General features: G+C 41.7%; 1 long non-coding RNA gene across 3 annotated transcripts; it reads left to right on the forward strand.

Moving 5' to 3' along the window:
- The first annotated feature begins 2919 nt into the window (after positions 1–2919).
- Positions 2920–50040, forward strand: LOC129657591 (uncharacterized). 3 transcript variants are annotated; one of them, XR_008716866.1, is made up of 4 exons: positions 2920–2984; positions 6686–6807; positions 37372–37456; positions 49768–50040. It is a non-coding gene; the product is annotated as an uncharacterized LOC129657591 (long non-coding RNA). The 3 variants fall into 3 exon arrangements; XR_008716864.1 differs by lacking the exons at positions 37372–37456; positions 49768–50040 and adding an exon at positions 19349–19966; XR_008716865.1 differs by lacking the exons at positions 2920–2984; positions 37372–37456; positions 49768–50040 and adding exons at positions 3293–3350; positions 19349–19966.
- The last annotated feature ends 5404 nt before the right edge of the window (positions 50041–55444 follow it).

A 55444-nucleotide genomic window follows, 5' to 3' on the forward strand; every position in this document is an offset into this window, starting at 1 on the left:
TCAGCCAATTGTGTGGCCACTTCAGATCCAGAAACACCAGACACTGAACATGGAGCTCTATGGAATGATGGAAATTGGGGGCATGGAGAACAGGCATCCAGCATAAATCTCTGTTTGCATATCAGTAATGTTGAGAACCCAAGGAACATAGGGTTTAAATGTAAGTGAGGGTGGCTGCATACGTCACTCAAAGATCATATGTTCATTTCCTGTCATGCAAATACCAACCTTAATTCATTCTGAGTATAGTTAGTTTGGAGTAGTATATAGGGGCAGCAGTCAGTCATTTTAGGGAAAAAGAATCGATGGTTATCTATTAGGAGCCTGGTGGTACACCTAGGGCTGTCTGCTTTACATAAGGATGGAAATCATTTGGTTCATGGGCCAGACATAACCTTCCTCTAGTACTCCTTTGTAGCGAAACTTAATTCCTTGTGTAATTTTTTTTTTTATATAAGACCTCAAAGAGGAAATCTCACATTAAATGAAACATGAAATGGTTAACTATTGATCATAATCTGTAGGTGTCCAGATGACAGTTTATGAATCTGGGCTGGGTGTATGGGTTGGTGGAAAAACCGTATCAGAAATCTATTACATCATTGCTGATTTCAATGGAAGAATGAACTTATCTTGATAAGAAACAAAATTCAAAGAGACTCTTTTACTATAAGAGTGGTTTAAAATATGTACCAGTTAATTCGTTTGTCGTCTTTGGAGTTTAAATTAAAATGTGCATTAATATTCTCCTATAAACACTGAATGTTGTAATGGTTCTCTTTCTGGAAGTGAAGTGAAGTGGAAGTCACTCAGTTGTGTCCGACTCTTTGCGACTGCAAGGACTATACAGTCCATGGAATTCTCCAGGCCAGAATACTGGAGTGGGTAGCCTTTCCCTTCTCCAGGGGATCTTCCCAACCCAGGGATCAAACCCAGGTCTCCCACATTGCAGGCGGATTCTTTACCAACTGAGCCACAAGGGAAGTCCAAGAATATTGGAGTGGGTAGCCTAGCCCTTCTCCAGGGGATCTTCCCCGACCCAGGAATCAAACCGGGGTCTCCTACATTGCAAGCAGATTCTTTACCAACTGAGTTATCAGGGAAGCCCTCTCTTTCTGGATCACCTTCTTATTCTACTATTCAAATAAATATTTCCTTTCTATCTGGAAAAGACCAAAAAACACCAATAATGTGACAAGAGCACTGTGAATTTAGAGCTTTGTGAATAGACAATTTAGAGAATTGTCTGTTGCTGATCCAGAAGGAAAATTTAAACCTACTAATTTCTTGCATAGAAGCTAACAAATGGGAGCTTAATTCTGGTGGCCCTGCAAATTCTAAAACAACCCAAGATATGAAAATCAGTTGCAAAGTGAATTCAGGCAAGGACCAACAGGTACAAAATTGAAGTGATGTGTGTTACTTTAGGGGTTTCTACAATACAAACCATCTAGCTGACATCCCACTTCTTCCTGACAGTGATTGTTCCCAAAGTTCAAGAGAACTTGCTGGGTGCTATGGTTGGTTGTGGAAATGTCCTTTCACAGGACGGACAGGACCTGGGCTGGACGTCATTCCTTCATTTAAATCACCAGCACATATATCCACTGATACACCTTGTTTTCCCCCTAGCACCCAGGCTGCTTGTAATTCCCAAGATGGTAAGACACTTCAGGCTCATTCGTACCCCTCCCTACATGCTGGAGATAGTTATGGAATACTATATAGGCTGGGATGCTCTCATAATCCAAAACTCAGCTGATTTTCAACTGTAAGAATTGGTATGTAGGTAACATCACTTAGGAGCTTGTTTTAAAATGTAGGTTCCAAGACCTGACTTCTGTGGATCCTGGCTTATTAGATCCAGAGGCTCCTGAGTTGCATTGTAACAACTCCAGTTGATTGTGATGCGGGTGACCTCTGGTCCACTTTTTAGGAAGCACCACTCTAAGGAATCCTGTACAGTACATGTCTTCAGACTGTTCTGTGCAGATACTGAGACACAGTATATGCTAGGCAGAGAAAACAAGGAAGGGGAAATTTAAGAGCCCATGTACAAATGACTCCTTGCTGCTGCTGCTAAGTTGCTTCAGTCATGTCCGACTCTGTGAGATCCCATAGACAGCAGCCCACCAGGCTCCCCCGTCCCTGGGGTTCTCCAGCCAAGAACATTGGAGTGGGTTGCCATTTCCTTCTCCAATGCATGAAAGTGAAAAGTGAAAGTGAAGTTGCTCAGTTGTGTCCAACTCTTTGTGACCCCATGGACTGCAGCCTGCCAGGCCCCTCCATCCATGGGATTTTCCAGGCAAGAGTACTGGAGTGGGGTGCCATTGCCTGATTCCTTAAGGTACCTGAAAATATAAGTACTTTCTTGAAAGGGATAGTTTGGGGAATGAGCAAGAATTTCTACCAGTTGCTGTTTTGTCTCCAATGAAAATAAGCTACAAGTGTGAGAAATTGTTCTCCATATCCTTTGAAATCTCATCTATAGATATCTGTCCCTTTTCCATCAGAATGCATGCTTCTGTTCCTAAAATGTTCTATCCATGAAGTTCTGACATCATGGAAAACTAAACCGCAGCCTGGTTTGGAAGCCATGTAGCATTTCAAAGAAAGGTATTATAATTCACCTCAAATTAGATCTCTTGTTGTGTTCATTTAAACAGGTGAAAGAAGGTTCCAAGTACTTTGTGTGACAAAACCTTCCCTCCTCCCCCTACCTTTTCCAAGTCCCCTTGCTGTGATTGTAGGGTCGTGTTGACCCTTGGGTGAATATGCTCATAGGCTGCTTGCTCTTCCACTTGTGTTCAGAATCATCTCAGGACTGCTAGGAAACTAAAGTCTTGCAGAAAATTAATTAAAATTATAAACAGCTGTTAATTTTAGAGCACCTGGTCCTCCTTTGAAGTTTTTCTAGACTCTGAATGGTAGAAAAGTGTGTGAAATAAAGAAGTCAATTCTAGGGAGATTCCTCACTAGACAAGGTAAGACACGGAAGGGAGTATTTGATGTTTTGCCAAGAGCCGTCTTTTAACTGGTTTTCCCCTGGCCTTCCTATGAATCTAACGACAAAAGGCTTTGCCAGTGGCTTTACAGGAGAGTTGTGATTGCTATATTTTTGTTAAACTAGTGTTTTTAACTTCTTGGTGAGGGAGCTTAAGAGGACAAAATCATTTTATAGCTAGTAGTTGGCGCGCACACACACACACACACACGAAGGTAGTATTCCTCAGACTTTAATATACATACAGATCACTTGGCAATGTTGTCAAAGTGTGGGTTTAATCAGTCTGAGGTGGGACCAGGGATTCTGCGTTTCTCACAGTTCACCAGTGCTGCCCATGCTGCAGGTACGGGGGCCACATTTTGAGCAGTAAAGCACACAAGGACATGTGATAAAGAAGTAGATAGGGGCTTACGAATCTTGAATTTACAGCACTCCTTTCAGCCCCTGTGGTTAAATAGAAGAGTCGCTGTTTCTGTTTGACTGCCAAGCATTCACAGTTGTCTTTATTTGTTCCATGACTTGTGAGGGGTGTAATTGGTGTGACCATTGTGATACTAGTAAATACCATTGAGATGGACCTTCGGTTTGCTCCGTGGTCTGATGCAACACGCCAGGCCATTCAAGTTTTAATTATCAAATTGATATTTTTCAGTGGATTACCTTAGCATTTGAAATGTGAGAAAGAATGACAGAAATAAGTGTGCCAAACCTACATTTCACAAAATTTCTGATAAAGAATACCATAGTAATTGCTCTTCAAATTATTGCCCCTCACTGAATTCTTTCTGATCTCTGGGGTCTCAGAAAGAACTGGACTTACCAACTTTCGTGCTTTATTGCACGAAAAAGCAGCTGATTTAAGTATCTCCATCATAGCATTCTGCTCATTCCTCTCCTATATTGTGCATCACAGTATAAGCTCTTATGGCAAGACCTAAGATGAGCAGAGAGCCTGTCTTGCAGCAGGCTGTTAGTTCTCAGGTAAAGAACATGTTCTCCAGAGGAGCTTGTGTGGTTTTGCAGGCCCTCCGTACTCTTAACATGGAGATTAGTGCTCTTATGGTTTCAAAGGTTTAGTTGTCATCTTTGTGTTCAGATCTTTTCTCTTAGGAATTCAGAAGTGCCTGGTTATGTTTTTGATGGAATTGCCCAAACTAAAGGAAAGCACACAAAAGTTGGAAGAAATGGAAATGCTTCTTGAGGGGTTTGAAGGAAACTTCACTGAGACCTAACTGACTGTCTTACTTTGAGAGAAAAGTGGGAATGGTGAAAAGATCCAGAGAAAAATAACCAGATAACCACGGGTCCGGAAAATGGGCTAATGGAGATGGAATTGTTTTACCTGTAAATGTAAGGGTCAAAGAGTCAATTAGTTCCTATTTTTAGAACTATGGTGGGGGGGGGGGTTATTATTACAAGGCAGAAGGATCCAGTTAGTCACTGTCTTCACAAAGAAAATCTTTAGAAGTGTAGATTTGACAGATAACCTTTCTTAAGTGCTTTCAAGAGCTATCATTTTAATTCTTTTGAAAGTAAAATAGATCTTAGATATTATAACTGGGTCTTTTTTATGGAAAAACTCGTGTGAAATCTTTATCCAGTTATAGATTTGCTGGGTTATTTATATGAACTAGTAGTGAAATTTGCTAGCCGTTGCAAGTTAAATTTAATTTCACCATCGTTGAAAATGTAAACTGCTTATACAAATCTATATTTCGTAATTTGTTCTCTCTTCTTTTGAAGTTCTTTATTAGCTGTGCCCTCTACCATAGGATCACCACTGAACCCCATGCTAATGGGTATAAATTATAGTGGTGCCAGCTTGTCTTACCTTTGTTAAATATGTGCCAACTGTTTCACAATGAACCTTTACTTTCCATTTTATGACTGGCCGTAAAAACTGTGCCTAAAGCCAGTGAATGGACATGGCGTATTATATCCACAATCTTGAAAGTCCCAACAAAAGCCATTTTTTTTTACTCTCTAGGGATGGTTCATGGCACTTTCATGGTGTTCATCCTATACTCTTTTTCCTCTTGTCTTTGCCCATTGTTTTCCAAAAGAAGATAGGAAGAAAAACAACAAAAAATAAACCTGTCAGTATTCCCCTTTAGTGTCACTTCTGCATTCTGATGGGGGGGAGATTGATATTACTATAGAAACATAGAAACAGTAATCTGTGATTTAATTTAACAGTACTCTTCTTGTCCATTATTAGGGTTAACTGAGAGTTAGCCACATTTTAATCAGATATCACAGTGGTATAAAATTAGAATCAACTGGGTGAAGATCTAATAAGTTTTTACAATTAGTTTTCTATGGAACACATTGATGTGATTTCCAGTTTACAACTTTAAACATATCATAAAGCATCATTTTGTGGTGGGGTTTAGAATTAAATAGTTCCAGAACATATATGCACTTTTTGATGAGTACAAAAAAAAAAATTATAAAAAAAAGAGGTCAAAAACACTATGTTTGAGACACTTAAAGAAACTTGTTAAGAAAACAGAAATATTTAAAAAGGAAGACCAAGAAAAGGAAATCCAAATAATACCAGAAAATAATCAGGTGATGAGCAAATATGGCGAACTTCTTTAACATTTTGGGGGGAGGGAGAGAAACATGATTTCTAATATCTTCAGCAAATCAGGATAAATAGAATCTCCATTTGTTCTCAGTAGAACTAATTGAAAGATATTCTGGTTATGTTTCCATATTGGTTTTTCTTGAAGGAAATGGGCTGGAAAATAAAAATCTTTGGAGTGCCAGGGTTTTTGTCATTTAAAGCATTGAATGGATTTTCTGCAGCACATTCCACATTATAGCTCTAGCTGACCACATGAGCCAGGTTGGTTCAGTTCAGACTTACTTCCCCAGAGCTCTGAGCCTAATGAACCCTAAATAGGGATTCATGATTTCCTTGTCAGAGAGGCATGTAAGCAAATAAAGAGTAAGGTAGAAATGCCACACACACCTTTTTAAATTGTAGAGCAAATGGAGACCCAGCCCAACCAGGTGATTCTTGACCCTAATGCCTATTTTGTCTCCTTGTGTTCTCTTCCATGAAGTTTGAGTGGGAATCTTCTTTATGTTTATTCCAAGGGGCTGGTTGACATGGAGGTGGAAAGGAAGGACCATTTGTTCACATCCGTGTAATGCCAACCAAGTAGCAAAGGGGAAGGGGTGTGCTCTCTCATTCAGGGAAACAAACCCTGCTGTTTCACACTTAGGAGCAAGCCAGGTGTCCTGAAGCCAATGGAAGGAAGTGGCAGGGATGGGCACTGGGGCCTCAGCACAGACACTACAGAGAACATCATTCCATGCTAATGTATTTTTAAAATTTACTTATTTTTAATCAAAGGATAATTACAAGATTATGTTGGTTTCTGCCATACATCAACATGGATCAGCCATAGGTATGCATATGTCCCCTCCCTTTTTTTGAGATTCCCTCCCACCTCTCACCCTACGCCACCTCTCTAGGTCATCACAGAGCCTAGGTTTGAGATCCCTGCATCATACAGCAAATTCCCACTGGCTATCTATTTTACATATGTTAGTGTGTGTGTTTCCATGCTACTCTCTCCACTCGTCCCACCCTCTCCTTCTTACCCTCAACCCCACCGTGTCCGTAAGTCTGTTCTCTATGTCTTATGCTAATATATTTGACATCAGGCAGGCACTGTTCACGGACTCTGACCTTGACCAGGCCATTCCCAAAGGCTCTTAGAGAAGGAAAGCACCACAGAAAAGGATGCCAATGATACCAGGAGCCTCAGAGGGACACAAGGCAAAAGGTATGATTTTATCACCCAAGAAATGCTGGGAAATAGCTTTGCTTTTCCTTTGGAAAATGGGAGGCTATTTCCTAAAAGAATAGAAAGGCTATACTCTTCAGTTCAGTTCAGTTCAGTTCAGTCGCTCAGTCGTGTCCAACTCTTTGCGACCCCATGAATCGCAGCACACCAGGCCTCCCTGTCCATCACCAACTCCCAGAGTTCACTCAGACTCACGTCCATCAAGTCAGTGATGCCATCCAGCCATCTCATCCTCTGTCGTCCCCTTCTCCTCCTGCCCCCAATCCCTCCCAGCATCAGAGTCTTTTCCAATGAGTCAACTCTTCACATGAGGTGGCCAAAGTACTGGAGTTTCAGCAGTTTGCAAATAAAAACCCTTATGTTGGTATGCTCTTCTCTCTTGTGTCCAGCACTCTTTCCTGCCCAGTCAGAATATTGTTTTAGAATCTTCCTCAAAATAATGCCCCAGAGAGGCCCCCCCAACTGGCTGAAATTAACTTCAGACCTACTTGACATCCTTTGCTTATAGTACAGGATAATAGAATTTCTTCATTGAAGAAAGCACTGTGTTGGTTCCAGGGAGGACGGGGACCATAATGGCTTGTTTCTCTCTGAAAACTCTGCGCAATGGCTTGGAAGCATGGGTATAGTACAAGTTGGGCTGTGATTTCCTGTAGATAGATGAATGGATAGATAATATCTTTCTCTTGCCGGTCTTATTCACTAAAATCCCAAGAGCTCAGGAAAGCTTTGACAATGTAGTCAGTGGTCAGTAAACACTGAGTGAATAAACAAATGAAGACAAGACTAAAGTTAAATCATAGTGGTTCAGTCCCATTTTGTAATTATAGAGTTAAGTTTAAGAGTTAGAATTTTTCCATTTTGAATTTTTCACCTCCATATTTTTAATTAACGGACACCTGCTACTATTTGATCTGTTGATGCTACTGAACTATAAGTAGCCAACAGATGCTGAGAGAAAACTTTGGAAATGTCATCTAAAAGAAAACAATATATTTGGTATATTTTTTGAGACACAGAAAACTTCATACAAATAATATAGGCATATTTTTCCGGTAGTAAAATGCATGAAATTCTGTGTCACCAACTCACGAGGTCCCATAAAGAACGTGATTTTCAGGCATTCCATGAACTGAGTATGTTTTAAAACCACCCTCCCCTGCCAAACCCTACATTTTAGAACAATAGTTCTTAAACCATAGCACTTATCAGAATTACCTAGAGGGCTTGTTAAAAACCAGATTGCTGGGCTGTCCCTCCCACCCTCAGGGATTCTGATTCGGCAGGTTTACATTTCTCACAAGTTTCCAGGTGGCACGGTTGGTCCACAGACCACATTTTGAGAACCACTGATTTAGGATTTATTCCTTGAGATAAAGACACCTTTTATTGTTTTGGTTGCTCCTTCCTAAATACCCCTTGAAAGATGTGGACATTATAAGAGCCACTGATACCTACATAGCTCACTTAAGCCTTATAAAACCCTGTGAGGTGTTTACTATTATTATCCCCATTTTGAGACAGAATTTGAATAATAAGTGGGAAGAGCCAGTTCTTGGACCCAGGTAGTCTGGTTTTAGAATCTTCACTATAGCATTATACTGACTTTTAAGAAGAGGGCTAACTGAAATAGGTCCTTGCAACTGTGTGATTTTGACTGAGGGCAAGAAAAATAACTGCGAAGATTCCAAAGGTCTGTCTGCTTGTTCAGAAGAGGAGCGAGCAGGGGTGTCTCTGGGCTGGGCTTGCTCTAGACCTGATCTCTAGCTGCCTCATTGTCACAGCTTAAGGCATTAAGGCAGAATGAAGCCTTCCTTCCTCAGAGGGCAGAGAAAATGATTGGAAACAACCCAGATATTCTTTCAAAAGGGATTGATAAAATAAACGAATAAAGGCACATCCATTCAATGAATGACGTAGAGCACAGCTGCAAAAGAAATGAGGAAATTCTCTATGTAGCAATATATAAAAAGCACCAAGATGTATAGTTAAATTTTTCTGAAAGGAAAAAAGTAACACGTTCGTGTTCGCGTACATGTGCATAAAGTATCCTAGAAAAACGCATAATAAAACAATAGTCGCCATCTAGAAGGAAGAGGACTGGCTAACTAGGGATAGGAATGGGTTGTTGAAAATTAAATAATTAATGTTGAAAAGTTGGCTTTACATTTTTCTGTGACTTTCCTTATTTGATTACGTGGAGAATCCGTCTCCCTTTGGGTTCATTTCCCATTCACCTCCAGCACCTCATGGGTCCCTCTACTTCCCCAGTGGGAAATCCATTACTGCCTGATGCGCCTTTAGGGTCTGTCTAATATTAGTTTGTGATATTGTGTATTTCAGTAACTTAGGAATTTTTTGTGTGTCATATGTAAATGACTAAATGTAAACAATTTGGAAGAAAAAAGACCATTTCTCTTAGGAGACAAAGGCTGCTTTAATAATAATGGCATCTCATTTATACAGCTTTTCATAGTTTATAAAATCCTTTCACATGCATTAGGCCATTTACACCTCACAACAGTTCTGAGAGGTAGCTATTTTCCTCATTTAATAGATGAGGAAACTGAGGCTCAAAGAGTTCCAGCAGGTTGTCCAAGGTCAGGAAGCTATTAAATAGCAGAGTCAGGACTGGCAGCCAAATATCCTAACTCATGGCTTGTGAATTCCACCCCCACCTCCCGCCTTTTTATAGTTGTAAAAAGAGAAAAAATAGTATGCTTTTTTTAAAAAAGAAAAAGACAAATATCCATAATACTATGGCTCCAACAACAACAACAACAGAAAAACATTATTGGATTTACATATCCACCAGGGTTTGTCCATGTGCCTACAACAACTATCTAGTTACAATCATAATATATGTGCACTTAGGTATTCTGTTTCTTTCCCCCACTTGGCACTACTATCCCGAAGCAGTTTCTGAGTTGCAACATAATCTTCATAATTAGCAAATTAATAGCTTCATATTTCGTCAAGAGCCATACTAATACAATCTGCTACTGTTTAACATGGATTCATTCATTTATTCACTCATTCAGTCAGTAATTACTAAACCCCTACCATGTGCCAGGTCCCATGCCAAAGGCTGGGGACATATCCGTGATAAGGATGCTCGGGAGAGACTGAAGCCTGAAGACTGGGAAGCAGCAGGGCAGGCAGGATGGCAAAGCTTCCTAGAGCAAGTGCGCACCAAGACGTTTAGGTAATTGTCAGAATTTTTAATAAAAATATAGCACTGCTGTAAACACCTTTGTGCTTGCAGTTTTCCTATTTTAAAAACTTTTTTCTTCTTTTTTAACATAGGTGATTTGCTACTTTGTGACTCAAATGCTTGTGTACCTCTCTCTTGATACCAAAAATATGAGTGTGTGATTGATTTCATTATGATCTCACTGACACTGAGTATTTTTATCGAAAGACAATGTTTGTTAATCTTACAGTTAGAAAAGAGTGCTCCAATGTGGCCTTAATTTGCATTTCTTTGATTAATGGCGATGTTAATATATCTTCCAGAGGCTTGTTTATTCATTGTATTTCTTCTTTGTATGAATTGTCTGTTTTATCCCTTGCCTAATTATTTATTAGCACCTTATTTTCTTGTCTATGTGTGGGAACTCTTTACATATTTTAGCTTATTTTGACATCATTCAAAAATTGATTTGAGCAGGTTTTTATATTGTCAAGATGATATGAAAATCATCATTTGCCATTTTTATTGAAATTGTTTTTCTTAATCCATATGCTTTTTTATTTTAATGTTTATAATTTGAAATTTTTTAAAGGAAAGCTGTCTTTGTATAGGGAAATTTTATCTATTTTTCAAATGTATGAAGTTATTCTTCCTCTTAATATTTGATTGTTAGATCTTTTATACTAGTTTTTATTTTATGTTTTCTTTAATTCTTAACAGCATTTGGAACTTATTTGGGTTTTGTGTGAGGTATAAACTTAAGTTTATTTCTCTCCCACGATTTCTAATGAGATAACGCAATACCATGTATAAAAGCATCTTAAATTTCCATATCATATGTTACATTTGTATACATAACAAATTTCCTATATAGACCCATTGGTGTTATGTCTAGTTTTGTATTAGAACTAACACACTGTTTGGATTTGTGTTTTATACTATATTTTACTATTTGATAAAATAGTCTTTTATCCTTGCTCATCTCTTTCAAAATTTTATAGTTTGACCCATTTGTTTTTATAGATGAGTTTTATTTTAATTTTGCAGAATTCTAGTAAAAATTTTATTGGGCTTTTGATTGGGATTACATTAAAGATACATATATGTTGTATATGGAAGAATTAGGCATCCTTTATATATATATATATGCATACATTTTTTTTGGAAGTAGAAATATTTCTCCTTCTACTAAACCAATTAAATTATTTCTTAAAATATTGGTGATGGATGTTCAGTTGTGCTCAGTCACTTCAGTCATGTGCAACTCTGCAATCCCATGGACTGTAGCCTGCTAGGCTTCTCTGTCCATGGGATTCTCCCAGAAAGGATGCTGGAGTGGGTTGCCATGCCCTCCTCCAGGGCATCTTCCCGATCCAGGGATCGAACCTGTGTCTCCTATGTCTTCTGCATTCCAGGTGGATTCTTTAACTGCTGAGCCACCAGAAAAGCATATCACTTCCTAAATCTGTATTTTGTATTTTTGGTAAATATTTGAAAAAGAAGTTAAACATTGTAATTGGTTATTATTGGTATACAGAAATGTCCATTTTTGCATGTTTATCATGCATAAGAGAAATAACAGATTATCTTTGAATGTAAATAGCTTTTTACTGGATGTATTGGGCTTTTCTAAACTATAGTCTTATACCCTTTGCAAGTAACTACATTTGAATCTCTTTCTGATAGTAATATCTGATTAAATGATTCTCAAGATACAGATCTAGTAAGTGGTAAAACTGGGACTGGCAGTAGGAAAGGTCTCTTGGAGAGCAGAGCCCATGTTCCCAAGTCCGGTTCTGATTCAGGGGCATTTCCCCGAAGCCAGACCCCGGGGGCAGGTCTGGGGTTCAGAGCCATGCTGTGCACCAGCCCACTGAGTTACGCTGGGCACATTTACTGTTCTCAGGGCTTCATGGCATCAAGTTGGTTGATTTTTAAGAATTTGACCAAGGCTAAAATGAAATGGGATTCCATTGAGAAAGTTATCTGGCAGGCATCAATTTGGGGCAGAGTTTTTAGATAAGAGAAACTGAGTGAAACTTGCCAGAGGAAGGAAGCACATGAGGTTGAGAAGAGCAAGGGTTATCGCTGAGTACAAAGAATTGCTGTCTATATATGTACCCAGAGTTCCTTTTGTTATACTATGTGTCAGGGCAAAATGCTCCCTGCTTCTTTTGAGGTTCCTTGACAAGAACCTGCTTAAAGAGCATCCTTGCCTAGATGGCTTCATTTAGAAGACTACAAAGGCTGTGGTCATTGTGGTCATTGTGGTGGTGTTTGTTCTGCTGTAGTTTATTGCAGTTGCCATTGACCTACTGCTGGAGTTCTGAGTCATGAGCCCAGCCAGAGATGTGTGTGTGCATGCTCAGTCATGTCTGACTCTTTTCGACCCTGCGGATCGTAGCCCACCAGGCTCCTCTGTCTGTGGGATTCCCCAGGCAAGAATGCTGGAGTGGGTTGCCATTTCCTCTCCCTGGGGAGCTTTGTACTCAGGGATCAAATCTGTGTCTCCTGCATTGCAGGATTCTTTACCACTTGAGCCATCAGAGAAGCCCCCCAGCCAGAGATAATGATGGTAAAAAGAGAAGAAAGAACAAGGTAATGGGAAAAGAGGAAGAGATTTAAAAAATAGTGATTTATTAACATAGAACTACTAGTAAATAACATTGCAGTTAACACATACACTGAGGAGTCAGATTGCCTAAATTCATTTTCTTAATTTGTCTCATTTTATATATTTATTTAGTTTTATTGGAGTACAGTTGATTTACAATGTTGTGTTAGTTTCAGGTGTATAACAAAGTGATTCAGTTTTATATATATAAATTGCCAGCATCCGCTGGATCATCGAAAAAGCAAGAGAGTTCCAGAAAAACATCTATTTCTGCTTTATTGACTATGCCAAAGCCTTTGACTTTGTGGATCATAATAAACTGTGGAAAATTCTGAAAGAGATGGGAATATCAGACCACCTGACCTGCCTCTTGAGAAATTTGTATGCAGGTCAGGAAGCAACAGTTAGAACTGGACATGGAACAACAGACTGGTTCCAAATAGGAAAAGGCGTACGTCAAGGCTGTATATTGTCACCCTGCTTATTTAACTTATATGCAGAGTACATCATGAGAAACGCTGGGCTTGAAGAAGCACAAGCTGGAATCAAGATTGCCGGGAGAAATATCAATAACCTCAGATATGCAGATGACACCACCCTTATAGCACAAAGTGAAGAGGAACTAAAAAGCCTCTTGATGAAAGTGAAAGTGGAGAGTGAAAAAGTTGGCTTAAAACTCAACATTCAGAAAACGAAGATCACGGCATCTGGTCCCACCACTTCATGGGAAATAGATGGGGAAACAGTGGAAACAGTGTCAGACTTTATCTTTTCTTGGCTCCAAAATCACTGCAGATGGTGACTGCAGCCATGAAATTAAAAGACGCTTACTCCTTGGAAGAAAAGTTATGACCAACCTAGATAGCATATTCAAAAGCAGAGACATTACTTTGCCAACAAAGGTCCATTTAGTCAAGGCTATGGTTTTTCCTGTGGTCATGTATGGATGTGAGATTGGACTGTGGAGAAGGCTGAGAGCCGAAGAACTGATGCTTTTGAACTGTGGTGTTGGAGAAGACTCTTGAGAGTCCCTTGGATTGCAAGGAGATCCAACCAGTCCATTCTGAAGGAGATCAGCCCTGGGATTTCTTTGGAAGGAATGATGCTAAAGCTGAAACTCCAGTACTTTGGCCACCTCATGCAAAGAGTTGACTCATTGGAAAAGACTCTGATGCTGGGAGGGATTGGGGGCAGGAGGAGAAGGGGACGACAGAGGATGAGATGGCTGGATGGCATCACTAACTCGATGGACGTGAGTCTGAGTGAACTCCGGGAGCTGGTGATGGACAGGGAGGCCTGGTGTGTTGTCGCAAAGAGTCGGACACGACTGAGTGACTGAACTGAACTGAACTGATATATATATATATATTTTTTTTTTCAGATTCTTTTTCCATATAGGTTATTATAGAATATTGAGTAAATTTCCCTGTGTTATACAGTAGGTCCTTGTTGGTTATCTATTTTATATACAGTAGTGTGTATCTGTTAATCCCAAATCCCTGATTTATCGCACCCGCTTCTTTCCCCGTTGGTAGTCATAAGTTTGTTTTCTGTATCTGTTGGTTTATTTCTATTTTGTATATAAGTTCATCTGTATAATTTTGGGGGGATTCCACATATAACTGATATCATGTAATACTTTGTCTGACTTGCTTCACTCAGTATGACAGTCTCTGGGTCCATCATGTTTCTGCAAATGGCATTATTTCATTCTTTTTTATGGCTGAATAATATTCCATTATATAAGTATACTACATCTTTATCCATTCCTCTGTCGATGGACATTTAGGTTGCTTCCATGTCTTGGCCATTGTGAATAGCGCTGAAGTGAATGTTGGGGTGTGTGCATTTTTTTGAATTATGATTTTCTCCAGATATATGCCCAGGAGTGGGATTACAGGATCATGTGGTAGCTCTGTTTTTAATTTTTTTAAGGAACTTCCATACTGCTCTCCCTCGGAGAAGGCAGTGGCACCCCACTCCAGTACTCTTGCCTGGAAAATCCCATGGACGGAGGAGCTTGGTAGGCTGTAGTCCATGGGGTTGTTACGAGTTGGGCACGACTGAGCGACTTCACTTTTCACTTTCATGCATTGGAGAAGGAAATGGCAACCCACTCCAGTGTTCTTTCCTGGAGAATCCCAGGGATGGGGAGCCTGGTGGGCTGCCGTCTATGGGGTTGCACAGGGTCAGACACGACTGAAGCGACTTAGCAGCAGCAGTAGCAGCATACTGCTCTCCCTAGTGGCTGCAACAATTTACATTCTAACTACCAGTGTATGAGGGTTCCTTTTTTCTAAAATAGAGGATGTCAGTATGACTTACTTCATAGGATTGTCATGAAGAGTAAAATAAGTCATGTAAAGACCATAGAAACTGTCTCTGGTATTTAGTAAACTGTTAAATTTCATTACTAGAATTTTTTCTAAAAAACGTTCAAGTTACATATCAGATTAGCCACTATTCAAAAAATATTCCTGATGATTATCCTCGTCAAATTATGTCTTTCTGAAGTGGCTATTTGGGTGCCCTGTTAATGTAAAATTTAAGTTAAGCATTTTACTATTAGAATTCAAAGAACCAAATGCCGTGGGTTCTTTTATATCTATGAGGCATAATTGCAGTTTATGTTTCAACTTGCACCTTACATTCTTTAGCTAGTTTATTGCTTCTTGTAATCACACTATTTATAACACTTTTCATCCTTAGTTCTCTAACACTTTTACATACCTCAGTTTATTCCAGTTTACAAGCAAGTGGGTAGTAAGTAGTAAAATCTCTCATTTTTCAAAAAAATTGTTAAAGGCATAATGATGAAATGATGCCCAGCAAATTGGTAGCAGGGTTGGTGATAGTGGGGTAGTCTTACTATTAGATATTTATGTTCTCAAGCACTCCCAGAAAACAGCTCATTCCTGTAACAAAGGTGAGTGAGAAAGTACACAGGCTCTGGGGTCAGACAGATTTGGGTTCAAATTTGACTCTACTCTTCACAAACTGGGGGGATTTTAGGAAAGTTGCTTCTCTGCTCTTAGCCTCTGTGTTTTCCCTTATAATTTGGGAATGATAATTTTGTCTTCTTAATGGTTTTTTTTGCAAAGGTAGAGGGGTTGGGAGATGGTGAATCAACTGAAAACAGGCAATTATCAGTAACTGTGGTCACCCGTGTTCTTGGAATTCCCCTCTTTCAGGATGCATAGGCCAGCTTCACTTGAGCAGATGCCATTTTTAAACAAGGCCTCTGGCTTAAATATTTGAGTCTAAACTTTTGTAAAGGGAACTAGTAGTTTAGAACTTGGGCAAGGTGGCTTCATTACTAATTCCGTTCCGCTGGGGTATATAAGGTTGCACGACCGGGTCTTATACTGTGGGAGGATGAAGAAGGGGAAGTGTGGCATATCCATGGCAGAGATTATTGTAGGTGGAGCTTCTCAAACTTTAACACAAGAGAATCACCTGGAGTGCTTGTTACAACACAGATCCCTGGGCTCCGCCCCCAGAGTTTCTGATTCAGTGTGTATGGAGTGGGGCCTGAGAACTAGCATTTCTAACAGATGCTTGCTATGCTATGCTATGCTAAGTCACTTCAGTCGTGTCCAACTCTGTGCGACCCCATAGACGGCAGCCCACCAGGCTCCCCCGTCCCTGGGATTCTCCAGGCAAGAACACTGGAGTGGGTTGCCATTTCCTTCTCCAATGCATGAAAGTGAAAAGTGAAAGTGAAGTCGCTCAGTTGTGTCCGACTCCTAGCGACCCCATGGATTGCAGCCTACCAGGCTCCTCCGTCCATGGGATTTTCCAAGCAAGAGTACTGGAGTGGGTTGCCATTGCCTTCTCCGAACAGATGCTTAGGTGTTGCAGATGCTGCTGGTCTGGACCGCCCCACCCCCACTCTGAGAATCACTGGGTTAGGGTTGCTGTGTGGCAGGCAACAACTACATATCAATAATTTAAGACAACAGAGGTTTACATCTCACCCACACCACATTCCATTATGAGTCAGATTTTTTAAAAATAAACTATTACATTTCTGTACAGTCAGTATCCCTAAGAAGATAATCTTCTAAAGGACATGGGTCAATTTTCAATATTGTGTCCTTCCCAGCATCCAATTCAGAGCTCAACACATACTTAATACCGGTAGAGAGTTGCTGGGGGCTTCCCAGGTGGCTCAGTGGTAAGGAATCCGCCTGCTGATGCAGGAGACCTTGGTTCAATCCCAGGATCAGGAAGATCCCTTGGAGAGGGGAATGGCAACCCACTCCAGTATTCTTGCCTGGGAAATGCCATGGACAGAGGAGCCTGGTGGGCTATAGTCCACGGGTTCACAAAGAGTCAGACATGACACACATACACAGAAAGACTCGCTGAGCTTTACTGAGAGAGGAGGATCAACAGATGTTTAGTCTTTCATTTCTTGTTACGTTTGTATTTCCCTTTCCAGATGGATATCTAAGGTCCTGTGGGCTTTCAGCTAGGGTTTTAAATGGGACTGATCTTTTCTTATTGTAGATAAAAATGCAGAAATTAATATGTATATAATGTGTGTGTATTTAGACATACCTCATAGTTTTCAAAAGAAAACAAAAAATTTAAGCCTCTAATGAGAGCTGAGCACAGAAAGTCTAGTTATGAGAGCTATTACTGTTATTGTTACCAAATAGTAAATTTGACTTGAACTTCCTGGCAATAATAAGAGAAATGTGATGTATTATGTAACTCTGTCCCACTCACCACACATCCACTTACTTGATCTGTTACATTATAGTCTTGTCTTCTCTGTTTTCCAATTCCCTTTGTCTGTATAGTGAAAAAAGTGTTAGTCACTCAGTCCTGTCTGACTCATTGTGACCCCATGGACTGTAGCCCACCAGATTCCTCTGTCCATGGGATTTCCCAGGGAAGAATACTGGAGTGGGTTGCTATTTCCTATATCAGAGGATCTTCCTGACCCAGGGATCTATTCTACTGCCAATTTCTGCTTTTGGCTTTCCTCAGTTTCTTTCTCTGGCCTTATTAATACATTTTTCTTTTTATCCTTCCTGTACTGCATACGCATCTCTAACTTTCATTGAATTCTGAGTGAGGTATACATTCTTCTCTGGCTTTGATCCCAAATGATCTCTGTAAACCACTCCTTCAGGGAAGGGCGGAGTCTGTGTCTTCTGCAGAGATGGATCTCAGGAATGCAGGTGGTGCTCCATATCAGGAATGTCATCTGACAGGCAGCAAGACCCGTGGAACTGATAGAACCCCTGTTCCTTCAGGGGAGAGAAACCAGAATGAAGCAAATGACAGGAATAAAGCTTGTGGCAAATAGGTTTCCTCTTGAGGGCGGGGGCTTCCTAGAGAACGATCCTGAGGCCGCCTCCAGGCTTGGGAAGAAGAGCTACTGTGATAATTAGTGATGTCTGCTGATGTGGAGGGGTGGGCAGTGGGAGAATGTGAGCCAGGGGTTTGTTGTCCTGCGTTTTGCAGAAGCCAATTATCCAGTCTGTATCTTAGGCCCAATCAGGAAAGAACAAGAGTCCAATCAGAATTGGGTTATATGTTAGGGTTTGGTCTCAAAAGAAAGAGCCAGGTTAGAAAAGGACTAGACATACATATTGACTGAAGCCATCTGAATATGGAATTAGGACTCTAATTATATCCTGTTTGTTTTGGAGTCTGAAATGGGGCTGAGGCTATAGTTTGCAGTCTCCTAGCTCAAGCGCTATGAGAGAAAGAGATAACTTGAGGGAATCAGGCAATATCGTAAGTGATCATGTTGGCAAGTAGACACTTTGTCGTTACCATATAAGGGTATTTGGGGTGCAAAAGAACCCTAAAGCCAACCCTAGGGTCTTCACCGTCTCTGCCATGGCCAGGACAGTTTTCTCACTCCTTTAATCATCACCATCCCATGACTAGAAAAAGGACAGCTTTAAAAAGAAAAAAAGATATCAGCAATTGTTAATCCAATCCCTTTATGATTTTGATTCTTTTAATGATTTACTAGTCAAAAGACCTAGGTCTCACCTCTGGTTCTACTACTAACCAGCTGGTCCCAGGCAAATCACTTAACTTTTCATCTTCAAAATAAAGAACCTAGCTGGATCTCTCCCATACATTCATATCCATAAAATTTAATGAGCTTTGATTTACCCTCTGAAAATTATCCAATAAATTTCATTCATTCTGCACACATTCACTGAACACCTGTGCTTGAGCAAACACTAGGATGGGCAGCAGGAATACAAAGTCGCATACCCCTGTCCTTTCCAAGGAGCCTGCAGCGTAATGGAAGAGAAACGTGTGGCCACATTGAGGGGGGCATATATGTGCGGCAGCTGTGAGTACAGACTTAGGACCAGGCTGCCCCGGTTTGAATCCCATCCCAGGCACTTCCTATATTTATGACACTGGACAAGTGTCTTAACCTATCTATGCCTCAGAGTTCTCATCTTCCAATGGTATCCATCTATATAGATATGAGAATTAAATGAATTAGTAAATAAATAAAAATCATTAAAACACTTTCTGGACAGTACAGACAAGTGAGCTTTCATAGGTTGCCATTTGCGGGGGGGGGGGGGGTGCGGATTCTCAGCTATAATTTAAACCAGAGCAACTCTCTTTAAAGGTTTGATAAATTAGACATCTATGAAATATTTAATTTTAAGGAAGGGTTAATAAGATAATATTTTCTTGATTAAGTTTATGTCTAAACCCAGACAGATTGGATCATATCTGACTGTAGTCTGTCTTCATTCAAGAACCACCGTTGACTATGGAATTGTTCTGAAGCCAGAGTTAAATAATCATCAACTTGTCTGAGAATCGGCCTGCTGAACAGGGCCCTGGAAATCATCGTGCTCCACTCCTTCATCTATAAAAGGAAGGAGTGAAGTAACTCATCCAAGGACACAAAGCTTGTTAGAGAAAGACCCTGCTCTGCCCACTGGTTTGGTTCTTTCGAAGCTGTGGTGACCCTGGGGTTGTACACTGGGGTAGTCCTTTGGGACTGATATGACTTACTGACTTGGCTTTTTGATTTTTTTTTTAACCAGTAAATGTTTCTGAATGTATTGCTAAAAGATAAGAACTGTAAAAAATAATTTAATCATAATACCATTATCACACCTAAAAGAACAGTTAACAATAATTCCTAAATGTCATAAAATACTCAATGTTCAAACTTTAGATGTTGATGGAATTTAAAGTTAAGCTGAGCAAATTTGTGTAACCTTTGAGATATTATGTAATCTTTGTGGGTCACAAATTCCTCATCTGTGAACTCGGGATGACCACAGTATCATTAGGGTTATTGTGAGTATCATGTTTATAAAGTCCTATTATAACATGGCACATGTTAAATATTTAATGAACCACTGTTGAGATGGTGGGAAAAAAAAGTGCCTGGCATATATACATATCTACCATGTAGATACTTAATAAGTGTTAACTATTATTACTAAACAAACAATTATAATATGATATAATACATATTTAGGGGCTTCCTCCATGTCTCAGTGGTAAAGAATCTGCCTGCTAAATAGGAGACATGGGTTTGATTCCTGGGTTGGGAAGATCCCCTAGAGTAGGAAATGGCAATCCACTCCAGTATTCTTGCCTGGGAAACCCCATGGACAGAGGAGCCTGGTGGGCTACAGTCCATCCCTGGAGTCACAAGAGTCAGACACGACATAGCGACTGAGCACACACAGACATAAATGTTGGGTCCATACAGAGGAGATGGTACCTGAAGGGCTAGCTGAAAAACATCTCCTAGAAGAGGTATTACTTAACAGACAGATGGACAAGGCCAGTAGCATGGGAAAGCGGTGCTCCAGATGGAGGCAGAAGTGAGTGAAGGGCCGGGCAGGCCACCAGCTTCCAGGTACCTTTCTACAAAGGGCACACAAACATCCCTGGAAAAAAATTAGAAAGATGGTGTCATGCAACTGCAGTTATCCCACATTACTCTTTTTGGAATTTGGCAAAATGTAAAATCGTCTGGTTTCTGTTCTGGACATATAATAAATCTCTAGTTTTTAATCTGAACATACGACAGGAAAAAAAAATGTTATGTATAATCCCCACTGCTTTTAAGGAGGATGGATGTTGATAACCAGAGAATCTTTTATTTGCTAACAAATTCCTCAACCTCAGTGTAAAGTATTAAGCATGCAAGTTTAGATAGGCTGGGACAAAGTCAGATAGTCAGGTCGCTTTATGTGAAAAAGGAGGCATGAGAGGTTTACAAAGGGGAACGTGGAGGAAGAAAGCCTGCCTGCTGGAGGAGAGAGAGGAGATGCCATCCCTGAGGATGAGAACTGGGAGAAGTTCTTTAACTTATTTCTGCCTTAGACTCTTTGGGAGCCCAATGAACCCAATGACCGACCCCTTCTCAGAATTTTTGTCACAATTGATGAACCAACACTGGCACATCACCACCAAAGTCCTGGTTTTAGGTTCTACTATTGTTGCTGTTTGTTCGCTCAGTCATATCTGACTCTTTGTCACCCTGTGGGCTGTAGCCCACCAGGCTCTTCTGTCCATGGAATTCTCCAGGCAAGAATACTGGAGTGGGTTGCCGTTCCCTTCTCCAGGAGATCTTCCTGGCCCAGGGATTGAACCTGGGTCTCCTGCATTGCAGGCAGATTCTTTACCGTCTGAGCACCAAGGTTTCCCAAGCGAGCTGGATTCTTTTTCTCTTTGTCTCTGTCAAGTAATGCCAGTGTTTGCTGAAGCCAGCGGACCCTGCTTATTCCCCGTGTTTCAGAGTCAGGAGAAGCAGAGCCGCGCTGGCATCAGCAAAGCAAGGCCGTGAGAACTTGCAGTGAGCGAGGTGGAGGGAGTGCTGCCTAGAGAACCTTCACAGCTACTAGATGGTCTTTTGTGTTGGGTTCTGGAAAGGTGTCTCTCCCCTGGCTCCTAATAACAATTTGTAGTGTGTTTATGGTACTTTTGAACTTCAAAGGACGAGGCCAGTCTGATTAACTAATGATGTCTCAGTTCTGCTGTTGAGTTGATTAGGGTAGGATTTCCTTCTTATAAAAGTCTCTGATGAATGTTGCTCCACTATTCCTGAGATCTTTGAGGTGAATAAACGGGAGATATGCCCAAAGACAGTTAAACCATTGTTTTCCCAGAGGTTCTCTACAATTCAAGAAGAGGGTGTACTCTTTAGGCTGGTTATATAACTGAATGGATAAATGAACCCATTTCTTCCTCACTGAGCCCAGACTCCTTCCCAAGACAATATCTTTGGCAGCCATTGCTAAATTAAAAGAGTATTTTCTCAAAATGAAATATATTCGCCTGGACTATGCTTTTGATTTGACATCACTATTAAGTAACCTTCTATTGATCTCTATCTTCTACTAGATAAAGCCTAGACTTCTTGTTAAGGCATGCAAGGCCTCGCTTAACTCATCCGAACCGATCTTTCCATCACTGTGTTCTTCCTCAAAGCCAGCCTCTCTATACACTACCTTCTCCTAAATACAGACTGATCTCTCTCATACTGTTTATTTTGTTCAGGTCATTCCTTTTGCCTGGAATGTTCTTGCCCTTGTTTTACATCATTCTTTGTACCCCAAACATATTTCTCACCAGTCAACCCTTCTTGAAGCTTTCCCAGACTGCATTCATTGCTCGCACTCATTAGCTTTCTTTATATATCTCCTGTAGCTCCCTTGTTCTCATTTTGCCTTGAGCTATGGTTACTTATGTACCTCTGTATTCTCAGGGAGATTGTGAATCCTTGAAGAGCAAGGGCCACATTTTCTATTTCCCTCTAGCACTTACTTCCATGCCATTTATGTAAAAGGCATTCAGAAAAAAAGTCTGTGAAAGAATGAACTGTCCCCATTATTGCCTTTGAGTTTCCCAATGGACTGTATGTCCTTTCACAAGCTATCTGTCACTCATTCCCAGTCTCACCTTCCAATGCAGTCATGCCTTTTTGGAATCCCTGTGCATCAACCAGCCCAGACCCTGGTGTGCGCTCACATTTCCTTGTCTTTATCTTCTTGGACCTTCTGTCTAATGTCACCTTCTTCCTTATCTATCTAGCAAACTCCTAGTCATCCTTCAAAGCCCAGGTCAAATATCTCTGAAACTCCATAGGCTTTCTCACCACATCAGGACAGGATTAATTACTCCCACATCTGATTTTCATCAGCACTTAAGACATTCTGGCATTAAAGCTCCAAGAATGAGGGCATATATATTGAACTGTGCTCAGATTACAGGCTTGAATAATACCTACGCTATTCAAGGTGCATAGTAGGAGCTTAGTAATTAGTTATTAAAACCAAACCAGTTGTTCCCAGCTCTTTGTTCATGATACAGTCTCAGAGAGAAATCCACTGGGCAGCAACTCAGGCTTTCATACCAAGCTTGCTGAAGCAGAGATCCTTTGGTGAGTAAATAGGATGTGCGTAGGCTTGAGTGGGCTGATGCCCCTGAAACCTTATTTCTCTTTGTGTAGTGCTCTGTGTGCAAATGGCTAAAACAAGAAGGAAGGGAGTGAAGGAGGGAGTGAGGGAGGGAGGGAGACAGGAGGAAGGAAGGGAGGAAGGGAGGAAAGGAGGGACTTGTGAGAGTAAGAAGAATCAAATTATTCAAGCCTGTAATCTGAGCACAGTTCAATATATATGCCCTCACTCTTAGAGCTTTAATGCCAGAATGTCATAGACCAAGCTCATAATTTAGTTTACGGCTGATCTTTATAGTAATAAAAAAAAAATCTCAAAAGAAGCTGCCTGGCACCATTCGCTGAAGACGTTTTTTTTAATACAGTCAAATGATTCATAATTATAAAGGGTGAGTGTACCGTGTTTGCTCTCTGTAGTGGTTATGCTGAGACTCATTAAGCACTTTCTGCATCCAAGAGTCCTGTTTTATGTAAACAAGACCTCTGAGGAAGATATAGATGGGTAATAAAGATGAAAGGAAATGAAGTATATTAATGCAAGGACAAATTAATAACGGCCTTTCTATCCTCTACCGGGGAAATCAGTCGCTGTGGAATAATTGCACTTTTCAAGGCAAAAGGGAACAAAAGTCCAGACAAAGCAATAGACAGAGGAAAGATGAAATGGAACAGGGTTCCAGGGTCAAACTTCTGTATGAAGATAGTCTGCACTTCGGGAATCTGTCATCTTGGTGTGCAGCCAGGGCTCTGGTGGGACCTGCAGAGGGCTTTTTAACTTGGCCACAAATGAAATCATCCTCCGCACTTTGTCATGGTCACCAGGGCACGTAGAAGCTATGTTAGGGGATGGGAGAGGAACTAAGAGGGACGGAGGAGAATATGAGTGGTGAGATGACAGGGAAATGGAAAAAGAAAGAGAGATTGGATCAACAGAATTACCATGTTGTTTCTCTTCACATAAACTAGTGGGAGCCTGTGTGTTGTTGAGATGTGATTGAAATGAATACAGTGTTGATGAAACAAAGCTCAGCTAAAACAGGTGGAGCTGTTTTTATATCAGCAATCGACTGTCTGAATTCCTAGACAAGTAAGTCAGCTGAACTGTCTCTGATTGACCAGTGCCTACACAAGTCACTGCCGTGTGCAGAGTGCAGCACACCAGAGCTACTTGTGGGATCCCCAGCTCTTTACCTGGCTCAGGCTCACTTGTCCAGAATTGGCAGCAGGACACCCCCAAAGGCTGAATACCAGGAAGTGTTCCCCAACCAGGTTGACCTGTTCTCTTCATCTTCAGGCCTCCGTCCAGCCCTGGCCTAGGGTCACTTGCTGCCTACTCGTCTTAAAGTCTTCAGCATTACATGTGTCTGGTCCAGCCAGCCACTGAGGGTGCAAGCCTTAAGGAGGCACCAGTCTCAGGGGCCCACTATATACATGCATGCCCCCGAGAATAAGTGCCTCCTTAAATTTTGCACCTGGGAGCCTCCCTTGCCTCTTCCTAGATGCTGACTGTGCCCTGAAGATAGAAGGTCTAATCTCTGCAGCTAGGGACTTCCCAGGTGACTCAGTGGCAAAAGAACCTGCCTGTCAAGCAGGAGACCTGTGTTCGATCCCTTGGTCTAGAAGATCCCCAGGAGAGGAAATGACACCCACTCCAGTATTCTTGCCTGAGAAATCCCATGGATAGAAGAACCAGGTGGGCTACAGTCCATGGGTCACAAAGAGTTGGACACGACTGAGCACGCATGCACTGCAGAGAGATTGATGCTTTGCTATTTCAAATCCTGAAAGATGATGCTGTGAAAGTGCTGCACTCAATATTCCAGCAAATTTGGAAAACTCAGCAGTGGTCACAGGACTGGAAAAGGTCAGTTTTCATTCCAATCTCAAAGAAAGGCAATGCCAAAGAATGCTCAAACTACCGCACAATTGCACTCATCTCACATGCAAGTAAAATGATGCTCAAAATTCTCCAAGCCAGGCTTCCACAAAACGTGAATAGTGAACTTCCTGATGTTCAAGCTGGTTTTTGAAAAGGCAGAGGAACCAGAGATCAAATTGCCAACATCCGCTGGATCATGGAAAAAGCAAGAGAGTTCCAGAAAAACATCTACTTCTGCTTTATTGACTATGCCAAAGCCTTTGACTGTGTGGATCACAATAAACTGTGGAAAATTCTTTAAGAGATGGGAATACCAGACCACCTGACCTGCCTCTTGAGAAATCTGTATGCAGATAAGGAAGCAACAGTTAGAACTGGACATGGAACAACAGACTGGTTCCAAATAGGAAAAGGAATTCGTCAAGGCTGTATATTATCACCCTGATTATTTAACTTTTATGCAGAGTACATCATGAGAAACGCTGGGCTGGAAGAAGCACAAGCTAGAATCAAGATTGCCGGGAGAAATATCAATAACCTCAGATATGCAGATGACACCACCCTTATGGCAGAAAGTGAAGAGGAACTAAAAAGCCCCTGGATGAAAGTGAAAGTAGGGAGTGAAAAAGTTGTCTTAAAGCTCAACATTCAGAAAACAAAGATCATGGCATCTGGTCCCATCACTTCATGGGAAATAGATGGGGAAACAGTGGAAATAGTGTCAGACTTTATTTTTCTGGGCTCCAAAATCACTGCAGATGGTGACTGCAGCCATGAAATTAAAAGACGCTTACTCCTTGGAAGGAAAGTTATGACCAACCTAGATAGCATATTCAAAAGCAGAGACATTACTTTGCCAACAAAGGTTTGTCTAGTCAAGGCTATGGTTTTTCCTGTGGTCATGTATGGATGTGAGAGTTGGACTGTGAAGAAGGCTGAGCACTGAAGAATTGATGCTTTTGAACTGTGGTGTTGGAGAAGACTCTTGAGAGTCCCTTGGACTGCAAGGAGATCCAACCAGTCCATCCTAAAGGAGATCAGCCCTGGGATTTCTTTGGAGGGAATAATGCTAAAGCTGAAACTCCAGTACTTTGGCCACCTCATGCAAAGAGTTGACTCATTGGAAAAGACTCTGATGCTGGGAGGGATTGGGGGCAGGAGGAGAAGGGGACAACAGAGGAAGAGATGGCTGGATGGCATCACTGACTCGACGGACATGGGTCTGGGTGAACTCCGGGAGTTGGTGATGGACAGGGAGGCCTGGCATGCTGTGATTCATGGGATTGTGAAGAGTCGGACACGACTGAGCGACTGAACTGAACTGAAAAAAATCTCATAGCCAAGTCTCTCATTTAGCTTGATCGCTCTTTTCATTTCTGTTTTTCTCAGCAAAAACTTCTCTTTCTTTTGCAGCTTAGTTAAAAAAACCTGGAGACCAGAAAGCGTGCTTGGTGTTTTAAAGCACATAGTGACGGGACCACCTTTTATGATGTTGCTCAGAGATGGCTTGACTAACATCAGGGAGCCATCCTGACTTGAGCCATGATCCCAGGGACTCAGGGACCACTGCCCCTCGGGCTGCTTTAGGAGGGCCGCGGACTTGGTTTAACACTCTGCTGTCACCTCCTTGATGTCCTTTAATAGTTTTTAACAAAGGGCCCTGCATTTTTATTTTGCACTGAGTCCCACCTGGTCCTGGCTCCACTTAACAGAATAGATAATATCTGGTAGGTTAAACACCCACTGGCCCTTAAAACCCTTCCTGACCATTCCTGGAATAGGCACAATTCCTTAAAACAGCCTACAAAGTCCTGGTTTGTTGGACCTTAGTCCACCTATGTGACCTTATGTTGTGATACTTTCCTTCCTGCTATCTTCACTCTAGCCTTCTTGAGGTCCTCGACTGTACCACATCCGCCTTTGCACCAGCTGTTTCCACTGCCTGGAATATTCTTTCCAAGCCCCACCTCCACCCCTGAATCAAACCCCTATTATTTGTCCTTTAGTTCTAAGCATAGACCTTAATTCCTCAGGGAAGCTTCCCCTGGCCTGCCAGGCTAGATTGAGCCTCACCGGGTGCATTCTCACAGTGCTCCTTTATCACAATTTATAATATAACCTGTGTGATCATCTGATTAATGTCTCTGTTTCCATGTAACTCTGTGTTAGGCAGGGAAGTGGTTTGTTTTGTTCACTCTTGGGGTTTTCCAGACGTAGCCCAGTGCCCTGCACTTAGCAGGCACACAGTAATAGCTGTGAAGTCCTGTCTGCAGATGTGTGTGGGGAGAAGTGGGGAGAAGGTGGAGAAGTGGGGAGGTGGGCTGTGGGGAAAGACAGCCTCTGGAAAGAACAGGAGCAGGACTAGGTGCCTTTGGCCTGTGCCTCCCAGACTCACATAGTGGGTACCCCGATCTGAAGCTAACTCAGCTCCAAACTAGACTTTAGTGAAGGGAAATGGTGAATGAATAAATTGTAATCACATTGAATTCAATTCCCTAATGGTCAAACTTGAGATCTCAATAATTAGAGAAAAAGATACTGTTAGACAATTCTAATGAGCACAAGAGCTTTTGGTTTTAGGTATGGTCTGTTAAGTATTTTAATAGTTTGGATTTTCATCTCATTTCTTCCTCCTCTATTTAGTGGTACACTTCCCTTTGGTGGTTTTATTCCCTTTGATAGATTTGTAAAAGCATTATATATATGTTTTTCCCCAACTCTCTGGTGTACCTCATTTTGTCTCCTTGCTTCCTTTATCTTTTTTCTTGCAAGCCACTGAAAGTCATGTGCTCTTCTTTGATTTTCTTCTATGCATCCACATTTCTGTACTGTAAATTTTTTGTGATCTTTGAAATATCCCCACAAGGTCAAAGTAACGGCCACTTGTTTCTTTGTTAGGAAAAATACAGTCAAGACTCTCTCTTGGTTGTCGGACATCCAACTTTCTTTCAACCCCTCATCCCCATCCTCGCCCCCAACATCATATCCACTCAGGTCCTCCATACTCCTTATTTTGCTTCCAAAAAATAGTGTGACTTTCCACTACTTTGCTATGTGACGGAGACTTTGTTCTTTCTTTTATTATTATTATTCCTATTTTCTTCTAACAAGAGAAAAAAGACAGAGAAATGGTAACTTTGTTGAGCAACTCTTCAGTTGCCTAAAGATGGAGTGTTAGAATAAAAATGTCCCTGTAAGCCTGATATGACAATCCTTGCCCCATCCCCATGCCTGTGGCAGGATAGCAACCCTAGGACTGTGCCCACTGAGCCCAGCTCACCACCTCATTCTCAGCTGGGAGCTCCAGGCAGACACTCCTAAGTCTTAAAAGTCCTAAATCTAAATCACATACCATAAACTTCACCCATTTAGAGTATAAAATTCAATAGTGTTTGATATATTCACAGAGTTGTGCAACCATCACCACAATCAGTCTTAGAACATTTTCATTACCCCAAGAAGAAACTCGGCACCCCCAGCTCTCATCACCCAACTCCCCCATTCCCCAGCCAGCATGAAGCTACTTTCAGTTTCTATAGGTTTACACATTCTGGACATTTCCAAATTAACGAAATCATACAGTAAAAACCAACAACAACGTAGAAGCTTCTCTAAGAATATATTTTCCACAGCTTTGCAATCCATCAGTCATTGGTGTCACTGAAATTCTTAGTGTCTATGACAAGGAACTTTCTTATGCCACGGAGCCCCGGTCAACTTGGAACAGCCAGGAACACAGGTGATGACATCACAAATTTGATTTAAATCTATTTTGATCGAGATATTAGCTAAATGATGGTTTAGGGAAAAAAGTCAAAATTTAGTGGAAACACCTAATTTTGGATGACTTTGGGTCTGAATAAAAAGGATGGGCTAGGCATTAATGTGGAGAAGGAAATGGCAACCCATTCCAGTATTCTTGCCTAGAGAATCCCGTGGACAGAGGAGCTTGGTGGGCTGCTGTCTATGGGGTCACACAGAGTCGGACACGACTGAAGCAACTTAGCATGCATTGGAGAAGGAAATGACAACCCACTCCAGTATTTTTGCCTGGAGAATCCTAGGGACAGAGGAACCTGGTGGGCTGCTGTCTATGGGGTCACACAGAGTTGAACACGACTGAAGCAACTTTAGCAGCAGCAGGCATTAATGGGTCTTACTTGGAATCCAGAATATTTTGCCACTCAGCAAGGTGGTGGAATGCTTCTTTTTACTTTCATTGATATGGTGGCCTATGAGGAGAGACCTGAAGAAGGTGAGGATGGAGCCGTGCAGATGTCTTGGGAAAGGGCGCACCAAGCCGAGGGATCAGGAAGTGCAAAGACCCCGAGGATGGAATGTCCTTGATGTGGTTGGGGAATCCAAGAGCAGTGTGGCTGAAGAGGAAAGGCCAATGGGGAGAGTGCTAGGAAATGAGTCGGAGCGCGCCTCAGGCCAGATCATGCAGGGCTTCCGAGGTCCTGGTAGGACGCTTCGAGGATCCCTTGGACGGATGCACATAAATCTCTCACGGACGTGCCTGGCACATAGTCGGCGCTCGGTGGAATTGCTGTCAACATCATCTCTCTATGATCGTGTCCTGCTTACCTTTATATTCCTTGAATTGAACTTAAGTCCTAGTATATATATACTATGTACTCAGTACTTGTTTATTGAACTAAGCATATACATCCTTAGTTCTTTCATTGTTGTGTGTGTGGATTTTGTTTTGTTTTAGAGAGCAGCAAACTCTGAGACCCTTGTCTGCACCCGTTTCAGAGGTTAATAAGCTCTCGGAGAAGAAAGAACCACATCTGTTTTAGTAATCTCTTCTTGTGCCCAGTCCAGCCCGGTTGTGCTGTGGGCTTGTGATGTGGTCTACCACAAACTTGCCCTTGTTCCTTTCCAGGACCACCACTCTATAGACTGTGTCGTCAGAATGCTCTGTGCCCCTAAAGAGAATGATTTTGTAATACTCTCATAGCCTCATTCCTGGTGCCTAACCAGGACTTCTTCATATTATCTTCCATTAAAGATTTAGTTAGTCGTTTTCAAATTCACCTTTACCAAACATCGATCTCTGATCTCTGCTCAGAGGAGGTGCCTAGGTCGCCAGTTTCTTTCCACAAAGAGAAGGACAATCACAGGTACTTGCTGCTGCTGCTGCTGCTAAGTCGCTTCAGTTGTGTCCGACTCTGTGCGACCCCATAGACGGCAGCTCACCAGGCTTCCCCGTCCCTGGGATTCTCCAGGCAAGAACACTGGAGTGGGTTGCCATTTCCTTCTCCCACAAGTACTTGAGGAACTATTAAACATCGTGATGAAGGTGAAAGTGGAGAGTGAAAAAGTTGGCTTAAAGCTCAACATTCAGAAAACGAAGATCATGGCATCTGGTCCCATCACTTCATGGGAAATAGATGGGGAAACAGTGGAAACAGTGTCAGACTTTATTTTTCTGGGCTCCAAAATCACTGCAGATGGTGACTGCAGCCATGAAATTAAAAGATGCTTACTTCTTGGAAGGAAAGTTATGACCAACCTAGATAGCATATTCAAAAGCAGAGACATTACTTTGTCAACAAAGGTCCGTCTAGTCAAGGCTATGGTTTTTCCTGTGGTCATGTATGGATGTGAGAGTTGGACTATGAAGAAGGCTGAGTGCTGAAGAATTGATGCTTTTGAACTGTGGTGTTGGAGAAGACGCTTGAGAGTCCCTTGGACTGCAAGGAGATCCAACCAGTCCATTCTGAAGGAGATCAGCCCTGGGATTTCTTTGGAGGGAATGATGCTAAAGCTGAAACTCCAGTACTTTGGCCACCTCATGCGAAGAGTTGACTCATTGGAAAAGACTCTGATGCTGGGAGGGATTGGGGGCAAGAGGAGAAGGGGATGACAGAGGAAGAGATGGCTGGATGGCATCACTGACTTGATGGACATGAGTCTGAGTGAACTCCGGGAGTTGGTGATTGACCGGGAGGCCTGGTGTGCTGCAGCTCATGGGGTCGCAAAGAGTCAGACACGACTGAGCGACTGATCTGATCTGATCTGATCTGACTGTGCACAGTTGGGTGGAAGGTGGCCCCCAATATAAGTTAAGCTCATATTTTGGGCTGTTTTGAATATATAAACTTTTAAGTCATTTTTTTGGCCAACTTGAATATATAAATTTGGGGATATAATTAAAACAGGCTATTTGCCTAATTATGGTTTATTAATCTTACACATACATATTTAACATTATATGCATAAAATATTAATTTAGAAATATCGCTTCTTTTTACTTACACATTTCATGAAGCAATTTTATTCACATTCTTCATGGGCAACTTTGGTATTAGTGTAGTTTTCTTCATAGAGCCATCTTTTTATTCCTCCAATACGGTTTTCAGAGCATATTCTGTCAATTTTGAAATTCAGAACTGATGTTGTCATTATAAATTTTCTTGTAAGCCTGTTTAGTTAATAACAGTTTTCCCCCACAATCTTTTCAAAGATATATATCTGTGATCTTATAATACAATCATTTAAATGATGTTTTAAAAATCTTTTTCAAAATAAAATCAAACACCTTGCACTCATTAGGATGGCTGCTATCAAAAAAAAAGCAAAAGAAGCCATAAAATAACAAATGTTAGGGAAGATGTGGTTCCAATTTCTAATTGTAAGTCTTGGTAGGAATACAAAATGGTACAGATGATGTGGGAAACAGCATGGTAGTTCCTCAAAAAGTTAAAGATAAAATTACCATATGATCCAGCAATTCCACTCCTGGGTATACACCCAAAAACATTGAAAGCAGGATCACAAAGAGAAATTTGTACACCCATGTTCATAGCAGCATTATTCAAAATAGCCAAAAGGTACAGGCAACCCAAATATCCATTGATGGATAAAGGGATAAACAAATGTGGTGTATGTAGTAGTATGTATATACTACTACTACTATGTCGCTTCAGTCGTGTCCGACTCTGTGCGACCCCAGACAGCAGCCCACCAGGCTCCCCCATCTCTGGGATTCTCCAGGCAAGAACCCTGGAGTGGGTTGCCATTTCCTTCTCCAATGCATGAAAGTGAAAAGTGAAAGTGAAGTTGCTCAGTCATGTCTGACTCTTCGGGACCCAATGGACTGCAGCCTACCAGGCTCCTCCGTCCATGGGATTTTCCAGGCAAGAGTATTGGTCTACAAGGTGCACTCATTATAGCATGTGTTAGAATGTCCTTCCTTTTTAAGACATAATAATGTTCCATTGTGTGTGTATATATATATATATACATGCATATATATATGTATATATGTGTGTATTTATACATACATATGTGTATATATATATGTATATATGGGACATAATAATGTTCCATTGTGTGTGTGTATATATATATATATACATGTATATATATATGTATATATGTGTGTATTTATACATACATATGTGTATATATATATGTATATATGGGACATAATAATGTTCCATTGTGTGTGTATATATATATATATATACATGTATATATATATGTATATATGTGTGTATTTATACATACATATGTGTATATATATATGTATATATGGGACATAATAATGTTCCATTGTGTGTGTGTATATATATACATGTATATATATGTGTGTATTTATATATATGTATAAATATATGTATACATATATTTACATACATATAAATACATACATATATATGTATAAATACACACATATATATATACACACACAATGGAACATTATTATGTCTTAAAAAGGAAGGACATTCTAACACATGCTATAATGAGTGCACCTTGTAGACCAGTCACAAAAGGACACGAGGCACTTAGAATAGACAGACAGAATCGTGGTTGCCAGGGGCTGGAGAAAGGGGAAAGAGAAGTTATGATTTAAAAGATCCCAGGATTTCAGTTTTATGAGACAAAAGTTGTTCTGGAGACGGGTGGTTGCACAGCAGTGTAGATATGCTTAATGCTACTGTACTGTACACTTAAAATGGTGAAGATGGTAAGCTCCACATTATGTGTATTTCACCACAACTAAATACATAAAAATAAAATGAAGCAAGATAAAATGAACATTTACAATTGTGGGCTCGACCTCTTCTGAACAGCTACTAGATCTGTTTTAACATTTTCTTTTGTAAATTTATTTATTTATTTTAATTGGAGGCTAATTACTTTACAATATTGTGGTGGTTTTTTCCCATACATTCACATGAATCACCCATGGGTGTACATGCGTCCCCTATCCTGAAGCCCCCTCCTACATCCCTAATTTTTTAATTAAAAAAAAAAAACTTGATCCTGCCAGGTAAACCGCAAAAACACCCGAAGTAGGCAGTGGTGAAGGTCTGTTCAGGTGAATGTGTTTTTCTCGCAAAACATTTTATTGCTCAAAATACAGTAAAGAGCTCCCTATAAGTTGAGAGAACTTCCAACGACTTCAATAAGTGCTTTCTTTTTAGAAGAATAATTTTTTGAACAAATAAAAGCACCTATTATAATTGGGTCTGTATGGTAAATAGAAAATGTGTAGTAGAACCGGACAAAATTACCTCTACTTAACTGTTTTTCTATATAATGTCAAGTTCATATGTCAAGTTCATATGTTCAACCAAATCTAATTATTTTTCGGTGGCACCATAAATTAGAAAATGTATTTAAGTATGGTACTAGTCTTGGATATTTATTCCATGGTTTAAAATTTAGATTCCTACATACAGATGGCTAACAAACGCATGAAAAGATGCTCAACATCACTCATTATCAGAGAAATGCATATCAAAACCACAATTAGGTACCATCTCATGCCAGTCAGAATGGCTGCCATCAAAAAATCTACAAACAATAAATGCTGGAGAGGGTGTGGAGAAAAAGGAACACTCTTACACTGTTTGTGGGAATGCAAACTAATACAGCCACTAATCTTCACAAGCCAGATAATCACGATGGTGTTAGAGCTCACCTAGAGCCAGACATCCTGGAATGTGAAGTCAAGTGGGCCTTAGAAAGCATCACTACGAACAAAGCTAGTGGAGGTGATGGAATTCCGGTTGAACTATTCCAAATCCTGAAAGATGATGCTGTGAAAGTGCTGCACTCAATATGCCAGCAAATTTGGAAAACTCAGCAGTGGCCACAGGGCTGGAAAAGGTCAGTTTTCATTCCAATCCCAAAGAAAGGCAATGCCAAAGAATGCTCAAACTACTGCACAATTGCACTCATCTCACATGCTAGTAAAGTAATGCTCAAAATTCTCCAAGCCAGGCTTCAGCAATACGTGAACCATGAACTTCCAGATGTTCAAGCTGGTTTTAGAAAAGGCAGAGGAACCAGAGATCAAATTGCCAACATCCCCTGGATCATGGAAAAAGCAAGAGAGTTCCAGAAAAACATCTATTTCTGCTTTATTGACTATGCCAAAGCCTTTGACTGTGTGGATCACAATAAACTGTGGAAAATCCTGAAAGAGATGGGCATACCAGACCACCTGACCTGCCTCTTGAGTAACCTGTATGTAGGTCAGGAAGCAACATTTAGAACTGGACATGGAACAACAGACTGGTTCCAAATAGGAAAAGGAGTACGTCAAGGCTGTATATTGTCACCCTGCTTGTTTAACTTATATGCAGAGTACATCATGAGAAACACTGGGCTGGAAGAAGCACAAGCTAGAATCAAGATTGCCGGGAGAAATATCAATAACCTCAGATATGCAGATGACACCACCCTTATGGCAGAAAGTGAAGAGGAACTAAAAAGCCTCTTGATGAAAGTGAAAGAGGAGAGTGAAAAAGTTGGCTTACAGCTCAACATTCAGAAAACTAAGACCATGGCATCTGGTCCCATCACTTCATGGCAGATAGATGGGGAAACAGTGGAAACAGTGGCTGACTTTATTTTTTTGGGCTCCAAAATCACTGCAGATGGTGATTGCAGCCATGAAATTAAAAGACGCTTACTCCTTGGAAGGAAAGTTATGACCAACCTAGATAGCATATTCAAAAGCAGAGACATTACTTTGTCAACAAAGGTCCGTCTAGTCAAGGCTATGGTTTTTCCTGTGGTCATGTATGGATGTGAGAGTTGGACTGTGAAGAAAGCTGAGTGCCGAAGAATTGATGCTTTTGAACTGTGGTGTTGGAGAAGACTCTTGAGAGTCCCTTGGACTGCAAGGAGGTCCAACCAGTCCATCCTAAAGGAGATCAGTCCTGGGTGTTCATTGGAAGGAATGATGCTAAAGCTGAAACTCCAATACTTTGGCCACCTCATGTGAAGAGTTGACTCATTGGAAAAGACCCTGATGCTGGGAGGGATTGGGAGCAGGAGGAGAAGGGGACGACAGAGGATGAGATGGCTGGATGGTATCACTGACTCGATGGACATGAGTTTGAGTGAACTCCGGGAGTTGGTGACGGACAGGGAGGCCTGGCATGCTGTGATTCATGGGGTCGCTAAGAGTCGGACATGACTGAGCGACTGAACTGAACTGAACTGAACAGCCACTATGGAGAACAGTGTGGAGATTCCTTAAAAAACTGGAAATAGAACTGCCATATTATCCAGCAGTCCCAATGCTGGGCATACACATGGAGGAAACAAGAATTTAAAGAGACACGTGTATCCCAATGTTCATAGCAGCACTGTTTACAATAGCCAGGGCATGGAAGCAACCTAGATGTCTATCGGCAGACGAACAGATAAGAAAGCTGTGTACATATACACAAAGGAATATTACTCAGCTATTAAAAGGATGCATTTGAATCAGTTCTAATGAGGTGGATGAAACTGGAGCCTATTATACAGAGTAAAGTAAGTCAGAAAGAAAAACACCAATACAGTATATTAATGCATATATATGGAGTTTTGAAAGATGGTAACAACAAACATATATGCAAGACAGCAAAAGAGACACAGATATAAAGAACAGACTTTTAGACTCTGTGGGAGAAGGCGAGGGTGGGATGATTTGAGGGAATAGCATTGAAACATGTATAATATCATATGTGAAATAGATTGCCAGTCAGGTTCAATGCATGAGACAGGGGGCTCAGGGCTGGTGCACTGGGATGACCTAGAGGGATGGGATGGGGAGGGAAGTGGGAGGGGGGGTTCAGGATGGAGGACACATGTACACCTGTGGTGGATTCATGTCAATGTAATGCAAAACCACTACAATATTATAAAGTAATTAGCCTCCAATTAAAATAAATTTTTTAAATGGAAAAAATAAGTAAAATTTAGACTTCTATGCATGCATGCTCAGTTGCTCAGTCATGTCTGACTATTTGCGACCCCACAGACTGCAGCCCACCAGACTCCTCTGTCCATGGGATATTTTCAGGCAAGAATACTGGAATGGGTTGCCATTAGACTTCTATAGCCAGATTATAAGTTGCTTTTGATTATAAACCATGTATTGCTAAAAATCTCCTTCCATAGTCTCTAGAGGAAGCAACTGAAGCTCAAAGTTTGTTAATTCCTTAAAAATAAAAAGAAATCATAACAGAGTATATCCGATAGACAGAATTTCATATAGATGTAAAAATTGTTTGAAATATATTACCTTTGACCAAAGAGTGAAAATTAAAAGACTGACATCACTTTCAACATTAATTCTTTGAAAAGGGCTCCAACCTGAGGATTTTTTTTTTTAACTTTCTGCTTGTGATTCAAGGACATAGTGGGGGAAATGTGGCGCAAAATGCCCCGTGTATAAAAGTCACTTACACTTTCTTTGGTGGATAATCACTTCCACTGATGAATAATCACCTTCATTTTGAGTTTATTTTTTTATTTCTTTTTGGAAAAAAAAAAGAGGTCAAACCTATAGAGAATGTGAAAAATAGTACTTTACCTAAACTCACCAGTTATTCATATTTGTCATATTCTCTCTCTAAATATATATGTATATATATACACATACACAAACATTTTTATATATGTATATATTTTATGTATGTGAATATAAACATATATATATATACATGTATAAACATTTCTTTTTTATATGTGGACATTTATTTCCAGACCATTTTAAAGTAAGTTGCAGATATATGACATTTCACCTCTAAATACATCAGCACACTTCTTCTAAGAACAAAGGCATTCTGTAGCCAAAACACCATTATCACAAACAAGTAATAAAATAATGACAGAGGATGAGATGGCTGGATGGCATCACTGACTCGATGGACGTGAGTCTGAGTGAACTCCAGGAGTTGGTGATGGACAGGGAGGCCTGGCGTGCTGCGATTCACGGGGTCGCAAAGAGTCGGACACGACTGAGCGACTGAACTAACTAACTAATATTATCTAATATATAGTCCATATTCAAGTTTGCTCAATTAAAAATATACCTGATAACCCTTTTAAAAATCTAGGATCCCCTCAAATATCCCTCACTACATTTAGTGGTCATGCCATTTTAGTTAACTTTGAATTTATTTTTTCTTTTATAGCAGTGACATTGTGAGCGTCTAATCCAGCATTTTGGACTTGGCTTGCTAACAGTCCAGGTGAAACTTTGGTAAGAATATTACACAGGTGAGGATGTCTTCCTTGGCAACACATCAGGAAGCCCTTAATGGTGGTTGGGTGTTAGTCTTGATCACTTGTTTAAGGTATTTTGTGTTTATTCGTATCAACTTTAGCTTTTGAAAGTGTTTTTTGTCCTTGTCCACAAAAATCTGTGAAGTTTGTAGCATCTGATTACATAGAGAATCTTATGTCTTGAGTATCTATGTATCTCATATACCAAACTACTATGAGCTGTGTCATGTGGGTTTGTTTTATTTACTTTTCAACTGATGAATGATGAATTACTGATTTACTGATGACTAGTAATATGTCTGGAGAAGGAAATGGCAATCCACTCCAGGTAACTATTGCCTGGAAAATCCCATGGACAGAGGAGCCTGGTAGGCTACAGTCCATGGGGTCGCAAAGATTGGACATGACCGAGTAATATGTGACTCCCCAACAGATTGAAGGCTGCTTGAAGGAGACTATAAAAATTGAAATGCTGTCCCAGCTGCCTGGCAAACTGAAAGAATGCTCGGAGATCTGTTTCTGTCTCTTTCTGATTTCTTTTTATTAAGCCTTCTCATTCCATTTACCTAGAGGCTGCTTTAGGTTCAACTTGTTCTGTAAAGAATAAACATAGAAGAAAGAACTTGTAGAGAAATATTTAAACTCAAATATTTTTTCACCATAGTTTTTAGCTGATGAATATTTTCTATCTTGGACAGAATTTTCTGCCCACTTCCTAAGAACTTTGTCAAAATAACTTTTTGTGCCAATATAAGCCCCTGGAATGATCCACCATCCATTGCTTTGTGCTCTGGGGAACAGCTGACCTTGGTTAGAAATTAATTTATTACTTCCTCTTTCCTTTACATTTCCCACCGTCCTCCCCACCTCCTGCTCCAATAATGACACATAAAGTTAATGAGCACTAGTAATTAAGAGGGCCACTTTAGAACAAGTGAGTTGGATATTGAATGTCTTAACTTAAACTTTACTTGGAGAAAGGATTGCTGAATAATTAGAAAACGGGGTTCTAAATAAGAAGCTGCGGGTGTCTTTTCTGCCAGTAATCTGTGCAGCTTTGGCTGGATATCTTTACTTCTCTATTTTTCATTTTGTCCATCAGCTAAATAGGACTTAGAATAATTTCTCATCAAGAGTTTTTGAGTGTCCAGATGAAAGCCACAATATGGCAGCAATATAATTTCCGGTTTAGCAATGACTGGTCAGTGTGACTATTTTTACTAATTGTAAAAGACAGCATGTGTTCCTCAGCTCACTTTTATGCATTTACTTACTTAAATTAAAAAGTCACAACCTAAATCTTTCTGATGAAATAGCTTAAAATAACAAGAAGAATTTCAAATAGTTTATTTCTAATTTCTTATATCATGTTTGATTTTATCTCCAGAAAACTTTAAAGTTAAAAGTAACACCCCATTTTACAAGTAGTCAACTAAAGGAATGTTAGAAAATGTAGATAATCAAGAGGAAAAACGAATCAGAATCCATCACCACAAAGACAGAACCCTCATTAATACCTCGTGTATTAATGATCACATAGACAATATTCTTTTATAACTCCCCCCCTTTTTTTTTTCATTTTTAAATCTATTTTGAACATCTTTCTGGTGCATCCAAAGTAATTGGCACCAATGCTATGATGTACCACCCAGATCCCCTTCAGGACTAAAGACTTATTTACCCAGCTGTTGGCTGCTGGCAGACAGCCCTGAGCCCTCAGCTCTCTTTAGAAGTCTTGGATGAAGGGATTCCCCTTGCTCAAGGGCATGCCCCTTGCCCAAGGGCATGCCTCATCAGCCGCTGGCTTCCAGGGACTGCAAGAGGCAAGGGTGTAAAGGCCAGGCTCCCATGCCCTGACTCTGATCACTTTTGAATGGCTATTTCAGCATCAGATCTCCCTGTGGGGTAGGTCGAGGCCTTCAGCTGGGACTGCATCACAGCCCCACTTCTCTCTTCAGTCCTGCTCAACCCATCCCTTCCTTTCCAGAGACCCAGTCCCAAGAGTGCTCCCTCATCAACCTCACATGCTAATTTTTGTCCCAGGGTTTTCTTTCTGGGGAACCTGGTCTATAACAGTTGGTACTGGAAGTGGTCTGAGAAAGCAGACACCAAGGTAGAAGTTTGGAGCTGGATCACTTGCCCCCTAACTGGCAGTGAAGACCCCGTGAGAGGTGGTGGATGAAGTGTAGACAAGCCCTGGTCCAAGGAAGCAGAGCATTGTTAAGACTTTCCCTGCTGGGACTCTGGGATGGGAAACTGGTGGGAGAAAATGCAGCAGCTAGTGAGAGGTATCAGGTATTAGTAAATATGAAAGAAATAACACAAGGCCGGTGGAATTGGGTAGCTCTTGTCAAGCTCAACTGATGCTTTGGAAAAAGACAGTAAAAGGCTGAGAATGATTATTTGACAGTTAAATTGGTAAGAGTGAAAGTCAGAGGGCTTCCTTGGTTGCTGCTGATAAAGTACTCTAGTCTTCTAAAGCCAAAGGCTACAGAAAGCTAAGGACCAAGACCAGGAGTTAATCATAAAATTCACAGAGCTCTGAAGAAAGTTTAATTCTCAACAGAGGCAGATAGGCCAGGAAAGTATGGGTCCTTGGCAGAAATGGAGACCTCTGGGTTGTCAAACCAAAAATCGTGGGTCATAGGGTTCTCTGAACTCTTCAAACTAGCAGAAATAGTGTCCCCTTCACTCTTATTGGGGCTTCCCTGGTGGCTCAGATGGTAAAGCGTCTGCCTGCAATGCAGGAGACCCGGGTTCGATCCCTGGGTCCGAAAGATCCCCTGGAGAAGGAAATGGCAACCCACTCCAGTACTCTTGCCTGGAAAATGCCATGGACAGAGGAGCCTGGTAGGTAGGCTACAGCCCATGGGGTCTCAAAGAGTTGGACACAACTGAGCGACTTCCCTTTCCTTTCCTTCACTCTTATTGTTTTAAAAAATATAGTTATTTATTTGGTTGCATCAGGTCTTTGTTGTATCATGTGGAATCTTTTGTTGTGATGCATGGACTCTCTAGTTGTGGCACATGGACTTAGGAGTTGAGGCATATGGACTTAGTTGCTCCAAGGTATGTGGGATCTTTGTTCCCTGACCAGGGATTGAACTTGGGTCCCGTGCATTGCAAAGCAGATTCTTAACCACTGGACCACCAGGGAAGTCCCATCCCCTTCACTCTTGAAGAAGAGCACTGCTTCCTTGATTGACGATACTTCAGAGGCCTTTCTCCTGCAGGATTGAAGTTAACAACACCCAGAGACCTGAAGCATCATCGTCATGTAATTAACAGAATCCTGGCCTAGCTTTGACTCATCACGGGTCCATGGAACCACCCAGTTGGTCATCTCCTGCCCCAAATGTCTATCAGGAGAAGATACACTTTGTATTTGGCACAATCACTGTATTGGTTTCTTTGCCTTTGGAATAAGACCTCTCCTGGTGGGAAGGCCAAGAGGAAGCTCTGAATCATGCAGCCCACCCGCCCTACTCTGAGCCAACATAGTATATTGAAACCAAAACCCCATCCCAGCTGGTCTTTAGTAATTTAAGACCAGAGGATGCAGAGTTGGTGGGCCCCATCATCTCTTTTCAGTTCATCAATCCGGCCCCTGAGAAAACCAGGCAGGTGTTGGAGGATGACAGGGGACTGTTGCAGACTTCAACTGTGCAGTGGCCACAGCTCACTGCTGTCCCAGCTGTGCTATCTTTGCTAGAGCACGTTAACAAGGCCGCGACTACATGATACGTGGCCATTGATCTGGCACATATTTTTTTCCCATTTCTATAACGAAAGATGATCAAAACCAGTTCAAATCCATGTGGAATGGATAGCAGTTTACAATCTTGACCTAGGGCTCTGTTAACTCTCCTCTTCTCTACCTTGTGCTCATGCTTAGTCGCTCAGTCGTGTCCGACTCTTATGCAACCCTGAGGTCTGTAGGCCACCAGGCTCCTCTGTCCATGGGGATTCTCCAGGCAGGAATACTGGAGTGGGTAGCCATTCCCTCCTGGGAACCTTCCCAACCCAGGGATCCAACCCAGGTCTTCCGCATTGCAGGTGGATTCTTTACCGTCTGAGCCACCAGGGAAGCCCAAGAATACTGGAGTGGGTAGCCCATTCCTTCTCCAGAGGATCTTTCCAACCCAGGAATCAAACCGGGGTCTCGTACATCACTGTGATATGTGATCACCCAGGATACTGAGGACATGTGACCGGAGGTACAATATTTGGAGACATGAAGTCACCCTGGAGACTTCGGACGTATAACTTCAGTTGCAGCGTGTGTGAGGGGTGTCACCATGGAGACCGTGGACATGTGACCTCAGGTTCAGGTTTCTGTGTGGTCACCCGAGAGACTGTGTTCAGGGTATGCAACAGGTCTGGTAAAACGGAATCCGCTGATAAAGGCAGATTCTTTACCAGCTGAGCCACCTCAGTCCCCTCCAAAATAAAGGAAAAATTATTGTATCTTATGTCTCCCACCACAAAGAAGAAAGCATAACACCCCAGAAGCCTCTTTGGATTCTGATGAAAGTATATTCCATACCTCTGAACACTGCTCTGATTAGATGACACAAAAAGCTACATTCTTTGAGTGGAAATTTAGAAAGAGTTCTGTAGTAGGTGCAGGCCGAGGTGTGAGCGGCGCTGCCACTCAGGCCCTACTCTCCAGCAGCCCCTGTGGTTGCAGAGAAGTCACGGTGGAAGAGGACATCCTGGGGAGTTTACGGCCGGCCCCGGTGGAAGAGTCATGACCCTGAGCCCCTGGGTTGCTGGATCAGGAGCGGAGAATGTCTTCTGCGGGGGAGAACTGTGTATCTTCTGCAAATGGTTCCTGGCCTCGTGCCTGGTAGAGATGGACTGCTTGACTACAGGATGCCAACTGAGCAGGCCACCAGAACAGCTCCTCTAGTGCTGGTCCAGTCAGACACCCAGTCACACGGCCCAACGGGCCCAGCAGGCATCAGCCCATGGTGCCCACGGCACATCCAGGATCAGGCCTGAGTGAGGCTGGGAGCAGGAGCGCACTGCGCACGTGGGCTGGGTTCAGGCCACCCCACTGCTGTGTTGCGCCCTCAGCTCGCACGTGTGGCCCTCTGGGAACCCTGTGTGACCCACTGACCAAGGAGGGAAAAGCACTCTTTGGTTTATGGAAGGCCAGCCTGGTACAGGTGTGCAAACCGCAAAGGGATAGTTGCTGTACTCCCACCCTCCCCAGGGACGGCAGAAAATCATCCCCAAAGCACCCACTTTGTGTGGAAACAGAGCGGCCCTAGGTTAGAATATATACACTCAGTGCTATGTGCTCAGTCATGTCTGCCTCTTTGCAATTCCATGGGATTTTGAAAAATGGAATGGGTTGCCATTTCCTCTTCCAGGGGGATCATCCCAACCTAGAGATCAAACCCGTGTCTCCTGCATCTCCTGCCTTGATAGGCGAGTTCTATCACTGCGCCAACTGGGAAGCCCAATACAGACGCAGAGACAGTGGCAAATAACTTAACCAGCCAGTTAAGAACCTAGCAGGAAAGAAGATTAGAAGATAGGAGATGAGGCGTAAAGGCAGGTAGGTGGACATGGGAATGAGCTGCTACCCAATAAGACAACCTTCATACTGCATGTTAGTGAATGCCCATCAGAAACACCAACCATGGAAGAGGAACCCAGCAACCAAGCAGGCAGAACTGGAGCAGCTAACGCCAGCCTCCATCTGTCATCACTGTGGTGCTGGTACAATGAATGTATGAACACAGTAGCCATGTAGGCAAGGACAGAGGATGAGAGTAGAAGAGGAGTAAGCAAGCCAGAATAAGGCTCTGTGAAGAAAGGGCTGGGCAAGAAAAGGTTCCCTAGTCAACCTTTAGAGAGACCTTTAGAGAGAACTGCAATGTCTATTGAACTGAACTGAAGCTTATGAAGTGTTCTGCTATGGCCCTGGGTTAGGATGAGGGATCCCTACACAATCTCACCAACCAAGGACCATAGAGCCAAGTTGTCTGTAGCAGAGACAAGTTCTGAATCCCAGAGGCAGCACAGTCTACCTCAGGCAAGTTAAACCCTCATGCCTTGGAAAGGCAGCGTTGTCTTGATGGGAAAAGACAAGTTTTTGGAATATGGATTTGCCCTCAGGACCTCAGCCACGAGCAGATCCTGAAAGCTTACAACATGTTTGATCTGCCTCTACAGGATCTCAGACATCATCACATTAGACCCAGCAACCCACTTTCTAGGTCCATGGGATCCACAGTCCTATTACCTATCGCACCAACCAGAAGTTGCCAGCCTGGCAGAACGATGGGACGAGTTGAACTCACAGCTAAAGCGTCAGCTTGGAGGTGCTTGCAAGGATGGGGGCCATCCTTGAGAATGCAGTGCTCAACTTTAAATCAACCGCCTTAGATGATGACTGTCTCCACTGGCAGAATAAATGAACCTAGGAACCAAGGGCTGGGAGTAGGGGTGGTCCTGCTACCATCACTTCTGGTTACAGCCTGGGGACTTTGTGTTTTTGTCCTCTCAGCTCTGAGCTCTTCAGGTATAGAGATCCTGGTTCCCCAAAGAGGAAGCCTTCTGGTCAGAGGACACATTGTCCTGTAGGGTAGCCAATTCTGTGCGCAATGAGACCCTCCCAGACACGCTCACAAAACAGCCATAACTTCTACCCTTGAGTCAATCTCTTCCTTCTTTACTCTGCCTGGCACTTAGCACCATCTGAATTATATTGCTTATTTGTTTACTTGGATATTGTCTTTCTCTCCACCATAATGTAAATTCCAGGAGGGCAGAGATATTTATTTGTTCTCAGTTGAGTCATCAGTGTCTAGAACAGTGCTGACCACACTGAAGGCATTCAGTAAATATTTGCCAAATGAATGAATGACTCTGCAATGTAACTTTTTGGTGAGTGGGTAGTACTCAACTCTAAGTATTCATCATCATTTATTTCAGTTCAGTTCAGTCACTCAGTCGTGTCTGACTCTTTGCAACCCCATGAACCACAGCACGCCAGGCCTCCCTGTCCATCACCAACTCCCAGAGTCCACCCAAACCCATGCCCATTGAGTCAGTGATGCCATCCAACCATCTCATCCTCTGTCATCCCCTTCTCCTCCTGCCCTCAGTCTTTCCCAGCATCAGGGTCTTTTCAAATGAGTCAGCTCTTCACATCAGGTGGCCAATCATTTATTTAACCAATCACTTATTACTGGGCTGTTCATTTTCCTCACATTCTTTCTCTAATGAAATAATGGCAGGCAAAATCTTTATGCACATCATCTATTATTTCCATATGATGAAGTCCAAGCAGTACAGTTTGCTGGCACATAGGTATGACTTTTAGTTTTCCAGGCTTTTGATATGCGATACCTCATGGATTTGTTTGAAAAGTATTACTTATGCATGCAATTCAGATTTAGCACTCTTGTCCAACAGACTGTCTTGACTCCACATAAAACCATATTCTGACCTGGCTCCCTTCAACATTTTATAGAAGAAATCCAACCATATTCAGAATGCTAAAATTTCTTTTTCATTGCCTTGGCTGAAGACTGCATAGGGGTCTCTAACCCTAATTCTGACTCAGCCCTACAGCTACACTTCATAAATCCCAAGCAGACATTTCAGCTCTCCGTTTCATCTCAGGCTGCTCTCTTGGCTAGGGGACCTTTTTTTGCCCCAGCCTTCTTCTCCTAGAGCCACCTCCTTGCCTACTCATTTCCCTTCCTCCTTCATGCATTTTCTCCCCCCACCTCCCAGAGTTAAATTCCTCCCTCACTTTACAAGCAGAGAACTGCCTACTGGGGCCTCCTGTAGAGATGCAGGAGTTTATTTTTAGCTTATACCGCCTTCTCTAAGTTGCAAGTTTGTGTCTCTTCCTAGAGAGAAATTCTCAGACTCTAATGCATAAAAGAAAACACTCCTTGTTTTTTTTATCCTTAAGTTACTCCCTCAGAACATGGAGGGCCGAATTCTAACCTTCTATTTGTATTATGCAATTGACTTGGAGTTAGTCCTGCGTTACCTATTTGATGAATGTGTTGCTCCCCTTGAGCTTCCTCCAGAAGTCCTCTGTTCCTCCCCTCCTCCCATGGTTTCTTTGTCTCCCTCCTTTTTGTCTCAGGTTCTAAGCTTCAGAGGCCAAAAGAGTTGGTTCAGGGTCCCATTTCCATTGCTTACTGTGTGAATTTAAACATGAAACTTTACTTTTCTGGGTCATCGTTTCCTCATCTGTAGAATACCACCAGCTGCTATGAAGAAAAAAATGAAGTAAGACATAAATTAGTACAGTGGCCTGAGGAAATGTTAACAGTTCTTACTTCACGCTTCCATTTGGCACGTCTGCTCTTTAAATGGCTTCTTGGAAGGGCATGCCTTGTCTCACTTCTCTTTGTCCTTTCCATTTCTTAGTTTCCCTAATTTTGTCCTCCTTCACCTTCCTATGGAGGAACCTCAAATACGGTTACGTCTTCTGAAATTTGCCCACCCTGTCTTCACTTCTCAATAAGCTATGTTCTTCCTCCTATCTTTTTGCTACACTTTTTCTTGTTTATCTTCAGGTTTCAGAAATGTTTTCCTTTGCTTTTCCTTCTACCACAGCCTGAACTATATCTCTGTTATCTTTCTCTATTGTTTAAAATTCCTGCACCCACCTCCTTCTTCTCTTTCAGTGGCTGATGACTTCCCTCCATGCCTTTGGGCACTTGTGCTATGTCTTCTCTTCTTCTTACTTGTCTTTCACATCTGCCTTGGTGACACTATTCTCTAATGCCTACACTTTCCCTTTATCTTTGTAGAGATCATATCTAATTCCCATGATTCCAGTAGCATTCATTCACTCATTCATTCACTCATTCATTCATTGAGTGAATATTATTGCTGCTGCTACTGCTAAGTCGCTTCAGTTGTATCTGACTCTGTACGACCCCATGGACTGCAGCCCACCAGGCTCCTCCGTCCATGGGATTTTCTAGGCAAGAATACTGGAGTGGGTTGCCAGTGCCTTCTCCGAATATTATTGAGAGCCTACTAACTTTAAGGTGCTAGGTTGGGTCTTTGGGAGACAGAAATTAAAGACACAGTCCCTGCCTTTAAAGAGCTCAAAATCTAGTGGGGAAAGAGGTGAATAAACTAATCCTATTAGAGGGATAGGTCTATGAAGGGGGCAACGCAGGGTGAACTGAGGGGGCAATTAGTGGAAATTGAGGTGGAAGGAAGAGGTATAGAGGAAAGCATTCCACAGTTGTTGACATCATAGTTGTTTTGAAGCATGAATAGGAATAAGTCAGGAGAAGTGGGATGTGAGGTAAGGGGTCAATATTTGCCTTTGCATCGAGTCAAATCCTGCACTGCTGAGTCACTTGAGTACTCAGTGCGATCAGATGATTCTCAGCGCATAGCTACAGGATGTCTTTTCTTTGACTGCATTCCTCATCGACTATAGCCTTTCTTGGCCAATGAATCAAAAGAACTTCTGGTTTGGTGATCCTATGTTCTTTATTGATAGAGCCCTATTTCATATTTATCTCTCCCTTTCTTCATACCAAATCTAAATGAGCATATAAATTTGTAACCTACTGTTACATTCATGAAGACAATAAAAATGTTTGCATTGGTCTGCTAACTAGAATTATCACACAGTTTGGGCATTTTTCTTCTAATATATTTTGTAAACTTTGTGTAACAGTTCTCCCTTCTAGTAGTTTTCATTAATTGTAAATACATATGCCCCATGGGCTTATTCAGACGAATTGATAATCAGGCTCCCATCTTCTGGTCTCATAGTGAAAGTTTCATAAGTTTCTTAATGCAACTGTGTTCAGAGGGGTCCTGGCTTCACAGGATCCAAATGTTATTGTTCCCATGGACTCCTTCCTCCTCACTCCTCCTCACTCTTCTCCTCCTGCTTCTCTTGCCCTCTCTTATCATAGCACAACAGAAACTTGGAGCTCAGTGAACAACAGGCAGATCCAGAGCACACAGCTCTGAGATGGGCTGAGGGGAGCAACGTGGCCACTGCGGCCAGATAGGCCCTGGATATAGAGCCAGCCGAAGGCAGCCTGAGGAATTCTAGTGACAGGGCAGAGCGTGTTCAGAGGATAGTGATGGGTCATGGTGAGCCATCCAGGCAGGTGGGTAATCTGCCTGGAATTTTTATTGTCTTTGCATTGAAATTACACATTAATTGAGGAAGATATGAAATATTTTTACTGTTAAGTCAGCAGCCACAAATGTAGTATATATTTCCATTTATTCAATCTTCTTATGTCTTTTAATAGAATGTTAATATTTTTCCATAACAATGTCTTGTACATTCACTGTAAAGTTGACTCCCAGACGCACTGCAGTTTTGCCACTATTGTGAATGATACTTTATTTGGGTGTTGCTGGAAGAGAACGCTATGGATTTTTGTGTTAATCCATGTGATTTTGTGTTAAGGCAAGTTTGCTAACCTCTCACTAATTTTAATACTTTGTTGGATTTTCTACATAGATGATTCTGTTGTCAGCAAAGAAGGATGATTTAATATATTGTATTCCAATGCTTGTTTGTATCGGTCATCAATTGCCGCAAACAAATTGTCCCAACGTGGCAGTTAAAGACAACAGATATTTAGTATCATACAATATCTGAGGTCAGTGATCAAGGAATCTGGTCTGGTATTGAAAATCACACAGCATTACTTCATTTTATTCTATTTGTTAGAAGCAATTCACTAAGTCCAGCCCAAGATCAAGGGGAGAGAAATTAGGTTCCACTTTTAGAAAATACTGTTAGAATTTATGGACATATTTAAATCACCACATCTTACAATCTTTTCTCTTTTTGTCTTCTATTTAGAAATTTTTATTGTTGAGGCCATCCAATAACAGGTTAAATAGAATCAGAGATCATAATAACTTTATTTTGTTCAAGACCTTAAAGGAACTGATAGCTTGTGAGGTTTCTTCATCCACTACCATGTTGACCTTAGTTTTTTGGTATAAAGTCTATCAGATTAAAAGAGTTCCTTTCTCTTCCTGACTACTGAAACTATTATTATTTGAGCATAACTAAATACTAAACTTCATGAAATACCTTTTGCATTCATAGGTTTTCTTTTCTTCCCTTTTCTTCTGTTTTCTCTTTTAAGATAGGTTTTTTGATAGTAAACCATTCTTGCATTCCTGGGATAAACTGCAGTAGGGTTGTGTTTTTTAACACAAAATTAGATTCACTTAGAAAGTAATTTATATAGGATTTTCCCCTATATGTTCATAGGTTAAATAGATCTGTACATTTTTCCTGTGCTATCCATACTGGTTTCAGACTCAAGGTTTCATTAGTTCCTAAAATGAGTTGGGCAGGTTTCCTCCTTTCTCTGCTCTTCCCCTTGGAAGTCTTGCAGCATGCCTCCGCGGGAGGCTGGCCTTTTCCTTTCCATGCACCCGTTTATCTGCATTGACTGGTCTACTTGCTCCTCTGGCCCCTGACTTACTGCCTCACTTCCAGTTCATGGTTTGCACCTTCTTTCCTGGCTCTGTGTTGCTTATACAGGCACAGCTCAAAGATACTGTAGGTTGGGTTCCAGACCACTGAAATAAAGCAAATATTGCAATAAAGTGAGTCACATCAATTTTTTTGGTTTCCAGGTGCCTAAAAAAGTTACATTTTCACTATACTGTTGTCTATTAAGTGTACAATGGCATTGTCTAAAAAAATGTACATGCTTTAATTAAAAAATGTTTTACTGTTAAAAGTGCAAACTATCATCTGACAACACAAGGTTGCCACAAACCTGCAATTCATTAAAAAAAAGAAAAACCCTGAGATCTTTGCAAAGTGCAATAAATCGAAGTACAATAAAACAAAATATGCTTGTATACAGCAGGGGTCTAAATTTATACTATTTGGGTCAGATGTGTAATTAAAAGTGAAAGTGAAGTCGCTCAGTCATGTCTGACCCTTTGCCTACCAGGCTCCTCCGTCCGTAGGATTCTCCAGGCAAGAGTACTGGAGTGGGTTGCCGTTTCCTTCTCCAGGAGATCCTCCCAACCCAGGGATCGAACCCAGGTCTCCCACATTGCAGGCAGACGCTTTACCATCTGAGCCACCAGGGAAGCTAATGGTAATTAATGGTAACTGCTTTATTCTGCATAGATGACTCAGGCTTCCTCATGAACCCTTCACTGTCAATGATGGAGGCAGGGGAAGTGATATGAAGCCATGTGGTGTGCTAAAATTTGCCAAATATCAAAGAGTATCTTTATATTTTACTGTTTAATATAATAACCTCACTGTGAAGAAATATTCTCCCTCTCCCTTTTAGGTTCCAAGATGGCTTCTTGGATCCAAGGGAAACTGACTTGTGTTCATGGTGATGAGGGGAAAGGAGGCTGGTAGCTTATCTGCATGGCATTTACTCAACAGTGGACATAGCTAAAGAGGCATCAGAGACCAGAGAACAGCAGACACACCTGAGCTGACACCAGGCAGCTCCTCTAGTCACTCGAAGACACACAACATACCCAGGTGCTTTCTTAGAGAAGTACACTGGGGGTTGGGGAATTTTGAAAAGAAGACAAATGGTCCCGGTAGGAAGTTTGGACATTGAACTTGACTAAATATTTATCCAAAAGAAAATAAACTAGAATGAATTCCTTTTTAAAACTGAGAGACATTGCACTTACTTTAATTAGGAGATTTAAGTGTTTGTTTTCCTTACTACCCAGTGGTATGTGGCTTGAAAACAAGATCAGTTATAGAAACATAAAGAATGGTCCAATTTTTACACATCTCATTATACTGGATAAAAATCTTATATATGAACCAACAGATCTTGGCTTCCTTATCTTGGAATCTCATCCACCAACAGACTTTATGTCACCCGGTCCCCCCTCATCCTATCCCTTCCTGGCTCTGCCAGAGAGGAGACAGGTATCGGATAGAAAACTATGGATGAGTTCTGGCCGCCCTGCTAGCTGGCTGTGTGACTGCTCTGCCTCTTAATTTTCTGATCCATAAAATGGGAAGATTAAGGTAAATGAAGCTTAAAGTCTTTCCAGCTTTATGGATTTTCTTTTTTTCTTTTCACAATCTTTCCTGCATCCTAGCACCTTCTTCTTCTCACCAGAGTGTATGTAAACTGAAGGGAAGGTCAGACTTTCCAGATCATTTTTTCCACTTTATCTGGCCCTTTCACTGATTTCTCTGCTGAGTTGACTTAGGCAGCGGTCCTGCTGACTGCAGAGTGGCCACAGCGGTTAGAGCTGGTTCAAGTCTGTAACTGTTCCTTGTGGCCTCCTGCTCCTCTCACCTGCCTGTCCTTCCCACTTTCTTGTGAAAAATCCTATTGGCATTTCATACCCTTCAAGTTCTACATCATACAGCCTGTGTGACTCTAAATGCTGGTTTTAAAAATCAAAAGCACCAAAGCAGAGAGTCTGTTTGGATCAGGAAGGCAAGAGTACACTTTCTGATAACACTGTTTCCCCAACAAAACATAAATCTGAACAAATGGATCTACTGAATCACTGGTGCTGGGGTGCACTCTTTTTCTCTCTTTTGGCGCCTGGTAGGGTTATTTCCCATCTTCCAAAGCCGGAGCCCTAATGAGCTCCAGGGGGACAGAAGTCTGTCAATCACAGGGTACTTTTCAAGTATAGTCATCTCAGCCGCATCAGAGAACCACAAGGCATGAAATAATTAGAAAGCCCAAAGTAACTGCTCTGTTTTACAAGAGCAAAATCCGTATGTGGATCATTTACATAAACCTGTCACTTCCCATTACAGTTCTAATGTAGGCTGGGCAGTAATCGCAGGCCTGCTGTCAGGGGAGGGGAGGTCAAGGTAGGCTGGGCCTCCATATTGGAAGCGCAAGGTACGCATGTGCTATGCCAGCCGCCGCCCCCGCCTTCACCGACTACTGATTTAAAGTATCTTTTCTTTCCATTAAAGAAGAACTATTCCTGCTGCTATGGCAGCAGACCCATGCTTAAGAGAGAGAGAAAAAAAAAAAGCTTTTGCATCAAGCTATTGTTAGGGGAGAATTCACTTTGAGGAGCATTTCAAAGCTGATCCGATTGGGGAAAGAATCATGTTAAATATTTGCTATGAAATATTTATAAGAAGAGCACAAGAGCAATTGACAAAGTTGCCTGGAAAAAGAAGCATTTCTCCTCATTTGAAAATTTGGGGAGTGGGGGTGGGGGGTTTAAATGTCCTAGGGAGAATTTATATAAGTACAGATACGTGTGTGATGTTTGTTCACAAACGTGTGCGTGCACGCATGCACACTTGCACACATGGTTGAACGGATTGATAGGATTTAGGTCAATCTGCATCTGAATGCGGTTTCCCAAATACGGCAGCAATAAGAGGTCACTGAAGACTCTGTGATAATTGTGTTTGAAGAGGCACTGTACTGATGCCCACAAAACGAGATGCCCTGGACTCAGCCTGGCGGCCACAAGGTACAGCAGCAGCTATCTTATAGGTGCTCCCCTCCTGTCCACACCCAGGAAAGGGACTCTTGAGGAGGAAGATTCCCCAAGCCTGACCCTTCATCCTATCAGCATAATACTAACAGTGCATTGAAAAGGGAAAAAAACGGTATGTCTGAAATCAGACCTTCTGCTTTTAGAGGATGTATTTCTATCTTACCTGCTTGTGGATTTTTCAAAAATATTTAGCACCCAAACCCTGCCCACCTGAACATACAGTGTGTAATAAACATTATGTAATGAAAGGTGGCAATGATGTGTTGACTTACATAGTTAAAGAAGCTCTGCATCAACTGTGTATATTTTCAGTATCTGGGGGTTCTTCTCTCTATTGGGAAGAGAGAAATGAAAATATTCTGTCTAATGCAGTGTCTCCAATAAATCAATCACTTATTTAACCCTTAGCCTTTGCCACATGAGCCTTGCGAACATTGGACGTCACATTTTATATGGCTTTGCAATTAACATAGTGTAATATGATGAGTGTAAGTGAACAGCTAACTGGGTAATGCATACACTGTTACTGATGCTTGTTTTAATCCAGAAGTCCTATAGAGAATTTTACTGTAGGCCAATTTTATTAATCAACAAACACATCATAAGATTCTGGCCAAAAGAGCAAGTGGCCTGAAACGACCAGTTGCAATAATCTCTGCCGTACACGACTCTATCTGAGAGGTCCACGGCTACCTAACGGTGAGCGAGGCGGGCAGGGGGAAGATGCTTGGGCGTGATACGGGTCTGAACCACAGCCAGCCTGTTTCTTATCTGAGAGATCACCAAGTGGGAAAGCATTGTGGATGGATTTAAATCAGCTTTTTTCTCTATCCCTCCTCCCTTGCACACAACAAAAGTCTAAATCCCTTTTCAGGCCAGATTGCCCCATTTCCCTGCATGGGCCAGGCAGATTGGAAACATGTTTGTCATTCAGCTTTTCTCCAGGCTAATCAGGAGACACTGGGGTGGTGGGATTTCTGCCTTTCATCTATGGAGCCTGCCTCTAAAATCAGCCGCGCGGAGGCCGCTGGGCCCACTCGAGAGTGGGGCTGCCTGTCATCTCTGCAGACAGATATAAAAATATTGTTAACCATGAGCCTAAGCAGAGGGTTTAACAGGGATTTGAATCTAAAATGTGATACTCGACATAGACTAACTTGATCTGGTCCAACAGAGCCGAACCCCTTATTCTGTTCTAACAAAGTGTGTCACATAATGGAGGAGATTTTGATGGGATTTACAACGTCTCTGTTTCAGGCTAGATGCTGAATAGATCTAAACTGTGAATGAACATTTCTGCCTCCAGAGTGGTCACGAGGAGAGGCCTATGCCGGCCTGCCTCCTGAGTCAAGGTCTTATTGACAGGACAGCTTTCAAGTTCACCGAGGTGTGGTCCAGCGCGAGCAGTGGCAGCTGGGCTTGGCAGGTGTGTAGCAGGGGATCGTTCTGTGCAGAGCCTCACACAGTGCAGAGGGCCACAGTGATTCCCACACCTTCTATATTGGGAACCCCAATGAACTTCTGAACCCCCCCAATTCTGGAAAATAACTCTTTGTAAAGACAGTGGACACCAATCATGAGGAGGCAGTATAGAGTGGTGGAGAGGGTCCAGCAGGGCTTGGTTTGACTCTTGGCTTCTCTGCTCAACGTTGGATCTTGACCAGATTATTCTCTACAATTCAGTTTCCTCATCTACAGTAAGGAGATGGTGATAGTGTCTTTTCTCTGGAATTATTGCAAGGAATACAAGGGATAGTGCATGTTAAACATTCAATCTAGCCTGGGTATAAATGCTTGATCTATAGTACTGTTTGGCCTCCCAGGTGGCACAGTGGTGAAGAATCCACTTGCCAATGCAGGAGGCCCAGGTTCAGTCCCTGGATGGGGAAGATCCAGCTGTCATAAGCCACTCCACTATTCTTGCCTGGAAAATCCCATGGACAGAGGAGCCTGGTGGGCTACAGTCCATGAGGTCACAAAGAGTCAGACACGACTGAGTGACTGCGCATATACACACGTAATATTATTAGCTATTGCTTGTAGTTCGTGGCAGTTGAGAATGGTTTGGGACCTTCCTTCCACCACATGCTGGCTCATTCTTAGCTATTGCTGTTTGGAAAAGCAGTGATAAAATTTTTTGTTGTAAACATCAGTGATACAGTGACATCCAGTTATATTCAACTATCAAGAGACCACTTGGGAAAGTCCTATATTTCAGGCATAAGCAAAATCTAGAAAACAGTATAATGAACACTCATGGATATACCACAGAATTTTGACAAATTTTAATATTTTGCCATACTTACTCAGATCTTTTAAATGAAATGTTAGACATTTGGTTGAGTTACTTGCTACCCTCCTTGAGCCCATTCTTCCTCCTACTTTCTCATCTCTGTTCTGAGATAACCACTGTCCTGAATTTGAGCTTTAATTATTACCATTGCATGTGTGCTAAGTCGCTTCAGTTGTGTCTGACTCTTTGTGACCCTATGGATTGTAACCCATCAGGTTCCTCTGTCCATGGGATTCTCCAGGCAAGAATACTGGAGTGGGTTGCCACGCCCTCCTCCAGGGGATCTTCCTGACCCAGAGATCAAATCCTCATCTCCTGCATTGGCTGGCAGGTTCTTTACCGCTAGTGCCACTTAATTATTACCAGATATGTTTTTAAATTCTATATAGCTGAAGCAATAGCTATATATGCCCAGAAGCAACATTTAGCCTTGTTTTATACCAATGTAAATGGTGTATTGAAAAGTCCATCACTGACTTTTTTCATTTAATATTGTGTTTTTATATTTATTCATACTTGTACATTTTAGTAAATCCAAATGGATAAATTTTTACTATGGTGTAGACTTTCATTCATTCTGTTATTGGTAGGCATATAGGCTCTTTCCAGTTTTCTTTTCTGAAACAATTCCAGAATTAATCTTTGTGTGTTCTTGTATACGAGTGCCTGTCTATGGCGTGTATCTAGAAGTGGAACTGCTAGCTCCTTCAGGGCGTACATTTTCATCTTTTTAAAATATTGTCAAATTGTTTTTACCACTAGCAGAGTATGAAGGTTTAGGGAGATATTTATATGGAAGGGAATATATTAAATAAGTTTACTCACCCAACTTTCTTTGAGTTTCTAGAAACGATTTAGGAGGCGATAATGGCTGCTCTCTTATAAGCAGCTATGGAGTGCAGGTTATTTTTTTCCTCCCTGTGTCAATTAACCCCTTTGGACTGTGGTCCTGGTACAGCCCAGTGTTGATAATAGAACGTGCCTGGAGAAAACCAGACACTCAACTTGGGTCAAGAGGTTAGGAAACAAATAGTCGCCTGCGGTCCTTAAATACTCTTCTTCCTGAGGCACCCCCACTAAAACGAAGCTCCTAAAAATAAAACAGCCAGGCTGAAAATGGTTCATTAAAGAACTTCACGTCTTGAGATGGATGCTCCTTTGTAACAGGGCACGCATACAGAAGGGAAAGGGTAGAGAAGGGTGGGTAGACAATG

The sequence above is a fragment of the Bubalus kerabau genome, chromosome 7, assembly GCF_029407905.1.
Source record: "Bubalus kerabau isolate K-KA32 ecotype Philippines breed swamp buffalo chromosome 7, PCC_UOA_SB_1v2, whole genome shotgun sequence".
In the NCBI taxonomy this organism is placed as follows: domain Eukaryota; kingdom Metazoa; phylum Chordata; class Mammalia; order Artiodactyla; family Bovidae; genus Bubalus; species Bubalus kerabau.